This window comes from Sorghum bicolor, chromosome 6 (genome assembly GCF_000003195.3).
Source record: "Sorghum bicolor cultivar BTx623 chromosome 6, Sorghum_bicolor_NCBIv3, whole genome shotgun sequence".
In the NCBI taxonomy this organism is placed as follows: Eukaryota; Viridiplantae; Streptophyta; class Magnoliopsida; order Poales; family Poaceae; genus Sorghum; species Sorghum bicolor.
The window spans coordinates 43,808,839-43,880,927 of record NC_012875.2 but is presented as its reverse complement, the minus strand read 5'-3'; the positions used below and the strand labels follow the sequence as shown (position 1 = coordinate 43,880,927).

The 72,089-nt window shown below is 43.2% G+C and overlaps 3 protein-coding genes and 1 long non-coding RNA gene across 4 annotated transcripts in view; 3 read left to right on the top strand and 1 right to left on the bottom strand.

Moving 5' to 3' along the window:
* On the top strand, positions 22,892-28,318 carry LOC8077579 (aluminum-activated malate transporter 1). Its single transcript, XM_021463994.1, has 6 exons — positions 22,892-23,280; positions 23,451-23,591; positions 26,134-26,406; positions 26,771-26,883; positions 27,008-27,157; positions 27,277-28,318. The coding sequence occupies exons 1-6, from the start codon at positions 22,962-22,964 to the stop codon at positions 27,631-27,633; spliced, it is 1,353 nt and encodes a 450-aa protein (XP_021319669.1). The 5' UTR covers positions 22,892-22,961; the 3' UTR covers positions 27,634-28,318.
* LOC110436609 (aluminum-activated malate transporter 1-like) lies at positions 40,700-45,934 on the top strand. The gene is made up of 6 exons (XM_021464007.1): positions 40,700-41,088; positions 41,253-41,393; positions 43,935-44,207; positions 44,572-44,684; positions 44,809-44,958; positions 45,078-45,934. The coding sequence occupies exons 1-6, from the start codon at positions 40,770-40,772 to the stop codon at positions 45,432-45,434; spliced, it is 1,353 nt and encodes a 450-aa protein (XP_021319682.1). The 5' UTR covers positions 40,700-40,769; the 3' UTR covers positions 45,435-45,934.
* The window catches only part of LOC8073008 (aluminum-activated malate transporter 1), a 2,570-nt gene continuing 409 nt past the window's right edge, over positions 69,929-72,089 (top strand). The window contains exons 1-6 of the mRNA XM_021463224.1: positions 69,929-70,370; positions 70,611-70,751; positions 70,996-71,268; positions 71,481-71,593; positions 71,730-71,879; positions 71,969-72,089. The exon at positions 71,969-72,089 is cut by the window's right edge and continues 409 nt beyond it. Coding sequence (XP_021318899.1) covers positions 70,067-70,370; positions 70,611-70,751; positions 70,996-71,268; positions 71,481-71,593; positions 71,730-71,879; positions 71,969-72,089 — 1,102 coding nt within the window. The 5' untranslated portion in view covers positions 69,929-70,066. The remainder of the gene's footprint in view (positions 70,371-70,610; positions 70,752-70,995; positions 71,269-71,480; positions 71,594-71,729; positions 71,880-71,968) is intronic.
* LOC110436348 lies at positions 71,337-72,048 on the bottom strand. The gene is made up of 2 exons (XR_002454238.1): positions 71,941-72,048; positions 71,337-71,851 (listed from the first exon to the last, which is right to left on the bottom strand). It is a non-coding gene; the product is annotated as an uncharacterized LOC110436348 (long non-coding RNA).

The following is a 72,089-nucleotide window of genomic DNA, read 5'->3' as shown; positions in this document are numbered from 1 at the left end:
TACCATCACAAATATAGAATTATCCATGTATGTATGCATGCATTTCTCCTCTTGCCCTTGTATAATGTTCAAGAATTTTTTGAACCACTCTTGTGCATAATCGGAAGAGTCAAGGACCAACATCCTTGTATCCTTGGGCTAAATCATTATATAAATCTAGAGATCGTCGTATGCTTATAATTAATGCATATATTAGGGGCAATAGTCATTTTATTTGAATTTATAAAGGAAGATTAGGAAAAGGTAGACGTACTCAACGTTGTAGGGGGCCCATATGCATGACCTGTTTTGAAATTCAATCATTGTATATCCTACTTAGGTCGCCACATCAAGGTTGAGTTGGTCTTGCATTTTCTTTTTAATCTCAACAATTTTCTTATCCATCTTGCCCTGAAGAGCTTCATGTGTGCTCATTCAAGACCCTCTTATTCGCTTAAGCCCTCAGATAGGCACTGAAGTTCATTTCTTGATTTTGTTTTGCATTCTCTAAAACGCACAAGCATGTCATAATTTTCATTACCCAACAATAGTTAAAAAATGCATAATTGTGCAAGTGACACTTACAAACACCACAACATAAAGATCCACCAAGGCTAAGTTTTAGTCTTTGCTCAGGATGAACAAAGGCCTGATCTTGGGGGAGCTTATTGATGGTCATTATGACTTGATTTTGTATCCACCAAAACCTATCAACATACCTCAAAATGAAAGAAGAATGCCATTTAATAAACGCATTTTATCAAAATAACTAAGTTCCATATGTATATGGAGTTTTTTTAATGTAGTTAGGTGTGCACCTAGCAAAAATGGTGCCACAGAGGCCACTTAGCGGGTTGGTTGGCCCCCCAAGAGCGTCCCCATGGACACCAACTTTGGAAGAAGTAAACTAAAGAAGAAAGGGGGCATCGACAATTGTTATTCAAGGTTAGTGGGAATCCAGAGGTTCAAATGAAACACGTCATCTTCTCATGGATCAATGGAACCACACATGCTTAATCTACCACAACTTCACTGAACTCCACCTAGAAGTGACACTTACAAGTAGACCAAGTTGCACTGCATATCATTTAGGTGCAATGGTGGTTGATGAATCAACTAAAGAATGTTGGAGTTAAACCAAAAGAAGGCATATGATTCTTACTTCATATCATTTAGGTGCAATGGTGATTGATGAGTCAATCGAAGGATGTTGGAGTGAAACTAGAAGAAGGCATATGATTCTTATTTCGATACAAGAAAAATCGACAAGCCTTGTTCTTGTGCCCAGTAGAGAGGATTAAGAAGACCCACAATTTCTCCTAAAACGACATGTTCCTTTATAGTTCTTGTCAATGGTGATCATGACCTAAAGATGAAGAGTCCTAACTTAATATATAGTGATTTACCTAGGCAAATCCCGGTGCCTAACCCCTACTTTTTAAGCACTATTGTTATGTTTTTTGTGCTTTAAGTTATATGAATTGACTGACACTCACTCGCATATATATCCCTTATCCTATGGGATAAGCCCATGGTTCCCGAAGATGTTCATGTACAAATGTCTAGCAACATATTAGTAGTAGCTAATTATTCTTTAATATCCTCTGGTTTGGAACTATTATTATGAGAAATATAGTAAGGCAGGACATGGACAAATTTGCTACTGCCGGTCTTTTATCAAATATATATTTTTAGGGGTGCTTTATTGTCCGGAAAAGAGGAGAAAAGGAAGCTAAGAAAATATGTCGGCATTGGTTGTATGCATATCGAGATCACTGAGCTGCTGCCACACTTATTAATTACGGCGTTTCCTGGGTACTAAACAAAGGACGTAATTAGCAAAGCTACTGAATAATTTATAAATGTCCAGCATGGTAGTCACGTGTTTATCAAACTATTTTCTTATGAGCTAAGTCAATGGAGTTAATTTTAGTTATTTAATTTATACATGCATTAGTCAGAGTCGTAAAGGGGCCTCATGTGCCTATTTTGCGTGTGAGCCTGAACCAAATCGGTTTAGACACGAGTCCATGCCTGTGTGCTTGTAAGTTCCCTAGTTGTGGCATTTTATTATGGAGTTATTTCTCGTCGAGCCTTCGCTCGAGAAAACTTGAATGGTTTATTTGATCCGGATACCTTACTAACAGTTGGTAACAAATCTTTAGTATCCTCCGGTCTTTAATTTGAAACTATATATATTTTGATAAGAAATACAGCAAACTGGTCTTTCATCAAATATATTTTTTAGAGATGCTTTATTATTCGAAAAAGAGGAGAAAAGGAAGCCAAGGAAATATGTCAGCATTGGTTGTATGCGTGCCGATATCACTGAGCTGCTGCTGCTGAATTTAATTATGCCGTTTCCCCAGTACTAAACAGGGTTACATGATTAGCAAAGCTACTGAATAATTTATATATGTCCAGCAGGTTTGTCACGTGTTTATTGTATATCAAATTGGTTTTTTAGCTAAGCCAAGTTGGAGTTAATTACTTTCAGTAAAGGTGCCTGCATGTGCGTATTTTGCGTGTGGGCCTGAACCAAATCGGGTTAGACAGTCCTGTCTATGTGCGTATATGTTTCCTAGTTGCGGTATGTAATAGATTAGAATGAAATTTTATTGTGGGGTTATTTCTTGTCTGAGTCTCGCTCGGGATCTTTTAATGGATTTTTATCTGTTGTGATCAGATATTTGCTTGAGCGCGAGCATCTCCAACAGTTTGCCAAAATTTATTTGGCAAATCTTGTGATTTGGCAACTTGCTAAAATATTTGCCAAGTGAAAAAGTATAATATCTTCAGTAGTTTGCCATTTTGACTTGCTAAAACTAAACAATTGGCCCACATACTACCTGATTCAACTATTCACAGTTCGCCTGTTTGCTTGCCTCCGAAATCTTCTTTCTCCGTTTTTCAAGTTTGTTCGCCGGCGCACGCGATGGAAACCGGAGCCGCATGGGGGCCGCCCATCCTCCTGCGGGCGTGGCCGCAGAAGCTGCCATGTCGGGCGGGACGCCTCCCATTGGAGGCCGTCAGGGGCGGGCCGCTGGCCACCGGTGGGCGGGAGTCGCCGCGCCTGGCCGCCATGAGGGCGAGCGGAGGTCGCAGGGGGTCTGCTCGCCGACCGACCCTAGCGCGATGGTCTGCACATGCCGGCGCTGCGGATGACTGCCATGAATCCGAGGCAGCGGAAGATCTTGATTCTTGAGGAGTAGTCGCGCGCGGAAGGCCGATCTGATGCAAGAACTTGGAGATGGCAGTGAAGAACCAGACGCGGAATTGTCCATGCGCGCACGGGAAGACCAGCTGCGAGGCGCGGGCTCGCGATGGCAAGTGAAACCCCGCGTGCAAATATGCGTGTACGGAGCCCCTCGATAGCAAGTTGCTAAATTTTGCTAAGTCTTTTGACAAACTGTTGGAGAGTCAATTTTTTTGTTTTGCCAAATTTTTATGGATGGCAAGTGGATTTAGCAAACTGATGGAGATGTTCTTTCTCTTCTTACCGTGGTTCGTCATCATGAGTAGAAGAATCATTCTAGCGTTTTGGCTTGCATCCTATAAGCTACTCCTTATATCATTGCTACTGCTTGTGTTTGAGTTCTCGAATTGCTTGATCAGTGTATATTTGATTATTCTATCACCACCGATCGAAGAGGATCATTGTGGTGACTCCTGAAAACATTGAAGAGCATTAGTGCTACTTTAATTGCCAAGGACTCTAGCTCAATTGGTTAGAGCTTTCCGGCAGCACCCTTCAGGTCCCGAGTTCGAAATCCTCGTGGGAGCGAATTTCAGACTGAGGGTAAATAAAAATTCCCTCGCTGGCGTGGCCAGGGTTCAGGGGTTTTTTTGCGATCGGAATTTTTAGTGCTACTTTAATTTGTCTGGTGATCCAATTAAACAATGTACCACCTAACCCACGACGCAGCGAGGGCACTGTTAGATTCGGCAAATAGGGGGTTAAATAACCAGAACTACTGCGGCTGCCAGGGTCGTTGTCTTGGAGAGAAAAAATTACTAGGCAAAATACAATTTGACGGTCACATTTGCAGGTCAGCTGCTTTGCTTGTTGAGGTCATATATTAAATAATTCCCTGGTTTTGCTATTCCTAGTGCATGAGATTGAGTACCAAGCTGCTGTTGCCGATTCTTTTTAACTGTCGCTGTTATATCTTAATTGCTGCGTACTTTGAAAAAACTATTCAGAAACACTACATTAGTTTGTTACTTGCACTGTCAAAGATCAGGTAATAATCGCAGGCATGTCCTCGTCACCATGAGTCTTACTAGTATGACACGATTCACGTAGATGCTATGCTTAGGTATTTACTCACAGTAGGTATTATATTACTATTGCTGCTATTCATAGATATGGATAATATATAATGGCAGACCCGAGAGGAATAATGTGGACCTTGGATATTGGTTGGGCAACACGGCGGGGCTCTGGTTGTTATAATCCCGTTCGTGTTGACTAAGGCCTTGTTTAGTTCGTAAAAATTTTTAAGATTTCCCGTCACATCGAATCTTTGATCGTATGCATGGAGCATTAAATATAGACGAAAATAAAAACTAACTGCACAGTTTATCTGTAATTTGTGAGATGAATCTTTTGAGCCTAGTTACTCTGTGATTGGACAATGTTTATCAAATAAAAACGAAATACTACAGTAGCCAAAAACAATTTTTTTGCGAACTAAACAAGGCCTAAGTTTGTACATTCTGGATACATACCCAGTATTGGGCCATGAAACCTATGTACCTTTTTTGCCCTAAGGTTTTGAAATGCTACGCTAGCCCTAGATGGTGGCAAAGAATTTCAGATACAATACAACTCAACGTCAAGCTTATCCAAGACTTGGTTGGGTCGGGTCAGGACTTAGTCAGCAAGATCGGGAACGGTGGCCACATACAAATCCAATGGGGTGTATACAGGTGTGTGTTTGGTTCACCAAGCCGTCTCTCCTGGGATATGGATACCACTTGCCATCTTCTACTACCGTAGTAACAACTAGAACATAAATAATGAAGAGGAGGAAGATATGGATATATCAAAAAGCCGTCCAGAGTTGTGTTCTCTAGGGGAATGAAAACCTTCGCAAGAGCCAATGCAGAAAGCCAACTGCATGCATGGTCAGACCCAATTAGGGCCTCGTTCGGTTACGACCAATCCAGCTCCGGAATCAATCCTGGCCCGTCTTTTCTTTAGGATTTTGAATAGCGCTGGAACTATTCCTGGCCAAACCAGACCGGGAATACGGTAACCGAACGAGGCCTAGGTGTGTCGACATGGCATGGATTAGGTGGACTCGATAGGATCAAAGATGAGATTGCCCCTAGATGTACTAAGAATATGTTTAGGAACCATATGGACTATGTAATACAAATATGAAACCATGTAATAGTTAAAGGGGCGATGAGCACCAACATCATGCCTTGATTTATCTTTCGGTTTCAGTTCATATTGTTGTGGGGCTTCCACAGATAAACCTTTGGATCTCACTCAGAAGGTTTTACCCCAACGTGAAGCAATTAGAGAGGGGTCATGTATTGCAAGCGAAAACTCAAGGTTGAAGACCTTCCAAGAATTTGGATTGCTAAGAAGGGAATTTGACTGTTTGAAGCTCGACCAAGTGATTTTGTGTGCATGTGGTGCAATCTTGGAGAACACATGGTCAAAGAGCTTGGTTATGCAGCAAGCAAATCAATGGAAGAAGTTTTGCCTCATTACAGTTTGTTTGAAGAAGTTAGAGGTGAAACTAGAAAAGATGCGCATAGCAAACAGCCCGGAGGTGGATAAATTGCAAGCATCAAACCAATGATGATGAATCACATTAGTGCCTTTTTGTGAGGGACACTATTGAAAAGTGAAAACCATACAATCTATCCAGTGAAGAAAGAAAGCACCTAACAATCAAAGGACTAAGGACAGAGGCTAGGCTAGGCTTTCTAAGGCACTATTGGAATGATTTCAATGGAATAGTATGATGAGATGAAAATGTGAGTGTCAAACAATTGTCACCAAAGAATGTTGATTATTGAAGATGTAGTAGAATTTGTTGTTCGACAATAGATAAGCATTCTTTGTGTAGGGAATCAGAGGGTTAGCACATAGAACACAGATTTATATTGGTTCAACTATGAGATACCCTACATCTAGTTGAGAATGCTTCTCTATGCATTGTGCATTGTCTTGTTGTCTTTCAGTTGCATCTTCTATATGCTTTCTCCATGCATTACATAGATGAAACTCCCTTTGTGCTTAATTTACCAGTTATGCATATGCTTTGCCATCGACCTTATGTATACATACACTTAGGGGAGCTTAGTCTATGTAATGTGAGAGTCAAGTTTTGAGGACCAAAATGCAAACCCAACCCATAATAAGTACCAAAATCACAAACTAAATTTTTTTCAAGTTTTGAATTGGTATTAAATGGCGGAAAATTGTTTAAGGGGGAGTTGGTCCAAGAAAGGGAGGAAGTGGATTATGGAGCCAGGGGAGGCTTAAGACCATAATACCACATATGGGGACAAGTATACAATGGCAAGGCCAAGATATGTATTCTACGTTCTCTCCATTTGGTATCTTGTATCATCATATGATCCTACTCTTGCATTGCATCCTAGCAAGTATATAGTGTTTATTTTCATTTGGTATCTATTATTTGCTTGCTTTGTTAGTGTTGTCATCAAGCACCAAAAGGGGTTAGATTGTAAGGAAAATGGATCCAATGTCCCAACTAGTTTAGATTTTGGTGTTTGATGACAAACATGACCAATTGGACTAATACTATTTGCTAGTATATTTGATAAAGTTCTAAGGATGCAAATGTTGATTTCAACCAAGGTGAAGCATTGAACCAAGTGATCAACACCTCAAGCATTTAGGAGCATATTTGAAGACCTATACATGAAGCTATAAGACCAAGACACAAAGGTGAAGAAGCCCAGCATGAAAGATATAAAGAAGGAAGGAGCAGTGAAGGAGTGTTGTTGTTGTTCCTCTTTGTGGGAACGCCCTACATGGTGGTGGGACCACCAAGATCAGATTGATGCAATGATGGTTGCCAATGGTCATCGGGTCTTGTAGTATAGGGTTTGGGGCTTAGGCCCACAAATTAAACTAGTCCCTCATAGTGGGACCGTTAGTGATGACGTTAGGAGATCACACATGCAAGAAAAAGGCTAGGACTTCAAACCAGTGAGTGCATCATCTGATGTGGCTTGTCTGCTCAATTCGATGATGGACTGCACGGTTAGACCGGTGGCCACCGTGGTGGACCAGTGGGTCAACCATTGACAGCTAGGGCTGAGGAGTTGTAGGTGGTCGTTTTAGCGCCAGTCGACCATTGAGGAACCTCAAGGTTGGACCACCATGATGGGCAATACATGGGACCACCAAGTCCACCTAGGCGTGACCAAAGAAGTACTAGTTTGGAGTGGGGTATCCATATAACCCCCAACCGACCGAGCATGGAGAGTATAACACTCTGAAATTTGAATTTCAAATTGTAGTTTAAATTTGAATTAAATTTGGAATAGTTTGGAATTTTAGGCAATTGCTAAATAATTTATAAAAATAAATAAAATTAAATATAAGGTAGAAACATGTTTGAATGCATTCATGTCGCTGCATTGATTTTTGTTTGTTTTCTTTTAGTACTTATTTGTGCTTGATTTGTGTTTTAGGCAAGAAATAGGAAATCAGTTTTTATTTGAAAAACAAAAGAGAAAAGGAAGCTCCATCCTCTCCCTAGGCCGGCCACCCCTCCCTCGGCCCAGCTCCCCTCTTCCCCGCGCCAACCGCCCGCCTAGGCTGTGCGGCCCAGCTGCCCCCACACCCGAGCCCAGCCTGCGCAGCGCCGCAGCCCAGCACCCTGCGCGCTGCCCTCTTCCAGCTGCTGCCACTGACGGGTCGGCCCCATGAGTGGGACCCACCGGTCATCCCCTACCTTCGGTCGGATGGGAGACGGACTCGCAACCAACTCCGACGTCTGTGCCGGCACATGATGCGAGGTTCCCAGAGCCGCCCTAGGCTATAAAACGGGTGCAGCAGCCGCTTGCACGCACCCCTAGAACTCTAGCCGCCACCAGCACACTGCTAAGCCCTAACTCGAGCTCGGACTCGCCGAGATCCCGCCGGCTGCCGCCATCCGCCTTTTTGCCGCTATTTTTTCGCCAAGGTGAGTGCCGTCCCGAGCTCGCTAGGTCGCCACGAGCGTGGAGATACCCTTGGCGTGCTCTCTCTCCCTCTCTTTCACCTCGCCAGAGCAAGCAGCCGCGCCACCGCGTGGCCCGCGCGACCCGGCCTTCTCCAACCGCGTCCGACGCGCACGCCGTGCGCACCGCGCCCGTGCCGTAGGCATGGCCTCCCCCGCCCTGGCTCGTCGTCCCAGTGAGCTCTGAGACGTGCCAATGGCGCGCCGTCGCGACCGCGCCCTCCACCCCATCGCGCACTGGCCCCGGTCCATGGTGGACCGGTGGACCAGCCGTGCTCTGCCCCGGTCCACAGCCGCCATGGACCGGGCCAACCGAGCTGGCCACCCCGCGCCGCCCCTAGCATTTTGCGAAGAAGTTCCTGTAGTTTTTAGAAATCAACCCACACTCCGCTTTAGTTCAAATTAATTAGAAATATACCCCTGGTTTTCACAGTTTAGCCCTTGTACCCGTCGATATTAGCAGATTTAATCCAAAATACAATTTAAATTCAGATTCAATTATTTTAAATGCAAAAAAAGTTTGAGTAATCTTCAGAAATGCCACCACACTTGTTTTAGCCATAACTTTTGCGTTTTAGCTTCGATTTAGGTGGTTCTTTTTCCTATAGTTTAGTTTCGACAAGTAGAATACATTTACTCATTTGCTTTCTGTTTTTGAATGTTTTGGTATACTGTTTCTAATTAAGCTTATTTGCTTGCATCTATTGCTCCTTTGTGTGATGATTGTCGCGTTTAGCCAACGAGACGCTCGTAAAGGAAGAGGAGCAGGATCTCGCTGAGTTCGAGCAACCCGACTACGATCAAGGCAAGTGCAGATGCTGTTTCATGCATGTGTCCAATGAATGCAAACTCTAAGGACCTGACTAGCTTTACTTACTATTCCTTGTGCACCTGGGTTAAGTTTATGGGTAGACTAGGGTTTTAGTAGTGATGCTTAGCTACTCTACTCATCTTATACACATACTTAAACAAGGATTAATCTCTACTCAACTTGATGCTTAAAATGTGCTGAATCTTTGGTCACTGCGGTGATGGCGATGTTGGATGCTTACGAGCATTGTGATGATGGTGGTGACAGGGGGAGCGAGTACTGTTGGTTGGCCCGGTTGCCGGGCGTACCCATCTCTGCTCTCCGTAAGGACTTAGTCATGGAGCGGCCCCCTAGGACATATAGTGCAACTCCAAGCTATATGGCTCTGGCTTGACTAATTAGCAGGACCTCCACTAGTAGGGTGTTACTTTCTGGGTAGGCGTGAGGAAGTAACTTGGGTAATGAATATTAAGTTGTCGGTTGATCAGTATGCCATGGCTATGGGTATCGACTGCCAAGCGCCCCGACCAAAACTTATGAGTGGCATCCTATTAGTTGGACCCTGTGAAAGGTCTCGTAGTGAGACCCTGCCTGCTCACCTTGGTAGTTTTTTGAGGAGTCATGACCCTGGACAAATAGGAATCACGACTTGGAGTGAAAGTGCACACCTCTGCAGAGTGTAAAACTGATATATCAGCCGTGCTCACGGTCACAAGCGGCCCAGACTCTCACATGATGTGCAAATTGGATTCGCATGATACTTGGAGATGGAACTTGTTTGAGGATTGCTACCTCGTGCTTTGGCGGAATGACTATTCCGTGATGGTAGGATTGCTATCCTATGTTCTTAATTGGGGTTGATCCCGGGACTACAATAATTATAAGGTTAGTCTCTTAAAAGATGCTAATTATTACTTACACTAAATAAGGGTTGGGTTTTTGCTACTCATAATTAGTAATAGGTTGTTCAGTGATCAACTAAAATGCTACCGCAGTCAAACCATGTCAGCTTTACCTTGTTTTAAGCCTTGCATGTCATTACTTTCCGTCTGTGCTTGCTGAGTTCGACATGAACTCACCCTTGCTATAATAATTAAAGGTTGCTCGGACGAACAAGAGTACAATTGTAACTTCCCTAAGGACTACCCTGAGTCACTTGGTTGTTAGGCTTGTGTGATTCTGCCGTCGACCTAACTGTGGCAAGGTGGTCCTGCTACGTCGGCGCCAATCGTCTCACTTTTTGTTATGGAACAATTTAGTTTATGCTTTCTGTTCGTACTTTCATCCAATGGCTTGTAATAATGATATATTATACTCTTTTATGTAATTCGTTTGAACACTGTGTTTTGTACAATTGATGATGTCGATCCATGTGTGTGAATTTGAGATCCTGGCGTACATGTGATTTGGCACCCGAATGCTCTTTTACATCCGGGTGTGACACAGAGTGTGGAGGAGTCGAGAAACTATATGAAGCGCCCCTGGTAAACCAGGAACTCAAATGTGATACAATACTAGTCCCAGGAGGCTAGTAACACATTTATTACATCAGATAAGTTTCAGCGCAGTAGTCTTGGAAAGCGTGGACAAGGAAGGCACGCGATAATAATAAGACACCAAAATACAACATAGGTCCAAAGGACCCAGAAACAAACGATATCGCCATCGAACATCTGACGAGTCCCAATGCCACAGGCTTAGTTGGGTGCAGACACGACCTTACTCGAACGCCACTTCGGGATCGAAGTCCGGATCTTCCTCTGTTTAATAAAGCAAGGGTGAGTACAAAGTACTCAGCAAATCCAACCTTACCCTACAGAAGGGGATAACAGTATATATGCATATGGATAAATCAAGGATGAGGCTTAGTTTTATTTGCATAAAGCTATCATTTTACACATGCAAAGTTTCATTTCACAAATACTGTTGTAAAAGAACTCTTTTTCCACATATGATAGTATTTCTGAAAATGGGGGTTTGATCACAATTTTAAGTGTTGTTGAACCCTTGTTCCCACAACACAATGGCAGTCAACCATTTATTTCCAAAATCACACTCTTTCACATGCTTTCACTCATCCCATCCCATCTAGTTGTTGAAACCAAACCATAACCCGTCCGAGACCGCGGACACGGCTATCCAGATAGATTTACACTCTGCAGAGGTTGTACACTTTTCCCACAAGTAGGATACCATAACTTACACCGTCGTGCAAGCACAGACCCATCAAAGTCATTACCCTCCATAGCTAAGTAATGGCGCTCACCACGGGAACACTAAGGCCACATCTCATGATATCACAATAATTCACAAAGCTCTTTTCATATATTTCCACAATTTCACATACATCACTTAGTGTTCCGTTGCACACCTGCCTCCAGGTGATTGCCATACTAACTAGAGGGATTTAGACTAAGCCTTTCCCATGCAAGGCGAGTGGTTGTACGATAAATGAGTTAGGCAAGATGAATCATCAACTCAGTCCTTAATCGAGACAAGGCGGATATCTTCACGCTTAACCCCGCAAGGTATAAGCCACAACACCAGGGCATCCCCAAAAGAGATCCCATCCGCCCCATCTCCATAGTAATCACATCTATAACTTGTTCATTAACCCTTTCACAATACCCACAAATTATTTTCATCACTCACACCTTTTACTTTTAAAATCATTATATTTGATAAAATATAGCGATGAGTATCCAGGATGAGTAACAAGTCCTAAGCATACTAAATAATAATATTTGTGTCATAGCATATTATTTGTTCCTAGGTTCGAACAAGACAATTATCAGGTAATATCAATTCAAGGATGGCTATTCAACAGGTTTTAACTAAGCAGCGAAAATACTTCGTACATATATCGTACATGCAATATTTAAAACGGCTTCTACGGGTTGTGTTTAAAAATAGGATCAATATGCATCAAAGGGGATCGGTTGGACTTGCCTCCGTCGGCGTCCTCGGCAAACTCCTGCTGACAGTCCGGGTCCTCGGCGTCAAACTCGCGGTACTCGTCTCCAACGTTCTCGTTCTCTGGCTCGTTCACTCCGTCAGCTAAAATACGCGACGAACGACACAGACAACAGGCACAGATAAATAATCATATAAATTCAAATGAGCTCCAAAAATCATGAAATTAATATGGGAGGTAGATCATGATTTTAGATAAATTTAGGAAAAAGAATTATTAAAATCAGAGTTAGCATGTGGCATTTGTGAAATGGCCGGACTTTAATCATGCGAAAAAGGCTAACGGTGATTAAGAAATGGATGCTTCACGTGGGCATTTATTTGGCTGGTAGTGCATGGTGCATGCATATACTATTTGGAGTTAATGTTTATGGCCCACGCATGCATGGTTAGAGAGAAATTAGCAGGGGTCATTAGAGCTCTTCTGTATGTCATGGTTCTATTCGTGCAGCTCTTGGCAGTGAATCGGTATAGACAAATACAAGGAAAAATACAGAAAAATACTACAGAAAGACAGAGAAGAGCAAGGAGATGCTCATGAGCTGCTCACCTCGTCTTGCGACGACAGTCGAGCTCGGCTTGTGTGTATGGCCGTATACGGTATACGCGAAGTGAGAGTGAGTGAGCGAGTGAGTGAACGTGTTTCTCGGGTGGTGAGAGTGAGCACCCGAGAGTGCCTTTTTATAGGCCAGAGTGCTCAGCTCGTTGCCATTAAAAATGCTACTGTAGCGCATGGTCGGTGCCTAATTTGCATGCACGATGCATGCAAATGGACGGTGCCTAATCACCGTGTCCTTGCATGCAGGTGCATGCAAATGGACGGTGCATGCTCGTCCTGCATGCATGCATGAGATATATATTCGTGTAGGTGCACTGCTATGTTTTCTTGCATGTAAGCTTGCTGGTACTTGTTGTTATTTGTGCGCGAAAAAAATATGGATGGATTAGATGGAGATACTATAGAGCTCAAATTATTTTATAGTTTTTGAAATATATTTTGAAAATTATTTTTAATGCGAGTGAGTTTTGAATGTGAATTTTTGGATGTTACAAACCTACCCCACTTAAAAGGAATCTCGTCCTCGAGATTCGGTTGGGTCCTAAATAGATGGGGAAACTCTTTTCTCAGGGCATCTTCTCTTTCCCATGTTGCTTCTGCTTCAGTGTGTCTACTCCACTGAACACGACAAATTCGGACTGTTGTCGTTCGAGTTTGCTTGGTGACTGTATCTAGGATTTTTATTGGCACTTCTTGATATCTTAGGTCGTCTTGTAAATCAACTGTGTCTGGCGATATTTGTTCCTCTGGTACTCTGAGACATTTCTTCAATTGGGAGACATGAAACACATTGTGTATATCTGACATTTCTTTAGGTAGCCGAACACGATAGGCTAGAACTCCAATCCTCTGTAATACTTGATATGGTCCAATATACCGAGATGCTAGCTTGCCTCTGACTTGGAACCTTCGAGTTCCTCGAATAGGAAAGACCTTGACATACACAAAATCTCCAACTGCAAAACTTAACTCTCGCCTTCTTTTATCAGAATAGCTCTTTTGACGTGATTGTGCCTCTTTCAATTTTTCTCTGATTTCAGCTACACGATCTTCTGCTTCTTTTATAAGGGCTGGTCCAAGCAAGGTTCGTTCTCCAACTTCTGACCACATCAATGGGGTTCTACATTTTCTTCCATATAGGGCCTCAAAAGGTGACATGCCCAAACTAGCTTGGTAACTGTTATTGTAGGAGAACTCTGCATAAGTTAGGCTTTTCTCCCAATCTTTACCATATGTGAGCACACATGCTCTTAGCATATCTTCCATAATCTGATTTATTCTTTCAGTCTGACCATCTGTTTGAGGATGATAAGCTGAGCTAAAATCTAGCTTGGTTCCCATAGCTTCATGCAAACTTTTCCAGAACTTAGAGGTAAATTGGGTACCTCGGTCAGATACAATCCTACTTGGCACACCATGCAATTTGACTATGTTATCCACATATAGCTGGGCTAACTTGTCTCCACTATATTTGGTGCGTACAGGTATGAAGTGAGCAACCTTGGTAAGGCGGTCCACTATTACCCATATTGAATCATTTCCTTTCAGAGTTTTGGGTAATCCATTCACAAAATCCATGCCTATCTCATCCCATTTCCAAACAGGAATAGGCAATGGCTGGAGCAAGCCTACTGGTTTCTGATGCTCTGCTTTAACCCTTTGGCATACATCACATTGTGCAACAAATCGTGCCACATCAGCTTTCATGCCATTCCACCAATATCTTTCTTTTAAGTCCATGTACATCTTGGTGGCACCAGGGTGGATAGAATAAGTTGAGTTATGGGCTTCATCAAGGATTAATTCTTGAAACTTTCCCTCCTTGGGCACACAAATCCTGTTTTTATACCACAATACTCCTTTGTTATCAACTCTAAAGTATGGAGCTTTATTTTCTCCAGTTTGCTCACGAATCTTCATCAGATCCTTATCCTTATGTTGTGTCTGCTTGATTTCTTCCACAAGAGTTGGCTGCACCATCAGACTGCCATTTTGAGGTTGGCGTACTATATGCATGTTCAACTGTGCTATCTCTTCTTGTAGGTGAGTGTTCTTAGGCACCAACTGCTGACCATATGACGTTCTGCTTAGGGCATCTGCTACCACGTTGGCCTTTCCTGGGTGGTAATGAATCTCAAGGTTGTAGTCCTTGATTAACTCCAACCATCTTCTTTGCCTTAGGTTCAAGTCTGACTGTGTGAAGATGTACTTCAAACTCTTGTGATCAGTGTAGATTTCACACTTGTTTCCAATGAGGTAGTGTCTCCAAATCTTGAGAGCATGTACTATAGCTGCTAACTCTAAATCATGGGTAGGGTAATTTTGCTCATGAGGTCTAAGCTGACGGGATGCATAAGCAACCACTTTTCCTCCTTGCATGAGAACACATCCTAAACCTTGTCTTGAGGCATCACAGTATATGATGAAATCTTGGTGAATGTCTGGCAAGGTTAACACTGGTGCTGTTGTCAGTCTCTTCTTTAACTCTTGGAAACTCTTCTCACATGATTCTGTCCAAGTGAATTTCTTATCCTTCCTAAGAAGCTCTGTCATGGGTTTGGCTATCTTGGAAAATCCTTCTATAAACCTTCGATAATATCCAGCTAATCCAAGAAAACTTCTAACCTCACTCACATTGGTGGGTTGCTGCCAATGGGAGACAGCTTCTACTTTCTCAGGGTCAACTGCAACTCCTTCAGCTGTCAAGATATGACCTAGAAATGCAACCTTCTCAAGCCAAAATTCACACTTGCTGAATTTAGCATACAACTTGTGTCTTCTTAGCTTTTCCAACACTACTCTCAAGTGTTGCCCATATTCTTCAGCACTCTTAGAGTAGATAAGTATGTCATCAATGAAGACTACCACAAACTTATCTAACTCTTCCATGAATACCTTATTCATGAGGTTCATGAAATAGGTAGGGGCATTGGTTAATCCAAAGGACATCACTGTAAACTCATATTGTCCATATCTAGTTACAAAGGCTGTCTTGGGAACATCACTATTCTTGATCTTGAGCTAGTGATAACCAGATCTCAAATCAATCTTAGAGAAATACTTGGCTCCCTTAAGCTGATCAAAAAGGTCATCTATCCTTGGTAGGGGATACTTATTCTTGATGGTGACTTCATTTAGGGACCTATAATCCACACACATCCTCATACTTCCATCTTTCTTCTTCACAAACAAGACTGGTGCTCCCCATGGTGAAGAACTAGGTCTAATATAACCTTTCTGCTACAATTCTCTTAGCTGCTCTTTCAGTTCAGCTAACTCTGCCGGAGCCATTCTGTAAGGTCTCTTGGCTATGGGGGCAGTCCCGGGGATAAGATCAATGATGAACTCTATATCCCTGTCCGGTGGCATTCCAGGTAGTTCCTCAGGGAATACATCAGGGTATTCTTGCACTATTGGTACTTCCTCTATGGTCCTTGCATCCAAGTTGAAGACCATTGGATTAACTTTAGACCCTCGGGTTTGGCATTTCACTTTAATCCCTTCATGGTTAACTAATGATACTTTCTTAGTTGCACAACTAATAATTCCATTGTGTCTGGTTAACCAATCCATTCCAAGGATAACATCTATTCCTTTGGACTTGAGCACTACTAAGTCTGCTAAGAAAACTACCCCACTTAGAATGATCCTTACATTTGAACATCCTAGATGACATTTGATGTCAGACCCAGGTGTTCGGGTTATTAGGGGTAACTTTAGTAGTACTGTGGGTATTTGATGCTTCTCAACAAAACTTGATGATATGAAGGAATGTGATGCTCCAGAATCAAATAATACTGTTGCAAGTACTAAATCGACTAAGAACTCGCCAAGTACCACTCTTGAAGCAGTCTGAGCATCCTGAGCATGAATATGGTTGACACGGGCTCTACCATAGGATTGTTGAGGTTGCTTCATCATCTGGCTATTATTATTGGTGTTGCTATTGTTGCGAGGGAAACCACGGTTGACTCCAGACACTGCAGGTCTCGGTCCATTAACAGTGTGGGACTGAGTGGATACTGCTGGTGGGTTGTTCTTGTAGGGACAGTTGGCAATGTAGTGTCCAGTCTCATGGCAATTAAAGCAAGTTCTAACATTGTTTGTGACTTGACCAGTGCTGTTCTGTTGAGTCTTGCCATAAGCTTGATTCTGATAGGTTGTCTTGGGCTGATATGATGACTGCATTTGGTTATTGGAGACACTAGCAGGAGAGCGAAATTGCATTGGGGCTTGAGTCCGTTGGCTCGGTTGGCTAAAGGTTTTCAGCCTCTGGGATCTAGCACCATCTTGAACCTTGCGCTCCAGAAACTTGCGCTTGTTTTCTTTCCTTTCTTCAGTCTTGGCCACATCAGTCAGAATGGTCCTGTTCATCAAGGTGTTGAAGTCTGGATAGATCTGTGGGGTCATGAGGGTTCTGAGCTCACAGGTCAATCCTTCTATGAACTTTGTCTGCTTCTTGGCATCAGTGTTGACCAATTCTGGGGCATAGCGAGACAACTTAGTGAATTGGAAGATGTATTCACTTAGAGTTTTATTTCCTTGCTTCAAGTTGCGAAATTCATCAGCCTTCAGCTTCATGATTCCATCTGGAATGTGGTACCGGCGAAATTCATCCACGAATTCTTGCCATGTGATAGTGTTTGCATTATCCACAGCTCCACTATAGGCTTCCCACCAAGAAAGGGCAATTCCTGTCAGCTGATGAGATGCTAGCAGATCTCTATCCCTTCCATCATAGTGGATTGTGTCCAACTTTCTTTCAATCACCTTAAGCCAATCATCTGCTTCCATGGGGTTGTCAGATCCAGTAAAGGTGGGTGGCTTAAGCCTCATGAACTCAGTCATCTTGTCTTGGACTCCGGCTCCACGGTTGTTCCTGGGGCGGTTCATGCCTTGAGCCAAGGTCTCCAGAAGGCGAGTCTGAGTTGCCATGACTTGTGCTAAGTCAATTGCTGGAGGAGGGGGCAAGTCATCTCCTTCATTATGGTTCCTAGTCTAACTCACTTCATCTTCATGAATACCATCAGCATTTGCATTGGCTTGACTTCCATTTGGGTTTTGGCTTTGTCTACTAGCTGGACGACCACTTGGTTGAGAGCGGGTAGCTGGTTTGGGAGGCATCTGTTGGTTAAGATGAGAAAGCATTAGATAAGGGTTAGATCTATTGAGTGATGTTGTTTTTTTTGTTACGGCGTTATATTTTAAAAAGGTGCACGTTTTAACACTTGCTATCCCATAAGGGAACAACATAGAGCACTCAATTATTTAGCACAACCAACAAGCACAAATATATATTTTGAATAAGAGGGAGGTTTACAACATAGTAATGGAGGAACTAAGCGTACTACAATACGGTTCATCTACTTTGGGGATTGAACAAAAGTGAAGTAAACTTCACTTCCCCAAGACATAAGGAGGAACTAGGTGCTACTATTCTTCAACTTCTTCGGACAGAACAGCTTCATTCCCTTGGTGTTGAGGAGGATCATGCTTCCAGCATTTGTGGTTCTTCTTTTGGACTAAGAGGTGGGTCACTGTCTTCTTTTGGTGCTGGCTGGGTGAGGAGGGGAAATCCTTCTTCCTTACTGGGCTCCAACTCTAAAGCTTCATGAGAGGCTTCTGTGGGTGGGGGAGCTGATGGCCCTTCTATGTCCATCTTTATTTTGGTTTTTAGGGACATGATTGGGATACCTTTTAGGACTATGGGCTCTTGGTCTCCCTCTGCTAACATCCTTCTTTTGATCCTGGTGATAAGGTAGGCATCCTTCAACTCCTGAGCATGGCGGTCTTCAGCTTCCTTCAAGATTTCAGCAATGGTAGTTTCACGACTCTCGGCTGCAGCTGCTTGGGCCTGAGCTTCCGCAAGCTACACATGGAGCTTTCTAACTATGATCTCGGCTTCCTCCGCACGATGGATGCACTTCCTTAACTCTGAGGCCTGCTCATCATATTGCTTATCTAGAGCAAGTAGGTATGTGGTCATGAATACCACAGTTGGGTCATCTTCAAGTGAGTAACGTCCTTGCAAGAGCTCCATGCGGGTCCTCCAAACTGGTCGGTCTTTTTCGTCGGGTGGAAAGAACCTCATAGGTGTACGGGTGATGGGCTTCTCGTAGATCTTGCATAGGTACCTCAAGGCTTTGCGGGCGACGGCTTGATATGTATCTGCAAACCGAAATCCGGTCGCAGTCATACTCCAAGCTTCGGCTATGTTAGGGAAGTCCTCACTTTTCCCAATATAGACGGTAACTTCACACCGCTCGGTCTCATGCTCTTCATATTCTCTACATTCATATTCTGGGCGATCCTTGATTCCAAGTTTCTGCATGATAGCATACAAGAGCTTGGAAAAGCCTTCTACACTTAGACAGTAACTGCTGGTCCAAACTCCTTCTGCCATCTGAGAGACATAGATGAGAGTAAATATTTTTTGCAAATAGAGGGAAGAGGGTAAGAACTTTTATAAAATACGTTTATTTAGTAAAATACTGGTCCAGAAAAGCCTAAGGTCGCGTCCTACAGCCAACTACGGCTCTGATACCACCTGAAGCGCCCCTGGTAAACTAGGAACTCAAATGTGATACAATACTAGTCCCAGGAGGCTAGTAACACGTTTATTACATCAGATAAGTTTCAGCGCGTAGTCTTGGAAAGCGTGGACAAGGAAGGCACGCGATAATAATAAGACACCAAAATACAACATAGGTCCAAAGGACCCAGAAACAAACGATATCGCCATCGAACATCTGACGAGTCCCAATGCCACAGGCTTAGTTGGGTGCAGACACGACCTTACTCGAACGCCACTTCGGGATCGAAGTCCGGATCTTCCTCTGTTTAATAAAGCAAGGGTGAGTACAAAGTACTCAGCAAATCCAACCTTACCCTACGGAAGGGGATAACAGTATATATGCATATGGATAAATCAAGGATGAGGCTTAGTTTTATTTGCATAAAGCTATCTTTTGACACATGCAAGGTTTCATTTCACAAATACTGTTGTAAAAGAACTCTTTTTCCACATATGATAGTATTTCTGAAAATGGGGGTTTGATCACAATTTTAAGTGTTGTTGAACCCTTGTTCCCACAACACAATGGCAGTCAACCATTTATTTCCAAAATCACACTCTTTCACATGCTTTCACTCATCCCATCCATCTAGTTGTTGAAACCAAACCATAACCCGTCCGAGACCGCGGACACGGCTATCCAGATAGATTTACACTCTGCAGAGGTTGTACACTTTTCCCACAAGTAGGATACCATAACTTACACCGTCGTGCAAGCACAGACCCATCAAAGTCATTACCCTCCATAGCTAAGTAATGGCGCTCACCACGGGAACACTAAGGCCACATCTCATGATATCACAATAATTCACAAAGCTCTTTTCATATATTTCCACAATTTCACATACATCACTTAGTGTTCCGTTGCACACCTGCCTCCAGGTGATTGCCATACTAACTAGAGGGATTTAGACTAAGCCTTTCCCATGCAAGGCGAGTGGTTGTACGATAAATGAGTTAGGCAAGATGAATCATCAACTCAGTCCTTAATCGAGACAAGGCGGATATCTTCACGCTTAACCCCGCAAGGTATAAGCCACAACACCAGGGCATCCCCAAAAGAGATCCCATCCGCCCCATCTCCATAGTAATCACATCTATAACTTGTTCATTAACCCTTTCACAATACCCACAAATTATTTTCATCACTCACACCTTTTACTTTTAAAATCATTATATTTGATAAAATATAGCGATGAGTATCCAGGATGAGTAACAAGTCCTAAGCATACTAAATAATAATATTTGTGTCATAGCATATTATTTGTTCCTAGGTTCGAACAAGACAATTATCAGGTAATATCAATTCAAGGATGGCTATTCAACAGGTTTTAACTAAGCAGCGAAAATACTTCGTACATATATCGTACATGCAATATTTAAAACGGCTTCTACGGGTTGTGTTTAAAAATAGGATCAATATGCATCAAAGGGGATCGGTTGGACTTGCCTCCGTCGGCGTCCTCGGCAAACTCCTGCTGACAGTCCGGGTCCTCGGCGTCAAACTCGCGGTACTCGTCTCCAACGTTCTCGTTCTCTGGCTCGTTCACTCCGTCAGCTAAAATACGCGACGAACGACACAGACAACAGGCACAGATAAATAATCATATAAATTCAAATGAGCTCCAAAAATCATGAAATTAATATGGGAGGTAGATCATGATTTTAGATAAATTTAGGAAAAAAAATTATTAAAATCAGAGTTAGCATGTGGCATTTGTGAAATGGCCGGACTTTAATCATGCGAAAAAGGCTAACGGTGATTAAGAAATGGATGCTTCACGTGGGCATTTATTTGGCTGGTAGTGCATGGTGCATGCATATACTATTTGGAGTTAATGTTTATGGCCCACGCATGCATGGTTAGAGAGAAATTAGGAGGGGTCATTAGAGCTCTTCTGTATGTCATGGTTCTATTCGTGGAGTTCTTGGCAGTGAATCGGTATAGACAAATACAAGGAAAAATACAGGAAAATACTACAGAAAGACAGAGAAGAGCAAGGAGATGCTCATGAGCTGCTCACCTCGTCTTGCGACGACAGTCGAGCTCGGCTTGTGCGTATGGCCGTATACGGTATACGCGAAGTGAGAGTGAGTGAGCGAGTGAGTGAACGTGTTTCTCGGGTGGTGAGAGTGAGCACCCGAGAGTGCCTTTTTATAGGCCAGAGTGCTCAGCTCGTTGCCATTAAAAATGCTACTGTAGCGCATGGTCGGTGCCTAATTTGCATGCACGATGCATGCAAATGGACGGTGCCTAATCACCGTGTCCTTACATGCAGGTGCATGCAAATAGACGGTGCATGCTCGTCCTGCATGCATGCATGAGATATATATTCGTGTAGGTGCACTGCTATGTTTTCTTGCATGTAAGCTTGCTGGTACTTGCTGTTATTTGTGCGCGAAAAAAATATGGATGGATTAGATGAAGATACTATAGAGCTCAAATTATTTTATAGTTTTTGAAATATATTTTGAAAATAATTTTTAATGCGAGTGAGTTTTGAATGTGAATTTTTGGGATATTACACTATACTAGGGTGTTACTACACTAATTTAGAGCTCTCCACATGCATAATGCTTGGTGATACATTTGATGATAAGTGTAGGTGCTTTACAAAGTGCTTAAGCTACTTAAACCACCGCTAAATGCGCTTGCTCTAGGTTTAGGCCTAGTGTTAGTGAGATTTGCATACCTCTTGTTTATTCAGTGCTTGCGTGTACTGTTGCTGCTCTAGGGGCTTATAGTCTTACATGACCACACCAAAGTGTGTTTGTAGTATGGCCTGCACCATGTACTGGAGGGAACGAAGCCCACAGCGGTTTGGCCGAAAGCTCTATAGTGAAGACAACAGGAAGGGGGTTAGGAGAGGTCATCACAAAGACCCACTTGCGCGTGGGGAAGGTTCGGGGCCTATCCACAGATCTATCCAACCGAGAGCTTGCCCTTGTGAGGGCCTCCAACAAGGATTAGGGGAAGCGAGGAGCTTCTCAATACATCGGTAAAAATACCAGAGTCGTCTTGCATCTCTACCATTTTTTTAGCTTCATTTTACATAGGTTGCGTCCGTTACATTCCTAGTTTAGCTTGCTAGGCCATTGATAGGATTGAAACCTATGTTACATATAACTCTTTTGCGATAGAGATAGCAACACACCTAACAAAATCTTAGTTGCAATCTAGATAGATTATTTTTTGCATAGGTTTTGACTAGGGGGGAATTGATGCCTTAGTTTTAGAAGTATATTTTAAGTTGCCTAATTAAGCCCCTTAATTAGGCATCACAGTCCCTTTGCCGTGTTGAACTACTTCGTTACAGTGATTCTTTTTCTAGCCAAAGAATTAGATTGATCGGGTGAAAATTAGAGACCTGAGGCTAATTAACTTTGTCCTATCCTTTTTTTTAGTTTTTAACACAAGTATTTATTTGGCTGTTGTATATACCTTTGCCGTGTATGTATTTATATATATATATATATATATATATATATATATATATATATATATATATATATATATGACTGTTGCTGGCCGTTTGAACGGTGCTCCTATAGTCCTATGTCTATTCTGCCTCCGCGCGCCCCAGGCTTCATCACTAACAAAAGTACTGAGCCAATTTCCTCTCGTACTGGTCTGACGTCATATTGTTGAATCTTGGCCATTGAATGTAGACAGCAGCATTGAAAACGCATGCATAGCGAGCTAAATATCCGCACGCGTGTGTGTATATAAGTCCTCATGTATCACCGTTCCATATACACACAATAAACTAGCTAGCCAACCATTTTAAAGCTAGCCCGCCAACAGCTTTAGCAGCCGCTTGTACTCAGGCGTGTAATTGAGCTGCGATGGAGTCTTTGACGACGGAGGAGGGCAACAGCAATGGCGGTGGCGGTGGCGGAGGTTTCTTGGCAAACTGCCGGGAGCAGCTCCGCTGGGCGCTGGACAGGCTCATCATCAGCAGCAGGGGCACGGCCGTCGGGTTCGTCGGCAAGCTAGCCAAGATCGCCCGCGACGACCCCCGGCGGGTGGCGCACTCGCTCAAGGTCGGGCTGGCGCTCACGCTGGTGTCCGTGCTTTACTACGTGACACCACTGTTCAATGGCTGGGGAGACTCCGTCATATGGGCCGTGATCACTGTCGTCGTCGTCATGGAATTCACAGTTGGTATGGACGTGTGTGCGGGGTTTAATCTGTATATTATACATAATTATATGTAGACACGGCCGGCTGTTGTTCGTATATATATATATATATATATATATATGCATATATAAAGATATAGACAGAGATGGATATATATATAATAACGTGTGAATTACATGCGTTGACAACAGGGGGCACGCTGAGTAGAGGCCTGAACAGAACTATTGCGACGTTGGTAGCCGGTTTCCTCGCCATCGCAGCACATATGGCGGCCAACCTCTGTGGGGAAAAAGGGGAGCCGATACTGCTCGGCGTGTTCGTCTTCTTAGTAGGTACGTATACGTACGACTCTGCCGGTCCGTCCATGTTTACTACTGTCAATACTAACGGCAAACAGTGCTGTTGCTACTTTAATTTTCAGTTGTTTTTTTTATTGTTAATTGCTAGGCGGTCGTCAACCGCTCCTCCTGTACGTGTTTGGATACGTTTCAGTTGTTATTTTTTCAGTTTTGGCATGTAAAAAAGTTTTTACATTTTGCATGTGCTCTCTAACAGAACACACACGTGTGTAGATACTCGGAAATATCTTATAGGTTAACAGCATCTCTAAAAGTTTCTTTTAAACTCATCGTTTATTTTTCTTTCAAAAGAACTCATCGTTTGATTAGAGTCATTTGAATAGACATCGCTGTATATTTTTCATCCTCTAAGAGTTTTTCTATATCTTGTGCACATTCTGGAGACCTAACTCTATTATCTGTATTTGACTAGCGGAAAATCCAAAATAGATTATGTCTATATTTAGAGTCCTAATTAAAGAATCTATTGGAGAGAATTTTTCACGAAAATCCATATTTCTATTAATTAGAAAGGATAATGAAGAGGGTCTTGGAATTGAATTGCTCTAAATTTATCAATTAATCTCTACATTTTTTTCATCCATATTCAGAGTTTTGTTTCCCTATGCATGGTGAAACCTCAATTCATTTAGTTGAAATCTTAGTTTAAGTTATGGTGGCTCATGTGGTAGCCCAATTTGTAATACCATGAATCGAGATAATTAATAATTTTCAAATTTTAATCTTATTACTTGCTACAACCTTTTTTTCTCAAATTAAGTTAAAATACTCTTCATTTGTTATATTTTATTCAAAACTCATCCATCATCATTTTAACTTTATTAAAAATAAGGAATTTGGAGCACATGCTACACTCTTAATTATTATGGTGATAGCATAAATGGTCATTTAAGCATGTATAAACGACAAACAAAGGTGGTAGAGGGTGAAGTAAGATCTAGGACTAGGAGGGAAGACCAATATTGCTAACCTCAATAGTATATTATTTGTTGAAACAAATAACCATTTGCTCAAAAATAATCTCAAAGACCAGATAGGTCAGAGCCACTCTTGGGCTGCACTTACCTCTTCCATTGTTTTCGATGGTTAATCTTCTTAGGGCACTTGCAATGCAAGACTCTATCACAGAGTCTAATATAATTAATTACATATTATTTATGGTATTTTGCTGATGTGACAGCATATTTATTAAAGAAAGAGGTAGAAAAAATAAGACTCCAAGTCTTATTTAGACTCTAAGTCCACATTGTTCAAGGTAATAAATAATTTTAGACTCTATGATAGAGTCTGCATTGTGAGTGCCCTTAGCAAAGAATTACATGCGGGAGTACTCATTAAAAGCGTGCTTACACTCCATTATGGATGTCTCATAATTTTTTTGGCCAAAATTTATAAATTTGACCATATCAATATATTTTTATATATTCTGTTAGTTTCATTGGTATATAAGTTCTTAATGGAACATTTTTCATGAATACTAAAACATAAATTGTATTTATGGATGGTGAATGTATTTATACTTGATCTATATGATGACACACCATGTACGTTTATTTTGAGTCATTTGACACCTTGTGCGTGTAAACATAATAACTTATAGTTATTTAAATCATTTTAATACTAGCAAATGCTTCTAATTTAAATGTTCGTTTTAAGAATATTTATTTTTTTAATAGTGGCAAAAAAATACAATTTATTAGATGTAAATATAAGAGTTACTTAGATTATCTATCATAATAGCATCTTGGGTGATTATGATACTAATTTAAATGGTTATTTTAGAATAGTAGATGTGAACAATTTAGATACAAATTTAAGTTTTTTTTAAGGACAGCGTAGACCAATTTTAAAAGAAAGGAAGAATATAGTCAGTAGATTTTATCTATATCTCTCATAAAGATAAACTCCAATAGCAATTTATCTTGTCATGCAAAGTGTCCATATCAGCATCCACTAGAACATCACACTAGCACATTCAACTATCTCATCATGTAAAGTGTCTACATCAGCATCCACTAACACATCCAACTAACACATGTCATTATATCTTCAAGTTATTCACATTAGCAAACCACATTATTTACTAACATATTTAGTTGTCCACATCAGAATGCTAAAAAACATCCACTAACATGTATTATGATATTTATTCAATCATATTAGTAAGTATAAGTAGTATAATTTCACTAGCGATTCCCGCATCAACGCGTGGGGGCGTTCTTTGGTATCAATAATTAGAACGGCCGAATGAATCGCTAGATCTTTCTTATTTTTATAATAAATTTCTATTTATAGCACGTTTAGTAAGTAATATATTATTAAGGTAAAGATGATGTGGCCTACTATTCTTTTCTTCCCAAATGTTTCCGTGCAAGAAGGGTACAAGTCTGCCAAATGTTTCATGCGCGCCACCCGCAAAACTACTCCGTCAATCCCAGAATTTGCCATCACCTGTGTATGCTTACTGAATTGCCAAATTAATGTTTCATATTGTGTGGAATTCCTCGATGTGCAGGGTCGGCAGCGACGTTCTCGCGGTTCATCCCGGAGCTGAAGGCGAGGTACGACTACGGCGTGATGATTTTCATACTGACCTTCACCATGGTGGCTGTGTCGAGCTACCGCGTGGACGAGCTCCTGGAGTTCGCGCACGAGCGGCTCACCACCGTCGCCGTCGGCGTCACCATCTGCCTCTTCACGACCCTCTTCGTTTTCCCGATCTGGGCCGGGGAGGACCTCCACAATCTCGCCGCCGACAGCCTCGAAAAACTGGCGGAGTTCCTTGAAGGTGCGACCTGGAATGAATCCTCTTCCCCCTTTCAATCCCGCTCCAATTTGAACCAAACTAAACCGAATAGGCTCTAACTCTAAGTAGGAACTCAAAAATTTCTACGTATTCATACTACTTTTCGTAATCCAACTTATTGGCCTTCCAAGTATACAAAGATACCTGTTAGTCAAAACAAAAAACCTGTTTATTTTTCACTCTCCCAGGACAACTCTACATCATACATGTTCTCTGTACGAACTAGTATTAGGTTGAAGTGCCTTCACCATTTACAGCTGAAAGTTGCACAAAAGAAAGTAAGAAACCGAGAAAAAATAGTTTGCAGATTCCAGAGTATATGAGACTAAATTTCTCATGTGTGCAGGAATGGAATCTGAATGCTTCAGAGAGAACTCTCCATGTGAAAATTTAGAAGGCAAAGCCTTTCTTCAGGTGTACAAGGGTGTCCTCAATTCCAAGGTCAGAGAGGACTCTTTGGTAAGCTGCTCTATCACTTTGGGGATTGTCAGTTCCCTTTCAATTTTGTGACTACAAACCTCCTTCCTGTGAACAAAAATCACAAGAATCTATTCCAATTGTTTATGCCATCCAAACACTGCAGTGCACTTTTGCTAAGTGGGAGCCTATTCACGGAAAATTCCGCTTCCGCCACCCATGGGGCCAATATCAAAAGCTCGGCGCTCTATGTCGCCAGTGCGCTTCTTCAATGGAGGCTCTTGCTTCGTGTGTCGTAGTCCTGAAAAAGTCTCAGGTGATCGCTAAGTATATCCCTAGTTTCATGATCGAAATTGAAGTCCATGGAACCGATTACTTTCTGGACTTGTTTATTTTTTTCTTAACATGATAGTATATCTTTATGTTTGGTTACAGTATCCTGAAGCCAATCCAGAGCTATGCCTGAAACTTAGAGCTACATGTGGTGCAATGAGTTTGCACTCTGCAAAGGCGCTCAGAGGGCTCTCGTTGGCAGTTCGGACTATGACTCTACCATGTCAAACCAACGACATGTCTACAGCGGCCAAAGTTGCAAGTGACTTCAGAACCCAGTTATCAGAGGATGCGGCTCTGTTGCAAGTGATGCATGGGGCCGTCGTTGCATCTCTTCTATCCGACGTAGTTATTCAGATCGAGAGAATCACAGAATCTACTAGCAAGCTAGCACGGCTTGCCCGCTTCACAAACCCTGAAAGGCCCCCAAGTGCTGTGGTTATCAACGTAGAGGATTGATAGACAGAATCAATACTCCCTCTGTTTTCAAAGTATAAGTCATTTTAGTTTTGTTCTAGCTAGCAAAATCAAACTTGTCTAATAAAGTTAAGTAAGTCTATAGAAAAATATATTAACAATACAATATCAAATAAATACACCATCAAAATGTATTTCATGGTGTATCCAATATGAATATTGTAGATGTTTGTGTAATTTTTCTATAAACTTAACCAAAAATAGATAAGTTTGACTTACAATAAAACTAAACTATCTTATATATAGCTTGAAATAGAGGGAGTATCTCATTACAGACTTGGATAGTTGGATACATGTTTATCCATTATCATTCATACCGCAGTCAAACCATGTCAGCTTTACCTTGTTTTAAGCCTTGCATGTCATTACTTTCCGTCTGTGCTTGCTGAGTTCGACATGAACTCACCCTTGCTATAATAATTAAAGGTTGCTCGGACGAACAAGAGTACAATTGTAACTTCCCTAAGGACTACCCTGAGTCACTTGGTTGTTAGGCTCGTGTGATTCTGCCGTCGACCTTCCTGTGGCAAGGTGGTCCTGCTACGTCGGCGCCAATAGTCTCACTTTTTGTTATGGAACAATTTAGTTTATGCTTTCTGTTCGTACTTTGATCCAATGGCTTGTAATAATGATATATTATACTCTTTTATGTAATTCGTTTGAACACTGTGTTTTGTACAATTGATGATGTCGATCCATGTGTGTGAATTTGAGATCCTGGCGTACATGTGATTTGGCACCCGAATGCTCTTTTACATTCGGGTGTGACACAGAGTGTGGAGGAGTCGAGAAACTATATGAAGCGCCCCTGGTAAACCAGGAACTCAAATGTGATACAATACTAGTCCCAGGAGGCTAGTAACACATTTATTACATCAGATAAGTTTCAGCGCAGTAGTCTTGGAAAGCGTGGACAAGGAAGGCACGCGATAATAATAAGACACCAAAATACAACATAGGTCCAAAGGACCCAGAAACAAACGATATCGCCATCGAACATCTGACGAGTCCCAATGCCACAGGCTTAGTTGGGTGCAGACACGACCTTACTCGAACGCCACTTCGGGATCGAAGTCCGGATCTTCCTCTGTTTAATAAAGCAAGGGTGAGTACAAAGTACTCAGCAAATCCAACCTTACCCGACGGAAGGGGATAACAGTATATATGCATATGGATAAATCAAGGATGAGGCTTAGTTTTATTTGCATAAAGCTATCTTTTTACACATGCAAGGTTTCATTTCACAAATACTTTTGTAAAAGAACTCTTTTTCCACATATGATAGTATTTCTGAAAATGGGGTTTGATCACAATTTTAAGTGTTGTTGAACCCTTGTTCCCACAACACAATGGCAGTCAACCATTTATTTCCAAAATCATGCTATTTCACATGCTTTCACTCATCCCATCCCATCTAGTTGTTGAAACCAAACCATAACCCGTCCGAGACCGCGGACACGGCTATCCAGATAGATTTACACTCTGCAGAGGTTGTACACTTTTCCCACAAGTAGGATACCATAACTTACACCGTCGTGCAAGCACAGACCCATCAAAGTCATTACCCTCCATAGCTAAGTAATGGCGCTCACCACGGGAACACTAAGGCCACATCTCATGATATCACAATAATTCACAAAGCTCTTTTCATATATTTCCACAATTTCACATACATCACTTAGTGTTCCGTTGCACACCTGCCTCCAGGTGATTGCCATACTAACTAGAGGGATTTAGACTAAGCCTTTCCCATGCAAGGCGAGTGGTTGTACGATAAATGAGTTAGGCAAGATGAATCATCAACTCAGTCCTTAATCGAGACAAGGCGGATATCTTCACGCTTAACCCCGCAAGGTATAAGCCACAACACCAGGGCATCCCCAAAAGAGATCCCATCCGCCCCATCTCCATAGTGATCACATCTATAACTTGTTCATTAACCCTTTCACAATACCCACAAATTATTTTCACCACTCACACCTTTTACTTTTAAAATCATTATATTTGATAAAATATAGCGATGAGTATCCACGATGAGTAACAAGTCCTAAGCATACTAAATAATAATATTTCTGTCATAGCATATTATTTGTTCCTAGGTTCGAACAAGACAATTATCGGGTAATATCAATTCAAGGATGGCTATTCAACAGGTTTTAACTAAGCAGCGAAAATACTTCGTACATATATCGTACATGCAATATTTAAAACGGCTTCTACGGGTTGTGTTTAAAAATAGGATCAATATGCATCAAAGGGGATCGGTTGGACTTGCCTCCGTCGGCGTCCTCGGCAAACTCCTGCTGACAGTCCGGGTCCTCGGCGTCAAACTCGCGGTACTCGTCTCCAACGTTCTCGTTCTCTGGCTCGTTCACTCCGTCAGCTAAAATACGCGACGAACGACACAGACAACAGGCACAGATAAATAATTATATAAATTCAAATGAGCTCCAAAAATTATGAAATTAATATGGAAGGTAGATCATGATTTTAGATGAATTTAGGAAAAAGAATTATTAAAATCAGAGTTAGCATGTGGCATTTGTGAAATGGCCGGACTTTAATCATGCGAAAAAGGCTAACGGTGATTAAGGAATGGATGCTTCACGTGGGCATTTGTTTGGCTGGTAGTGCATGGTGCATGCATGTACTATTTGGAGTTAATGTTTATGGCCCATGCATGCATGGTTAGAGAGAAATTAGCAGGGGTCATTAGAGCTCTTCTGTATGTCATGGTTCTATTCGTGCAGTTCTTGGCAGTGAATCGGTACAGACAAATACAAGGAAAAATACAGAAAAATACTACAGAAAGACAGAGAAGAGCAAGGAGATGCTCATGAGCTGCTCACCTCGTCTTGCGACGACAGTCGAGCTCGGCTTGTGCGTATGGCCGTATACTGTAGCGCATGGTCGGTGCCTAATTTGCATGCACAATGCATGCAAATGGACGGTGCCTAATCACCGTGTCCTTGCATGCAGATGCATGCAAATGGACGGTGCATGCTCGTCCTGCATGCATGCATGAGATATATATTCGTGTAGGTGCACTGCTATGTTTTCTTGCATGTAAGCTTGCTGGTACTTGTTGTTATTTGTGCGCGAAAAAAATATGGATGGATTAGATGGAGATACTATAGAGCTCAAATTATTTTATAGTTTTTGAAATATATTTTGAAAATTATTTTTAATGCGAGTGAGTTTTGAATGTGAATTTTTGGATGTTACAAACCTACCCCACTTAAAAGGAATCTCGTCCTCGAGATTCGGCTGGGTCCTAAATAGATGGGGAAACTCTTTTCTCAGGGCATCTTCTCTTTCCCATGTTGCTTCTGCTTCAGTGTGTCTACTCCACTGAACACGACAAATTCGGACTGTTGTCGTTCGAGTTTGCTTGGTGACTGTATCTAGGATTTTTATTGGCACTTCTGGATATCTTAGGTCGTCTTGTAAATCAACTGTGTCTGGCGATATTTGTTCCTTTGGTACTCTGAGACATTTCTTCAATTGGGAGACATAAAACACATTGTGTATATCTGACATTTCTTTAGGTAGCCGAACACGATAGGCTACAACTCCAATCCTCTGTAATACTTGATATGGTCCAATATACCGAGATGCTAGCTTGCCTCTGACTTGGAACCTTCGAGTTCCTCGAATAGAAGAGACCTTGACATACACAAAATCTCCAACTGCAAAACTTAACTCTCGCCTTCTTTTATCAGAATAGCTCTTTTGACGTGATTGTGCCTCTTTCAATTTTTCTCTGATTTCAGCTACACGATCTTCTGCTTCTTTTATAAGGGCTGGTCCAAGCAAGGTTCGTTCTCCAACTTCTGACCACATCAATGGGGTTCTACATTTTCTTCCATATAGGGCCTCAAAAGGTGACATGCCCAAACTAGCTTGGTAACTGTTATTGTAGGAGAACTCTGCATAAGTTAGGCTTTTCTCCCAATCTTTACCATATGTGAGCACACATGCTCTTAGCATATCTTCCATAATCTGATTTATTCTTTCAGTCTGACCATCTGTTTGAGGATGATAAGCTGAGCTAAAATCTAGCTTGGTTCCCATAGCTTCATGCAAACTTTTCCAGAACTTAGAGGTAAATTGGGTACCTCGGTCAGATACAATCCTACTTGGCACACCATGCAATTTGACTATGTTATCCACATATAGCTGGGCTAACTTGTATCCACTATATTTGGTGCGTACAGGTATGAAGTGAGCAACCTTGGTAAGGCGGTCCACTATTACCCATATTGAATCATTTCCTTTCAGAGTTTTGGGTAATCCATTCACAAAATCCATGCCTATCTCATCCCATTTCCAAACAGGAATAGGCAATGGCTGGAGCAAGCCTGCTGGTTTCTGATGCTCTGCTTTAACCCTTTGGCATACATCACATTGTGCAACAAATCGTGCCACATCAGCTTTCATGCCATTCCACCAATATCTTTCTTTTAAGTCCATGTACATCTTGGTGGCACCAGGGTGGATAGAATAAGCTGAGTTATGGGCTTCATCAAGGATTAATTCTTGAAACTTTCCCTCCTTGGGCACACAAATCCTATTTTTATACCACAATACTCCTTTGTTATCCACTCTAAAGTATGGAGCTTTATTTTCTCCAGTTTGCTCACGAATCTTCATCAGATCCTTATCCTTATGTTGTGTCTGCTTGATTTCTTCCACAAGAGTTGGCTGCACCATCAGACTGCCATTTTGAGGTTGGCGTACTATATGCATGTTCAACTGTGCTATCTCTTCTTGTAGGTGAGTGTTCTTAGGCACCAACTGCTGACCATATGACCTTCTGCTTAGGGCATCTGCTACCACGTTGGCCTTTCCTGGGTGGTAATGAATCTCAAGGTTGTAGTCCTTGATTAACTCCAACCATCTTCTTTGCCTTAGGTTCAAGTCTGACTGTGTGAAGATGTACTTCAAACTCTTGTGATCAGTGTAGATTTCACACTTGTTTCCAATGAGGTAGTGTCTCCAAATCTTGAGAGCATGTACTATAGCTGCTAACTCTAAATCATGGGTAGGGTAATTTTGCTCATGAGGTCTAAGCTGACGGGATGCATAAGCAACCACTTTTCCTCCTTGCATGAGAACACATCCTAAACCTTGTCTTGAGGCATCACAGTATATGATGAAATCTTGATGAATGTCTGGCAAGGTTAACACTGGTGCTGTTGTCAGTCTCTTCTTTAACTCTTGGAAACTCTTCTCACATGATTCTGTCCAAGTGAATTTCTTATCCTTCCTAAGAAGCTCTGTCATGGGTTTGGCTATCTTGGAAAATCCTTCTATAAACCTTCGATAATATCCAGCTAATCCAAGAAAACTTCTAACCTCACTCACATTGGTGGGTTGCTGCCAATGGGAGACAGCTTCTACTTTCTCAGGGTCAACTGCAACTCCTTCAGCTGTCAAGATATGACCTAGAAATGCAACCTTCTCAAGCCAAAATTCACACTTGCTGAATTTAGCATACAACTTGTGTCTTCTTAGCTTTTCCAACACTACTCTCAAGTGTTGCCCATATTCTTCAGCACTCTTAGAGTAGATAAGTATGTCATCAATGAAGACTACCACAAACTTATCTAACTCTTCCATGAATACCTTATTCATGAGGTTCATGAAATAGGCAGGGGCATTGGTTAATCCAAAGGACATCACTGTAAACTCATATTGTCCATATCTAGTTACAAAGGCTGTCTTGGGAACATCACTATTCTTGATCTTGAGCTAGTGATAACCTGATCTCAAATCAATCTTAGAGAAATACTTGGCTCCCTTAAGCTGATCAAAAAGGTCATCTATCCTTGGTAGGGGATACTTATTCTTGATGGTGACTTCATTTAGGGACCTATAATCCACACACATCCTCATACTTCCATCTTTCTTCTTCACAAACAAGACTGGTGCTCCCCATGGTGAAGAACTAGGTCTAATATAACCTTTCTGCTACAATTCTCTTAGCTGCTCTTTCAGTTCAGCTAACTCTGCCGGAGCCATTCTGTAAGGTCTCTTGGCTATGGGGGCAGTCCCGGGGATAAGATCAATGATGAACTCTATATCCCTGTCCGGTGGCATTCCAGGTAGTTCCTCAGGGAATACATCAGGGTATTCTTGCACTATTGGTACTTCCTCTATGGTCCTTGCATCCAAGTTGAAGACCATTGGATTAACTTTAGACCCTCGGGTTTGGCATTTCACTTTAATCCCTTCATGGTTAACTAATGATACTTCCTTAGTTGCACAACTAATAATTCCATTGTGTCTGGTTAACCAATCCATTCCAAGGATAACATCTATTCCTTTGGACTTGAGCACTACTAAGTCTGCTAAGAAAACTACCCCACTTAGAATGATCCTTACATTTGAACATCCTAGATGACATTTGATGTCAGACCCAGGTGTTCGGGTTATTAGGGGTAACTTTAGTAGTACTGTGGGTATTTGATGCTTCTCAACAAAACTTGATGATATGAAGGAATGTGATGCTCCAGAATCAAATAATACTGTTGCAAGTACTAAATCGACTAAGAACTCGCCAAGTACCACTCCTGAAGCAGTCTGAGCATCCTGAGCATGAATATGGTTGACACGGGCTCTACCATAGGATTGTTGAGGTTGCTTCATCATCTGGCTATTATTGTTGGTGTTGCTATTGTTGCGAGGGAAACCACGGTTGACTCCAGACACTGCAGGTCTCGGTCCATTAACAGTGTGGGACTGAGTGGATACTGCTGGTGGGTTGTTCTTGTAGGGATAGTTGGCAATGTAGTGTCCAGTCTCATGGCAATTAAAGCAAGTTCTAACATTGTTTGTGACTTGAACAGTGCTGTTCTGTTGAGTCTTGCCATAAGCTTGATTCTGATAGGTTGTCTTGGGCTGATATGATGACTGCATTTGGTTATTGGAGACACTAGTAGGAGAGCGAAATTGCATTGGGGCTTGAGTCCGTTGGCTCGGTTGGCTAAAGGTTTTCAGCCTCTGGGATCTAGCACCATCTTGAACCTTGCGCTCCAGAAACTTGCGCTTGTTTTCTTTCCTTTCTTCAGTCTTGGCCACATCAGTCAGAATGGTCCTGTTCATCAAGGTGTTGAAGTCTGGATAGATCTGTGGGGTCATGAGGGTTCTGAGCTCACAGGTCAATCCTTCTATGAACTTTGTCTGCTTCTTGGCATCAGTGTTGACCAATTCTGGGGCATAGCGAGACAACTCAGTGAATTGGAAGATGTATTCACTCAGAGTTTTATTTCCTTGCTTCAAGTTGCCAAATTCATCAGCCTTCAGCTTCATGATTCCATCTGGAATGTGGTACCGGCGAAATTCATCCACGAATTCTTGCCATGTGATAGTGTTTGCATTATCCACAGCTCCACTATAGGCTTCCCACCAAGAAAGGGCAATTCCTGTCAGCTGATGAGATGCTAGCAGATCTCTATCCCTTCCATCACAGTGGATTGTGTCCAACTTTCTTTCAATCACCTTAAGCCAATCATCTGCTTCCATGGGGTTGTCAGATCCAGTAAAGGTGGGTGGCTTAAGCCTCATGAACTCAGTCATCTTGTCTTGGACTCCGGCTCCACGGTTGTTCCTGGGGCGGTTCATGCCTTGAGCCAAGGTCTCCAGAAGGCGAGTCTGAGTTGCCATGACTTGTGCTAAGTCAATTGCTGGAGGAGGGGGCAAGTCATCTCCTTCATTATGGTTCCTAGTCTGACTCACTTCATCTTCATGAATACCATCAGCATTTGCATTGGCTTGACTTCCATTTGGGTTTTGGCTTTGTCTACTAGCTGCACGACCACTTGGTTGAGAGCGGGTAGCTGGTTTGGGAGGCATCTGTTGGTTAAGATGAGAAAGCATTAGATAAGGGTTAGATCTATTGAGTGAAGTTTTTTTGTTACGGCGTTATATTTTAAAAAGGTGCACGTTTTAACACTTGCTATCCCATAAGGGAACAACATAGAGCACTCAATTATTTAGCACAACCAACAAGCACAAATATATATTTTGAATAAGAGGGCGGTTTACAACATAGTAATGGAGGAAATAAGCGTACTACAATACGGTTCATCTACTTTGGGGATTGAACAAAAGTGAAGTAAACTTCACTTCCCCAAGACATAAGGAGGAACTAGGTGCTACTATTCTTCAACTTCTTCGGACAGAACAGCTTCATTCCCTTGGTGTTGAGGAGGATCATGCTTCCAGCATTTGTGGTTCTTCTTTTGGACTAAGAGGTGGGTCACTGTCTTCTTTTGGTGCTGACTGGGTGAGGAGGGGAAATCCTTCTTCCTTACTGGGCTCCAACTCTAAAGCTTCATGAGAGGCTTCTGTGGGTGGGGGAGCTGATGGCCCTTCTATGTCCATCTTTATTTTGGTTTTTAGGGACATGATTGGGATACCTTTTAGGACTATGGGCTCTTGGTCTCCCTCTGCTAACATCCTTCTTTTGATCCTGGTGATAAGGTAGGCATCCTTCAACTCCTGAGCATGGCGGTCTTCAGCTTCCTTCAAGATTTCAGCAATGGTAGTTTCACGACTCTCGGCTGCAGCTGCTTGGGCCTGAGCTTCCGCAAGCTACACATGGAGCTTTCTAACTATGATCTCGGCTTCCTCCGCACGATGGATGCACTTCCTTAACTCTGAGGCCTGCTCATCATATTGCTTATCTAGAGCAAGTAGGTATGTGGTCATGAATACCACAGTTGGGTCATCTTCAAGTGAGTAACGTCCTTGCAAGAGCTCCATGCGGGTCCTCCAAACTGGTCGGTCTTTTTTGTCGGGTGGAAAGAACCTCATAGGTGTACGGGTGATGGGCTTCTCGTAGATCTTGCATAGGTACCTCAAGGCTTTGCGGGCGACGGCTTGATATGTATCTGCAAACCGAAATCCGGTCGCAGTCATACTCCAAGCTTCGGCTATGTTAGGGAAGTCCTCACTTTTCCCAATATAGACGGTAACTTCACACCGCTCGGTCTCATGCTCTTCATATTCTCTACATTCATATTCTGGGCGATCCTTGATTCCAAGTTTCTGCATGATAGCATACAAGAGCTTGGGAAAGCCTTCGACACTTAGACAGTAACTGCTGATCCAAACTCCTTCTGCCATCTGAGAGACATAGATGAGAGTAAATATTTTTTGCAAATAGAGGGAAGAGGGTAAGAACTTTTATAAAATACGTTTATTTAGTAAAATACTGGTACAGAAAAGCCTAAGGTCGCGTCCTACAGCCAACTACGGCTCTGATACCACCTGAAGCGCCCCTGGTAAACCAGGAACTCAAATGTGATACAATACTAGTCCCAGGAGGCTAGTAACACGTTTATTACATCAGATAAGTTTCAGCGCAGTAGTCTTGGAAAGCGTGGACAAGGAAGGCACGCGATAATAATAAGACACCAAAATACAACATAGGTCCAAATGACCCAGAAACAAACGATATCGCCATCGAACATCTGACGAGTCCCAATGCCACAGGCTTAGTTGGGTGCAGACACGACCTTACTCGAACGCCACTTCGGGATCGAAGTCCGGATCTTCCTCTGTTTAATAAAGCAAGGGTGAGTACAAAGTACTCAGCAAATCCAACCTTACCCTACGGAAGGGGATAACAGTATATATGCATATGGATAAATCAAGGATGAGGCTTAGTTTTATTTGCATAAAGCTATCTTTTTACACATGCAAGGTTTCATTTCACAAATACTGTTGTAAAAGAACTCTTTTTCCACATATGATAGTATTTCTGAAAATGGGGGTTTGATCACAATTTTAAGTGTTGTTGAACCCTTGTTCCCACAACACAATGGCAGTCAACCATTTATTTCCAAAATCATACTATTTCACATGCTTTCACTCATCCCATCCCATCTAGTTGTTGAAACCAAATCATAACCCGTCCGAGACCGCGGACACGGCTATCCAGATAGATTTACACTCTGCAGAGGTTGTACACTTTTCCCACAAGTAGGATACCATAACTTACACCGTCGTGCAAGCACAGACCCATCAAAGTCATTACCCTCCATAGCTAAGTAATGACGCTCACCACGGGAACACTAAGGCCACATCTCATGATATCACAATAATTCACAAAGCTCTTTTCATATATTTCCACAATTTCACATACATCACTTAGTGTTCCGTTGCACACCTGCCTCTAGGTGATTGCCATACTAACTAGAGGGATTTAGACTAAGCCTTTCTCATGCAAGGCGAGTGGTTGTACGATAAATGAGTTAGGCAAGATGAATCATCAACTCAGTCCTTAATCGAGACAAGGCGGATATCTTCACGCTTAACCCCGCAAGGTATAAGCCACAACACCAGGGCATCCCAAAAGAGATCCCATCCGTCCCATCTCCATAGTAATCACATCTATAACTTGTTCATTAACCCTTTCACAATACCCACAATTTATTTTCACCACTCACACCTTTTACTTTTAAAATCATTATATTTGATAAAATATCGTGATGAGTATCCACGATGAGTAACAAGTCCTAAGCATACTAAATAATAATATTTCTGTCATAGCATATTATTTGTTCCTAGGTTCGAACAAGACAATTATCAGGTAATATCAATTCAAGGATGGCTATTCAACAGGTTTTAACTAAGCAGCGAAAATACTTCGTACATATATCGTACATGCAATATTTAAAACGGCTTCTTACGGGTTGTGTTTAAAAATAGGATCAATATGCATCAAAGGGGATCGGTTGGACTTGCCTCCGTGGGCGTCCTCAGCAAACTCCTGCTGACAGTCCGGGTCCTCGGCGTCAAACTCGCGGTACTCGTCTCCAACGTTCTCGTTCTCTGGCTCGTTCACTCCGTCAGCTAAAATACGCGACGAACGACACAGACAACAGGCACAGATAAATAATCATATAAATTCAAATGAGCTCCAAAAATCATAAAATTAATATGGGAGGTAGATCATGATTTTAGATAAATTTAGAAAAAAGAATTATTAAAATCAGAGTTAGCATGTGGCATTTGTGAAATGGCCGGACTTTAATCATGCGAAAAAGGCTAACGGTGATTAAGAAATGGATGCTTCACGTGGGCATTTGTTTGGCTGGTAGTGCATGGTGCATGCATGTACTATTTGGAGTTAATGTTTATGGCCCACGCATGCATGGTTAGAGAGAAATTAGGAGGGGTCATTAGAGCTCTTCTGTATGTCATGGTTCTATTCGTGGAGTTCTTGGCAGTGAATCGGTATAGACAAATACAAGGAAAAATACAGAAAAATACTACAGAAAGACAGAGAAGAGCAAGGAGATGCTCATGAGCTGCTCACCTCGTCTTGCGACGACAGTCGAGCTCGGCTTGTGCGTATGGCCGTATACGGTATACGCGAAGTGAGAGTGAGTGAGCGAGTGAGTGAACGTGTTTCTCGGGTGGTGAGAGTGAGCACCCGAGAGTGCCTTTTTATAGGCCAGAGTGCTCAGCTCGTTGCCATTAAAAATGCTACTGTAGCGCATGGTCGGTGCCTAATTTGCATGCACGATGCATGCAAATGGACGGTGCCTAATCACCGTGTCCTTACATGCAGGTGCATGCAAATAGACGGTGCATGCTCGTCCTGCATGCATGCATGAGATATATATTCGTGTAGGTGCACTGCTATGTTTTCTTGCATGTAAGCTTGCTGGTACTTGCTGTTATTTGTGCGCGAAAAAAATATGGATGGATTAGATGGAGATACTATAGAGCTCAAATTATTTTATAGTTTTTGAAATATATTTTGAAAATAATTTTTAATGCGAGTGAGTTTTGAATGTGAATTTTTGGGATATTACACTATACTAGGGTGTTACTACACTAATTTAGAGCTCTCCACATGCATAATGCTTGGTGATACATTTGATGATAAGTGTAGGTGCTTTACAAAGTGCTTAAGCTACTTAAACCACCGCTAAATGCGCTTGCTCTAGGTTTAGGCCTAGTGTTAGTGAGATTTGCATACCTCTTGTTTATTCAGTGCTTGCGTGTACTGTTGCTGCTCTAGGGGCTTATAGTCTTACATGACCACACCAAAGTGTGTTTGTAGTATGGCCTGCACCATGTACTGGAGGGAACGAAGCCCACAGCGGTTTGGCCGAAAGCTCTATAGTGAAGACAACAGGAAGGGGGTTAGGAGAGGTCATCACAAAGACCCACTTGCGCGTGGGGAAGGTTCGGGGCCTATCCACATATCTATCCAACCGAGAGCTTGCCCTTGTGAGGGCCTCCAACAAGGATTAGGGGGAAGCGAGGAGCTTCTCAATACATCGGTAAAAATACCAGAGTCGTCTTGCATCTCTACCACTTTTTTAGCTTCATTTTACATAGGTTGCGTCCGTTACATTCCTAGTTTAGCTTGCTAGGCCATTGATAGGATTGAAACCTATGTTACATATAACTCTTTTGCGATAGAGATAGCAACACACCTAACAAAATCTTAGTTGCAATCTAGATAGATTATTTTTTGCATAGGTTTTGACTAGGGGGGAATTGATGCCTTAGTTTTAGAAGTATATTTTAAGTTGCCTAATTAAGCCCCTTAATTAGGCATCACAGTCCCTTTGCCGTGTTGAACTACTTCGTTACCGTGATTCTTTTTCTAGCCAAAGAATTAGATTGATCGGGTGAAAATTAGAGACCTGAGGCTAATTAACTTTGTCCTATCCTTTTTTTTAGTTTTTAACACAAGTATTTATTTGGCTGTTGTATATACCTTTGCCGTGTATGTATTTACATATATATATATATATATATGACTGTTGCTGGCCGTTTGAACGGGGCTCCTATAGTCCTATGTCTATTCTGCCTCCGCGCGCCCCAGGCTTCATCACTAACAAAAGTACTGAGCCAATTTCCTCTCGTACTGGTCTGACGTCATATTGTTGAATCTTGGCCATTGAATGTAGACAGCAGCATTGAAAACGCATGCATAGCGAGCTAAATATCCGCACGCGTGTGTGTATATAAGTCCTCATGTATCACCGTTCCATATACACACAATAAACTAGCTAGCCAACCATTTTAAAGCTAGCCCGCCAACAGCTTTAGCAGCCGCTTGTACTCAGGCGTGTAATTGAGCTGCGATGGAGTCTTTGACGACGGAGGAGGGCAACAGCAATGGCGGTGGCGGTGGCGGAGGTTTCTTGGCAAACTGCCGGGAGCAGCTCCGCTGGGCGCTGGACAGGCTCATCATCAGCAGCAGGGGCACGGCCGTCGGGTTCGTCGGCAAGCTAGCCAAGATCGCCCGCGACGACCCCCGGCGGGTGGCGCACTCGCTCAAGGTCGGGCTGGCGCTCACGCTGGTGTCCGTGCTTTACTACGTGACACCACTGTTCAATGGCTGGGGAGACTCCGTCATATGGGCCGTGATCACTGTCGTCGTCGTCATGGAATTCACAGTTGGTATGGACGTGTGTGCGGGGTTTAATCTGTATATTATACATAATTATATGTAGACACGGCCGGCTGTTGTTCGTATATATATATATATATATATGCATATATAAAGATATAGACAGAGATGGATATATATATAATAACGTGTGAATTACATGCGTTGACAACAGGGGGCACGCTGAGTAGAGGCCTGAACAGAACTATTGCGACGTTGGTAGCCGGTTTCCTCGCCATCGCAGCACATATGGCGGCCAACCTCTGTGGGGAAAAAGGGGAGCCGATACTGCTCGGCGTGTTCGTCTTCTTAGTAGGTACGTATACGTACGACTCTGCCGGTCCGTCCATGTTTACTACTGTCAATACTAACGGCAAACAGTGCTGTTGCTACTTTAATTTTCAGTTGTTTTTTTTATTGTTAATTGCTAGGCGGTCGTCAACCGCTCCTCCAGTACGTGTTTGGATACGTTTCAGTTGTTATTTTTTCAGTTTTGGCATGTAAAAAAGTTTTTACATTTTGCATGTGCTCTCTAACAGAACACACACGTGTGTAGATACTCGGAAATATCTTATAGGTTAACAGCATCTCTAAAAGTTTCTTTTAAACTCATCGTTTAATTTTCTTTCAAAAGAACTCATCGTTTGATTAGAGTCATTTGAATAGACATCGCTGTATATTTTTCATCCTCTAAGAGTTTTTCTATATCTTGTGCACATTCTGGAGACCTAACTCTATTATCTGTATTTGACTAGCGGAAAATCCAAAATAGATTATGTCTATATTTAGAGTCCTAATTAAAGAATCTATTGGAGAGAATTTTTCACGAAAATCCATATTTCTATTAATTAGAAAGGATAATGAAGAGGGTCTTGGAATTGAATTGCTCTAAATTTATCAATTAATCTCTACATTTTTTTCATCCATATTCAGAGTTTTGTTTCCCTATGCATGGTGAAACCTCAATTCATTTAGTTGAAATCTTAGTTTAAGTTATGGTGGCTCATGTGGTAGCCCAATTTGTAATACCATGAATCGAGATAATTAATAATTTTCAAATTTTAATCTTATTACTTGCTACAACCTTTTTTTCTCAAATTAAGTTAAAATACTCTTCATTTGTTATATTTTATTCAAAACTCATCAATCATCATTTTAACTTTATTAAAAATAAGGAATTTGGAGCACATGCTACACTCTTAATTATTATGGTGATAGCATAAATGGTCATTTAAGCATGTATAAACGACAAACAAAGGTGGTAGAGGGTGAAGTAAGATCTAGGACTAGGAGGGAAGACCAATATTGCTAACCTCAATAGTATATTATTTGTTGAAACAAATAACCATTTGCTCAAAAATAATCTCAAAGACCAGATAGGTCAGAGCCACTCTTGGGCTGCACTTACCTCTTCCATTGTTTTCGATGGTTAATCTTCTTAGGGCACTTGCAATGCAAGACTCTATCACAGAGTCTAATATAATTAATTACATATTATTTATGGTATTTTGCTGATGTGATAGCATATTTATTAAAGAAAGAGGTAGAAAAAATAAGACTCCAAGTCTTATTTAGACTCTAAGTCCACATTGTTCAAGGTAATAAATAATTTTAGACTCTATGATAGAGTCTGCATTGTGAGTGCCCTTAGCAAAGAATTACATGCGGGAGTACTCATTAAAAGCGTGCTTACACTCCATTATGGATGTCTCATAATTTTTTTGGCCAAAATTTATAAATTTGACCATATCAATAGATTTTTATATATTCTGTTAGTTTCATTGGTATATAAGTTCTTAATGGAACATTTTTCATGAATACTAAAACATAAATTGTATTTATGGATGGTGAATGTATTTATACTTGATCTATATGATGACACACCATGTACGTTTATTTTGAGTCATTTGACACCTTGTGCGTGTAAACATAATAACTTATAGTTATTTAAATCATTTTAATACTAGCAAATGCTTCTAATTTAAATGTTCATTTTAAGAATATTTATTTTTTAATAGTGGCAAAAAAATACAATTTATTAGATGTAAATATAAGAGTTACTTAGATTATCTATCATAATAGCATCTTGGGTGATTATGATACTAATTTAAATGGTTATTTTAGAATAGTAGATGTGAACAATTTAGATACAAATTTAAGTTTTTTTTAAGGACAGGGTAGACCAATTTTAAAAGAAAGGAAGAATATAGTCAGTAGATTTTATCTATATCTCTCATAAAGATAAACTCCAATAGCAATTTATCTTGTCATGCAAAGTGTCCATATCAGCATCCACTAGAACATCACACTAGCACATTCAACTATCTCATCATGTAAAGTGTCTACATCAGCATCCACTAACACATCCAACTAACACATGTCATTATATCTTCAAGTTATTCACATTAGCAAACCACATTATTTACTAACATATTTAGTTGTCCACATCAGAATGCTAAAAAACATCCACTAACATGTATTATGATATTTATTCAATCATATTAGTAAGTATAAGTAGTATAATTTCACTAGCGATTCCCGCATCAACGCGTAGGGGCGTTCTTTGGTATCAATAATTAGAACGGCCGAATGAATCGCTAGATCTTTCTTATTTTTATAATAAATTTCTATTTATAGCACGTTTAGTAAGTAATATATTATTAAGGTAAAGATGATGTGGCCTACTATTCTTTTCTTCCCAAATGTTTCCGTGCAAGAAGGGTACAAGTCTGCCAAATGTTTCATGCGCGCCACCCGCAAAACTACTCCGTCAATCCCAGAATTTGCCATCACCTGTGTATGCTTACTGAATTGCCAAATTAATGTTTCATATTGTGTGGAATTCCTCGATGTGCAGGGTCGGCAGCGACGTTCTCGCGGTTCATCCCGGAGCTGAAGGCGAGGTACGACTACGGCGTGATGATTTTCATACTGACCTTCACCATGGTGGCTGTGTCGAGCTACCGCGTGGACGAGCTCCTGGAGTTCGCGCACGAGCGGCTCACCACCGTCGCCGTCGGCGTCACCATCTGCCTCTTCACGACCGTCTTCGTTTTCCCGATCTGGGCCGGGGAGGACCTCCACAATCTCGCCGCCGACAGCCTCGAAAAACTGGCGGAGTTCCTTGAAGGTGCGACCTGGAATGAATCCTCTTCCCCCTTTCAATCCCGGTCCAATTTGAACCAAACTAAACCGAATAGGCTCTAACTCTAAGTAGGAACTCAAAAATTTCTACGTATTCATACTACTTTTCGTAATCCAACTTATTGGCCTTCCAAGTATACAAAGATACCTGTTAGTCAAAACAAAAAACCTGTTTATTTTTCACTCTCCCAGGACAACTCTACATCATACATGTTCTCTGTACGAACTAGTATTAGGTTGAAGTGCCTTCACCATTTACAGCTGAAAGTTGCACAAAAGAAAGTAAGAAACCGAGAAAAAATAGTTTGCAGATTCCAGAGTATATGAGACTAAATTTCTCATGTGTGCAGGAATGGAATCTGAATGCTTCAGAGAGAACTCTCCATGTGAAAATTTAGAAGGCAAAGCCTTTCTTCAGGTGTACAAGGGTGTCCTCAATTCCAAGGTCAGAGAGGACTCTTTGGTAAGCTGCTCTATCACTTTGGGGATTGTCAGTTCCCTTTCAATTTTGTGACTACAAACCTCCTTCCTGTGAACAAAAATCACAAGAATCTATTCCAATTGTTTATGCCATCCAAACACTGCAGTGCACTTTTGCTAAGTGGGAGCCTATTCACGGAAAATTCCGCTTCCGCCACCCATGGGGCCAATATCAAAAGCTCGGCGCTCTATGTCGCCAGTGCGCTTCTTCAATGGAGGCTCTTGCTTCGTGTGTCGTAGTCCTGAAAAAGTCTCAGGTGATCGCTAAGTATATCCCTAGTTTCATGATCGAAATTGAAGTCCATGGAACCGATTACTTTCTGGACTTGTTTATTTTTTTCTTAACATGATAGTATATCTTTATGTTTGGTTACAGTATCCTGAAGCCAATCCAGAGCTATGCCTGAAACTTAGAGGTACATGTGGTGCAATGAGCTTGCACTCTGCAAAGGCGCTCAGAGGGCTCTCGTTGGCAGTTCGGACTATGACTCTACCATGTCAAACCAACGACATGTCTACAGCGGCCAAAGCTGCAAGTGACTTCAGAACCCAGTTATCAGAGGATGCGGCTCTGTTGCAAGTGATGCATGTGGCCGTCGTTGCATCTCTTCTCTCCGACGTAGTTATTCAGATCGAGAGAATCACAGAATCTACTAGCAAGCTAGCACGGCTTGCCCGCTTCACAAACCCTGAAAGGCCCCCAAGTGCTGTGGTTATCAACGTAGAGGATTGATAGACAGAATCAATACTCCCTCTGTTTTCAAAGTATAAGTCATTTTAGTTTTGTTCTACCAAAATCAAACTTGTCTAATAACTTTAACTAAGTTTATAGAAAAATATACTAACAATACAATATCAAATAAATACACTATCAAAATGTATTTCATGGTGTATCCAATGAATATTGTAGATGTTTGTGTAGTTTTTCTATAAACTTAACCAAAAGTAGATAAGTTTGACTTACAATAAAACTAAACTATCTTATATATAGCTTGAAATAGAGGGAGTATCTCATTACATACTTGGATAGTTGGATACATGTTTATCCATTATCAGACTGTACATCTTCTATGGTTCCAGTTCCAAACTGGATTATTTAGCTGGCCTAGGCTAATAAGAGTTGTGAAGACGTGTGTGTGTGTGTCTTCCATACTCCCGGAAGTAGTTACTTCCATGTTCAATAAACCATGTTACATAGTGTTCCTACTAATTTATCAGTTTGAGTATGTTTATATACTCAATTTTAAGAAGCTTCAAATCTTTGTACCTGAATTTTTTTTCAAAAGAGACCTTACTTTTTAACAATTACTAAAATACCACTGCAGTACTATATATAAAACAAGTATAACCATATACTCCATGTATACTTGCATATACTTGATATTCATACTACCCTAGATGATTTATTATGATTATATACTACGTCTAAATACACTTCGTTGGGCCATATACACCGTAAATCTAGAGATACACACATGGGAGTAACTACTCCCAGAGAGTAGGAAAAATATAGCCCATATATATAAAATAGTATTTCATATGATTTTGTAATGTAACATGTAATCTTATTTGAAGCCTTGCCTTAAATTGTATGTATCATGAGGGCTGATTTGAGAATCTAAATTGTCATTCGATATGCAAATTAGGTGTGATCTCTACCCATTGCAAATATTTTTGATGATGATGTGAGCACAAGAAGAAACAGTTCTCTCAATGCATATCACATATACAATGTCATATCTTGATTCAATCAATGAAAATTGGCTACGAAAAATTCTCTCTTCGTCAAAGTAGTAAATGACAATTCTCATGCAAATATCTTACAACAAGCTATGATTGCCTAGCCTAAATATGGTAGTGGTAGATCACAATGACAGTTATTCTTTGGTGAGGTTTTAGGATTTAGGGTTTAGGACACTATGATGCACTCAACACTCATGCATAAATCTGGAGAGTGGATTTTTCTGGCCAACCATGCATGCATGAGAGTGGATTTTTCTGGCCAACCATGCATGCATGCCACTTATATTGCTATATGTTTGTGAATTTGTAGTGGCAAAGGTTTGGCAAGAAAATTTTTGTTTCCAAGAAAAGAAGATTACGAGAACCTAAGAAAGTGGTATGTTAAACCCTCTGATTAAGGTCACGACAGTCCGGCTAATCCAACGACTGATTCTCCTAATCATCTAGAGGCTCGGGGCTACAAACCATCCTTCGCTTAGGGAGCTCGAGAGCTCGACCAAGGAACAGGGAGTTCCCAACCCAGGGGAGCCCTAGCCAAGCAAAATCCCCCACACTCAATCCAACCTTGGCTCAGTAGAGCTTTCAACCCAAGCAATACTAGAAACCAACATTGAAATCTATCAGGCGCCAAAAGCCTAACAGGCACAAAGCAACAGAGGCATTAGGCCACCATCGCATTCCACAGTCATGAGGTGTTGTCGGCCACTCCCTTGGCAAGGTGACACTGCATGATGAGTCAGGTCAAGGAACTTCACAAGCCCTAAAGTGGGGGCACTGAACCCACTTAGCTAGAGTCCAAGGAGGCGAGGAGAAGCCTCACTTAGAGAAGGTGTCACTAGAGGTTAGCACCAGGCTAGTGCAGTAGCGTGAGGGGGTGGTTGTGACTTTATCGACTCTTAGCTACAAGATAAAGAAGGGCAGGTGGCACCAAGGTGAAGAAGACCAAAGCATAGGGCAACAAAACCTAGGAGAAACCATTCACTTTGTACCCCCATCGCCTCCCAAATATATAAGGGAAGGCATGGGCTCCTATAGAGGGAATTATAATCAACCAAACCCGAGCAAAATTTACATTAGCATGGTGCTTCCCCCTACACCTCACTTTCTCTTGATTCATCCTTTATAAGAATTCTCGATTAAGCTATAATTCCTAACACAAAGAACACCACTATTGGACATAGGGCTTAACGCCCAAACTAGGATAAACCCCTTGTGTTTGGAGTGCTTAAGCCACCAGAGGCTCACACACCAACCGACATCGAACAACCTGATGACTGTCGCGGTTACAAACCTATGATAGAAGGGAAGCTCATCTAAGCAAAGAAGAGGTGATGATGGTTAGGGTTGGAACCCAATACCAAATAAGGATGCATGTGGAAGAAGATGATCAAGGTGAGGAGGAGGAGGTGGATGTATCTAGATGCAATAGGATTGTCGGGACATGGAAGTTTTACATTTATGAGAGGTTGAGAATCCTGTATCATGAGGGCCTTGGATAGTGATGTTGACTTGTCATATTTCCATAACAAGATACTGGAAGATGCATATTTTGGATACATTTGTTCTAGCACAATTCATCAGCATCAATACATCAATATGTCATATATGATGGATAATAAGAACAATGTTGGCTTGGTTGCAAATTTACATGGTATGGGGCTATAAGATTTTCTTGAGCATAAATGTATTGGAATGACTTGATTGTTAGGCAATTCTATGCTACAATGGAAATTGACACTATGAATGACAAAATTGAATGGATGACAAGCAAAAGAAGATATTCTGCTAACTTTGATGAGTTTGCTACAACTAATGAGTTAGACAATAATTTCTTTGCAAACTCTATTATCTTGATGAGGAAGATACTTTTCCCACAGAGCAAAGAAGGAAGTTTTATGAACCTGAGCACACTCAGATACCAATAATATCACCACCATCGATGGTGGGCCTCTTCCATCTGAAAGGATCTAATTGGCCTAGAGGGGGGTGAATAGGCGTATCTTAAAAACCTGAAGCTCAAAAGCTCAAGTTGCGGAAGTTAAATGCCTGCCGGTACTACCGACAGTTTGGGCCGGTACTACCGGTGTAAGACAGCCAGTACTACCGACGCCCTATGAGAGCTACGAAATCAGAGTAGATTGAGTTTTGGTTTCAGATCTGAGAGTTACCCCACTCTCCAAGATGTAGTAGAGGATGATGTTGAAGTTCCCTTGGCTCGGTTCCTCTCCAAAATGTAGATCGGCCCTTGTTCACCTATGAAAGGGAGTAGAGAGGAAGAACACGAAGAACACAAGAACAAGGGTAGTCGATGCTACCTCCACAGCAAGACAAGATATTTTTCCCGAGGTTCGGCAATCCCCACGAAGGAGTTCCTACGTCCCCGTTGTTGAGGTGACCACGAAGGTCCGACCACTTAGGTCTCCTCCCTCAAGAAACCACACAGGTTAGCTCAAGATTTCCACTAAGAATCAAAGGGTTATACAAACACTTCGGGGTGCCCTCACAAATGAATCAACACGGGCAACCATGAAGAGCGCCTAGCCGGCTAGGGTTCCAAGAACCCAAGAGTAACAAATGCAAACCAAACCGGCAAGACGAAGAAACCAAGTGCTCAAGTCACAAATCGAAGCTCCCAACTCTCTAATCTCACTTCTCTAGCTTAAATCTCTCAAGGAGTGAAGTCTAGGAGCAAAGAGGGAGAGAGAGTGGGTGAGTCAAAGCTTGGAGACTATTTTCTCAGATCTAGAGTTGAAGGAATGGGTGAGCTAACGGTTAGAAATGAGGGAAGAGCTATTTATACATAGGTCCTGAACAACTGCCGGTACTACCGGGGCAACCACCGCTACCTCAGATCTAACGGTAAGAAGTCTCTAGGATTTGCGAGAAATAAGCCTACAGGTACCACCGGGCTTTTGTCGGTACTACCGACCATTGCCAGTACCACCGGTGGAAGGCCGGTACCACCGGCAGTTCAAATCTCCGCAACCAAAGTCAGCGCAGATTTGGCCTGCCGGTACTACCGGCGTTTCACACCGGTACTACTGGTTCTGGCCGGTACCACCGGCCCGAGTCCGGTACTACCGGTAGTTCATTTTCTCGCAAAACTCAGGAGAAGGGCTGGCACTGCCGGTACCACCGGTCCTGAGGGTCGGTACTACCGGCTCACCCTGGCAGAGAAGAAATTTCCTAGTGGTTCGTGCGTGCAAGTGTGTCTCTCAAGCGCAAGAGCTAAGATGACCTGAGCACTCTTATCCTCATCTTACCAACTCAATTTGCATCCCTCTTGATAGTGCGGTGTTTCCTATAACTCAAGCAAAGAATAAAAACTTTGTAACCACTTGAGTGGAAACACCGTTCATCCATTGGAAATTTAGGGGTGCTATAATTCACCGAATGTTTTCGTTCAATTTCATCAATGGACTAACACCTGTAGATTATACTCGATAAACATGTTAGTCCCTAATTTGATTGTCATTAATTATCAAAACCCACATCAGAGGTGAATGCACTTACACCATCTAACCAGTATGCTACCACCCTACAACTCAGCCCTGAGTGACCTCAGAGTCCACTGACACACTGAGATAGTGAGCTCAAGTTAAGGTTTGGGTTTGGAAGCTAGGGAATATGTGGCTTTTTGGTCTACAGGGATGTCTAGAGAGGTAACTAGTGGTTGGATGGGTAGTGGTGGTGCAATGTGTGATGTGTAGGATGGTGAGAGGTAGTGGTGTTACCCACCGGGGTGGTGGTGGAGGTCTGGGAATGGTTGGCGGCAGGGTTTGTTGCGATGGTGTTGGGGGAGGGCATGAGGACAGCAGATCCTATGATGATGTAGCCGTTAGATAGGAATTAAGAGGGCGGGGGAGCAAGAAGGAGGAACAATAAGAAGGTTCAAACCATCATCTATGCAATGTTTTGCAGTGTGGCAGACACAGGGGCAACTGATTTGACGGTGGTGACACCACTAGATCTGGGGGATGTTGGAGGCGAGGGATGTTAGATCATCTCTATGAGAGAAAGAGAGATATGGGGAGTTGGAGAAGGGAAGTGCAGCCCTCGGCTACATCGAAGATGACATTGATGGCAAGATGTAGGCAGAGTAGGGGTGCTGGTGCAGGACGGGGAGGGGTGGTTCAGGTAGAGGAAAAAGAGTTAGATGAGCATGTGAAGAGGGTCTCCCTATGGTTAAAATTTAGTAGGAGTTCCCTCTCGGGATAGCTACCTTCAACAATTAATTGTGGTAGGTTGTGTGTGGGTGGAACAAAAAGATCCCCACCCCATGGTCTCACATGATATGTGCATAGCAATATTGTTGTCTCTGCTGAAAGAAAATCTAGGTTTTTTATCTCCGGATACATGGCAAAAAAAAGATGAGACCAATTTAGGATAAATTAGGTGGGTTTTTCATTAAGAAGTGTAGACACACCCAAAATCCAGAGTTCATGGCTTGAGCCTAGGTTGTTGGAATATCTAACCATGTGTGACACTTCAACCAGTTGTCTCCTATATTATTATTTACATCATATGGTGTGTGATATGAGTATATATGGCAATGTGCTTGATCTAATATCGCTGCCATGGACAGTAGCAGGAGTCTGGCACCATAGCCACCAAAATTGATGGGCCACAACACTACCTCATGACTTTGTGCAATACAAACCTTAGTAGATTGATTCCCGGAACAATAGGATCAAGGAATATGAAAGTGGAACACTGGACACCACTTTAAAACCCATGGTACAAATGTCGTATATCTATTTTGTATTGTTAGTTTGAGAGATGGAACATGTACCTATTACAATTGGAGCGATGTTCCCAGATCAATGAACATGTTCCATTTTCATAATGCATTTTTAAGGTCATCAATAGAAACTTGTTCCGTTGTAGCCCGTTAGATTTTTATCTAGCGCCTGTAGGTCAGTTTCACAAACAACGCATGGCTTTTTGCTGAGGATGAGAAAATTGTGCTATCACAAGCATCCTAAACTCACGGTTTAGTATCACTCTTTCATGCATTCGATCTAGATCGAGTTTCCACTGTATTTAGCATGATGCTACACGTTGTTTCCATTTCTTATTTGGAAATAAAGTTATCAAGGGTGCTAAGATACAAACTTGACCGACTTGAGATATACTCTCTTTGTCCGGGAATATAAGTTATGACATCTAAAATTTGAACTAAAATATAATGGATTCTCTGTGATTTCTATGCTGAGATTTGGTAAAGTTTGTTAAAAAGAAAACTACAATTTGAGACGGAACTTCTTAATTAGGTTTGATCTTCAGGCACATGTGTCATTTGATTATTCTTTTAGGTTGTCGTAAACTTTATAGAATAAGTTATATTACAGGAGTGAAGGAGTAGAATATGAGAGATTACTAGCTAGAGGACTGTTACGAATTTTTCCCGACTTCCCGTCGCGTCATATACTCATATATGCATATGGTAATGCGACGTCGCCGTGTGCACCGGCATTCATTCCTGGGACACCCCGGCCTATCGATGAAATGACGATGAAATGAGTTACTGGGATGACTGATGAGGACGACCAGACGGTGTTCATGGTCGAGTTGCTTGGGATCTCGACATCGACCCTACGTACAAGGGCCACAAGTTGCTGTCGAGGGCGTACTCTCTGTTTTTCCTCGGCCACCACTCACGGTTCTTAATTCGTAGTGCGGTTCGGTTCTTGGCGTGAAAATATTGCTAGGCTCGCTCGACGGTGACGTGGTGTTCTTGCATGCATGCCGAGAATTAGAAAAGGAGGTAGCTCAAGTGCTCAAGGATCATGGCATATCTAGCTAGCTAGCTACTCCGATCAGCTAGCTATAGATACATAGATAGACAGATTCCTAGTCGATCTCGTAGCTACTAGCTAGGTCATTTTTCCGGAAAATGCAATGGATTTGCGTATGGTAGTAGTATATATATATAGTGATTATACAATGCGTTTGTGACCTAATTAACAAGCGTACGTATTCATCATGGTCGAGCATGGCCGGCCGTTCCTTTAACAACTTGTTCTTTGTGATCGACACGACACTCAGGCGCGCATGCAGCTAGCCCCACCACCTGGATCTCAGCGGCACACACACAACGTTGTGTTCTCCTCCCCGCATGCACCCAGAAACTAATAAAGCAGCAGACAGCCGAGTACAGCACTCGATCCAGCTTCCGAACAGATGCATTATGCATGGGATCGAGCTAGAGTACGTGCTTGCTGGCAGGCAGGCAGCAGGCAGAAAGGCACGGCATGGAAGGTGAGCCGCACGCTGGAGGTCGATCGTTTTCTCGGTGGGGGTAGAATAAGGCCTGGTTTAGTTACATCTAAAATAAAAAAAAAAGATTTTTTATCACATCGAATCTTGTAGTACATATATGAGCATTAAATATAGATATTCTCTCTATTCTTGAAAGCTTCAATTCTTAGAATCTGCGTCAGTCAAACTTTTTTTTAACTTTGACCAACTTTATAGAGCATCAATATCTGTGACATAAAATGAGTATCTTTTGAAAATATATTCTATGATAAATCTAATGGTATTAGTTTGGTACTATAAATCTTAGTATTTTTTCTATAAATTTGATCAAAGTTTTAAAAGTTTGACTTAGGATAATTTTAGAAGTTGCAACTTTCAGGGATAGAGGGAGTAAAAAATAACTAATTGCACAGTTTATCTTAAATTTGTGAGACGGTCGAATCTTTTAAACCTAGCTAGTTAGTCCATAATTGAATAATAATTGATAAATACAAACAACAAAATTGTTACGGTACTCAAATATCCAAAAAGTTTTCGGATTTAAACAAAACCTAGTTCCATGGCGAAAACGATGCACGGCCCTAGAACTAGACCCTAGAGAGAGCCTGGAGGCACGTCACAACAGAGACTTGTACGGCGAGCGCGCATGCAGTCACAACAGAGGCCATGCATGCATGCAAAGCCATGGCCGCGCGCACGATCCAGAAATCCCGATCGATCGCGAGCTGAAGGTGAAGTCAGAGAAGAGCACTAGAGCGTCCAAAAGGCTACTTTTCTGTCCCCCAAAAGGGCACTCCACTGTCTCAGCAGCACTAGGGCGTCGATCGTCCAAAAGGTCGTTTTCCGATCCGTGACTATTCGATCCACCACCATCTCGACGGCGAGGAGGGAAGGTCACCAGCTACCTTTGCGCTTGCCCATGCACATGCGAAGCAGAAACGAGATTGCTTCGCAGATGCCACGCTGCGCATATATATGAAATATATAAATGTGGCCAGTTATTTTCAATCATGCCACTTTCTCGGCGATTTAACCACTTTGGAGAAGCCTTGAACGAGATGGAAAAAGTGAAGAATTGAATGGTGAACACGCAATGTGGTTATAATGATCTTGCCTTTAGATCGACATAGGCCGCACATATATAGCTAGCCCAGTAGTTAGTGGGATTTATTTCTAGGACCATCGATCAATTTGATTTGCAAACTGGTTTTTCCCCATATATATATACTCCCTCCGTTCCAAATTATAAGTCATTTCAAGAATCTTGGAGAGTCAAAACATTTTCAAGTTTGACCAAAAATATAGAGAGAAATATAAGATTTATGTCATAAAATAGGTACAATATGAAAAATATAACTAACAAAGAATCTAATGATACTTAGTTGCAGGGACGACGCCAGGTTCATTTTACAAGGCACCAGGGTAAAAAGATATTTTACCACTAAATATCCTCGTACTTAGCATATATTTTAAGAAAATCATATATGCTACTTAAGCTGTGCACCAGGGTAAATTCAGTACTGGCTTCGCCCCTGCTTAGTTGGTACCAAAAATGTTATTATTTTGCTATATAAATTTAGTCAAACTTGAAAAATTTTGATTATCCAATATTCTTATAAGGGTATATACGTCGACAACTCGACATGCGTTATGGTGCGGCCCGGCTGCTCAACTTATTATAATGGAATGATGTCTGAAGTAGCAGGAAAATGGGTGCAGCCTTCCTACACCGACGACGCTTCCGTGCAAGCCTACTGGGATGGATGTCATGTGTCCCAAAAAAAATTAATCACACGGCCGGGTGATACTCTAACAATAGGAAACTAAAAACTCCTCAAGATACTTAAAAATAGGTAACTAAAAACTCGACCTCTTGGCCGTGTGATGAGTTTTGCTAGGACACATATATGGCATCCATTCGAGTGAGTCTGCACCTAATTTTTTTTCCGAAGCAGCACGAATCTTGGAGCAAGGAGGTGTGGTCCAGCACGAAACCTGGAGCAGATTTGCATGGTCCAGATAAGAAGAGCGCCCGTAACTAATGTGCTTTGGGATTTCTGGTTTGAGGCCATCCGGATGGTATGCATGCAGTATATATGCAACCCTAGAGAGCATTATTTTAGCAGCAGCAGCAGCAGCAGCAGCACATATTCCTGGATTCTGCTGCCATGTTATGCCGAGCGAGTGCTACGATGATGACTCTGATGCTTCCCATCTTGTTCTCGGATCGATCTTGATGCCGCTACGTACGATCGAGCTCCATTAACATCTCTCCTACTACGCCAAGATGATATATTCCGTGGATGTGAGAGAGTGAGAGACCGATCGAAACGACAGTTTTATCCACCAGGGTAAGGAGAATATATATTACTGAGGGGACAGGAGAGGCGAGAAGTAGACGACAGGCCAGCTGAAGCAAATGCTGGTGGAGCTCATATGCATGCATGTACCTTTGCTGTTCCCCGAACCGGCCGTTCGGCAGCAGGCTCACACGGCTCTCGCTCGACGCTCTGCTGTGTGCTTGTGTTGACACTATTTTTGGGCACGTGTCCAGGATGGCAGGACAGGGTGGCAGTACGATGCGGGTTGCTGGTAAGGATGGTTGCCGATGAGAGAAAGGTTGAATGTGACTAAGTCCTCAGACAGTAATATGGTGCCGATGACCAAGTAAAAGGGTCTGCCGATGACTATGGCAAGGGGATTGCCGATGACGCGAAGGAAGAGTCCGGAAGCTGCCAGTTGTCATGTGGAGGAATTTCGGTTTGTCACGAAGGATGGTTTTATTATTTCCTTATGTTATTCGTATCGTTTTGTATACGGGTTCCGTGTAATTTGGAATTCGGATTCTAATCGTGTCTGGTCGTAGCTCTTTGAGCAGGGTATAAATATAAGCCCCAAGACCTTGTAATCAAGATATCTATCAATCAATCAATCAAACACACGTTTTTATTCATATTCCAGTATCTACTTTTCGACGACTTCGTCATACTTTTTCCTTTTATTACGAGTTCTTAGGAATTCGTCGACTTAAGCTCGGCGTGTTCTCGAGTTCCGCGTGAGTACCTCTTAGCCGTGACATCCGGGCGCATCGCTGTTGTCAGGACTAAAGTATTCGAGTTATCACCTTTGCCGATAGCAAGGTCAAATCGGCTGGCACGCCTTAACGTTTGAATCGGGTATTAGCCCTTTGTGTTTGCAGATCAGTTTTGCATCAACACATCTTTTGGCACGCCCGGTGGGACAGATTCAAGATCAAGATCAACATGTCGATCTCCGACCTCGATCAAGACAACGTCATCCCCGTGACGGAAGCTAACCTCAAGGATGAGCAGAAGCAAGCTATTGCCCAAGCTATGGAAGAGTTCAAGCAGCAATGCCTGAAGTCTTTCAGCATAAACAGGAGCGGCGAAGTGGTCCAGAAAGATGCACTGCCGGCACCACGGCAGGTCACCTTTGACGCCAATCCTGGCAAGCTTCAAGACATGGTTGATAATGCCATCAATCGAGCGTTGATTAACCAAGCTGGTGTACTGTCTAATACGGTTTTCAACGCCGTGGCAAGAACCTTCAAGGAAGGACAAATCCCGCCGGATTATGTGGGCCCTTCCCATCATCAACCCACGGCACCAGAGGTCACGGCTCCATCGGCTGCCTTGACAAGTGCGAGTGCACAGTCTGCCGTTCCTCCGAGTACATTGGGGACTACTGGTGCACTATCTATGCCGATGGTAACCAACCCACAAATTTCAGTTGGGCAGCATAAACTGACAACAGATATGTTGGCATCGGCAATGTCGGGGTTGACTCTTCCTCCTAACTGGTGGGGTTATGGTATGCCTCCAGAGTTGACGCCGGGAACATCACAGATAACTGACATGAGGGGCAAAACTCCTATGACATCGGTACCTTCCAATGTGCCGGTGAACCAGAGTCCTCGGTATACCACAACTACTACTGCAAGGCCTTACACCGGAAATCCTCAAGATCCAATGTTCCAGATGCCTAACGCATCGGCAGAATCAATGCTGGTGCAACAGAGGCCTATGGCCCAGTCAGGGTATGTCAATTCAACGACGGTACCCAATTACCAATCATCGGCAGCACCTATGCCGATGAACGCTAATAATGGATGGCTTGGACAGCAAGCCTTTCCACAGTCGCCCCAGCAGGGTTATCAGACTGCGGGGTTCCAGCAAGGGCAGGTTTATCCCGGGTTCCAAGGTCAGGGAATTCCCAACCAGCCAATAAATTTTGGACAGCAACTCGGAGGACAGCCAATCGGTGGACAGCAGTTTGGTAGTCCGCAGATTGGAGGACAGGTGACCAATACGATGTTCCATACAGGTCACGTCCCGAACAGACACGTGGAGGTTCGCCACCAAATGCCAGATCCGCAGCCGCCTCATCGGCAAGATGCCGATGCGTATTGGGCCGATAAGATTGCCGAAGTAATGAGGGAACAATTTGGGATAAAACCCAAAGTCAACACTTATTCTTATCGGACACCGTATCCTCCAGCGTATGATTTGATCCCGCTTCCACATCGGTACAAAGTACCGGATTTTACAAAGTTTTCCGGACAGGACGACACGTCAACCATGGAGCATGTCAACAGGTTCATTATTCAATGTGGAGAGGCTGGTAACAGGGACGAATTGAGGGTTCGCCTATTTTCATCATCATTGTCTGGATCGGCCTTTACTTGGTTCATATCATTGCCTCCCAATTCAGTAATTACTTGGGCCGATCTAGAGAAGCAATTCCACAGATACTTCTTCTCGGGGGTTCATGAGAAGAAGATCACCGACTTGGTCAAGTTGAGGCAACGTAATGATGAGTCGGTTGAGGGATTTGTGCAGAGGATACGAGAGGTCAAAAATAAATGCTATAGCCTGGTTCTGGATGATCGGCAGCTAGCCGATTTGGCTTTCCAGGGTTTGTTGCCACACATCAGGGATAAGTATGCTTCTCAGGAGTTTGAGAGTTTAAGTCACTTGGTGCAGAGGATATCTGATCAAGACATCAAGCCTTTCGAGCCTAAGAGGGCGTGGAATAAGAAAGTCTCATTTGTTGATGAAGCAACAAGCTCAGATTCCGATGAAGAACCAGTAATCGGGTTGGCAGAATGGGTAAAAAACAAGAAGCCGATGTCTTGTCCTTTTGGGCAGAAGGAACCAGAGAAGTTTGCATTTGACACCGCCAAGGCCGATAGGATATTTGACTTTCTACTTCAGGAAGGTCAAATCAAATTGTCACCTAACCACGTGATCCCGTCGGCAGAAGAGTTGAAGAGGATGAGGTATTGCAAGTGGCATAATGCAACTTCACATGATACCAATGAGTGCAAAGTATTTAGACAACAGCTGCAATCGGCCATAGAGTCAGGGAGAATCAAGTTTGATAGTTCCAAAGCCCAGAAGCCGATGAAGATAGACCAACATCCTTTCCCGACGAACATGTTGGATGCTAAGGGGAAGGCTAAGGTCTTAACGTCGGAGACAGCTGAGAAGAGTGCATCGGTAGATCCTCAGCATCAAGTTACTACCGCCGATGCAAGAAGTAAGGGCTTGGTCCAGGAAGGAGCTAGCTCAGGAAGAATTCCTCGATATGGTATTGTCATAACTCATAGAAGGCCTCGAGAGAGATGGCAACAACGGGAAGATCGGTACCGGCGCCAGCAGGAAGATTATCAACGGGAAGAAGAGAGACGCCGACAGGAGTGGAATCGGCACAGGGATCATTGGAATTGCCCATTCTTCATCCATTGTTGGGAGGAAAATATCAAGCTTCCTACTGTCAGAGACTGCCCTGAATGCAACGGTTATGATCGGTACGACAGGAACGATCGGCGTTATCATGATGATGAACGACGATTTAATGGGCCGATCAGAGGAAGGGCGTCAGTTCATGATCGGCTGGGGGGCAGGCTTAACGTTCACGATCGGCTCGGTGACCGTGTCCAGTATTTTCCCAGGAACCAAGAGGAGCTTGAAAGAATGGCTGATGCGCGGGTTCCCGATGAATTCATATTTTGCAGGGATACTAACACGCATCGCATGGAGTCAAGAGAGAACCAACGCCCGACGGCAAGACAAAGGCCACTTCCTCCATGGTGCCCTCAAGGATTAACCAAGACACAGAAAAGGAGATTACAGCGTGAAAGGCAGGAAGAGCTAAATAAAGGAGAGAACTCTGGGAGTCGGCAGCCGTCAGACGCTAAGAAAGAAGGTCCATCGGCAGGCGTCAACATGGTATTCATGTTGCCGATGGAGTTTCTTGCGCCGGCCAGTGACGATGAGTTGGGATTTTCTGATCAGATAGCTCAGTTGGCTCTGGATCCAATGACGGCTATCTTTGAGAAACCTGCCGATAACGAGAGGCAGCATCTTAAAGCTTTGTTCCTCAAAGGAAGGGTTGATGGGCAGCCAATGACTAAGATCCTAGTTGATGGTGGGGCTGCTATTAATATTATGCCATATGCAGTATATCGGAAGCTTGGGAAAGGGGATCAAGATTTGACCAAGACCGATATGATGCTCAAAGACTTCGAGGGAAACGTGTCTCCGGTTAAGGGGGCGATATGTGCGGAGTTGACCATCGGCAGCAAAACCTTGCCGACAACCTTTTTCGTGATCAGCGGAAAGGGTGCCTACAATTTATTATTGGGGAGAGATTGGATTCATGCCAATTGTTGTGTCCCATCTACAATGCATCAGTGCTTGGTTCAGTGGGTAGGTGACAAGATTGAGATCGTCCCAGGGGATTCTTCTTATGTTATCGCATCGGCAGAAGCGGATACTTATGAAAAGACTAGGTGCATTTCAGGAGAAGTTTGGGAGAAAGATTTTCTCAAAGTTGCCGATTATGAGATTCCACCGATCCAAGCAGTCGGTTCTGACGATGGTTTTTAATGGATAGATTCGCCGATGATGAAAAATTAGGCCAGGGATTCACATCGGCCGATGATTTGGTAGAAGTAGATATAGGTAGTGGTGACAGGCCTAGGCCTACTTTTATTAGCGCTAAACTAGATCCTGAGTGTAAACGGCAATTAACTAGTTTGTTAAAGGAATATAAAGATTGCTTTGCTTGGGATTATACAGAGATGCCTGGTTTAGACCGATCAATTGTTGAACATCGGTTACCCATTAAGTCTGGATTTCGGCCACATCAGCAACCAGCCCGCCGATGTAATCCTAACATTCTACCTGATATCAAGGCCGAAATCACTAAACTTATTGAAGCTAAGTTTATTCGGCAGTGTCGGTATGCTGAATGGATTTCCAATGTCGTCCCGGTTTACAAGAAGAACGGGAAGCTTCGGGTGTGCATTGATTTCAGGAATCTCAATAAAGCTACGCCGATGGATGGATATCCAATGCCTGTCGCCGATCTACTGGTTGATGCTGCGGCTGGCCATCGGGTCATCAGCTTCATGGATGGTAATGCGGGTTACAATCAAATATTCATGGCAGAAGAGGATATTCCAAAAACCGCATTCAGGTGTCCTGGTCATGTTGGACTATTTGAATGGATAGTCATGACTTTTGGGTTAAGGAATGCCGGTGCTACTTATCAAAGGGCTATGAATTTTATATTTCATGAGTTCATCGGCAAGATCGTAGAAATTTATATTGATGATGTGGTGGTCAAGTCTGGAGATTTCTCAAAGCATCTTGCCGATTTACGAAGAGTGTTGGAGTGCACAAGGAAGCATGGATTGAAGATGAATCCCAACAAGTGTGCATTTGGTGTATCGGCAGGGCAGTTTCTTGGTTTCATGGTACATCAGAGGGGTATTGAAATTAGCCGAAGATCTATTGATGCTATCAATAAAATAGTGGCCCCTACCAATAAAACCGAGCTCCAATCTTTGATCGGCAAAGTGAATTTTATCAGAAGATTTATATCGAATTTATCTGGGAGAATTCGTGCTTTCAGTCCTCTTCTTAAATTGAAAGCCGATCAGAAGTTTGTTTGGGGAAAAGAACAGCAGTTGGCTCTAGATGAAATCAAAAGGTATCTAGTAAACCCTCCAGTTTTAGTTCCACCTCAACAAGGGAAACCCTTCAAATTATATTTATCTACCGATGGATCGGTTATCGGTTCAGCTTTAGTTCAAGAATTTGAAGGGAAGGAGAGGGTAATTTATTATTTGAGCAGGAGGTTAATTGATGCTGAAACCAGGTATTCGGCCATTGAGAAGCTGTGCTTATGCTTATATTTTTCATGTATCAAGCTAAGACATTACCTGTTGTCGGCCGAATGTGCTGTTGTTTGCAAAGATGACGTGGTCCGATACATGCTATCTATGCCGATTATGAGTGGTAGGATCGGTAAATGGATTTTGGCGCTGTCGGAGTTCGATTTGCGTTACGAATCGGCTAAGACGGTCAAAGGGCAGGTTATGGCCGACTTTGTGACTCAGCATTGCGGTCTAGTGGAAACCTTGGAAATTGCACCCTGGACGCTCTTCTTTGATGGATCTACCTGTGACCGGGGAGCAGGAATCGGCATTGTATTAGTTTCTCCCAAGGGGAGGAAGTATGAATTTTCCTTGCCGATTGTTGCTACATCAACAAATAATCAGGCTGAGTATCAAGCTCTGATCAGGGGATTGGAGTTGTTAAGAGAAGTTCGTGCTGATGCTGTTGAAGTATTCGGAGATTCTATATTGGTTATAAATCAATTGACCGGAAGCTATGAATGCCGGAGTGAAGTTCTCATAACCTATTTCGAGAGAAGTATACAACTGTTAAAGGAATTCAAGAACTTCCGATTGGAGCATATTCCCCGATTGCATAATGAAGACGCTAATCGGTTAGCCCAGCAGGCCTCGGGATATCAGCCAATGATTAATGCGACATCGGTAGTCAGTGCCGGTGATTGGAGGGAAGAAATTATTGATTATCTAAAAGATCCATCCAAAAAGGTTGAAAGACGGGTTCGATTTCAAGCAACCAAGTATGTGCTCCTTGAAAATGAATTGTATTATCGAACTATCGACGGAATTCTTCTCCGATGCTTGGGTGATGATGAAGCCAGAAGTTTGATGGGAGAAATCCATGAAGGAGTGTGTGGAGCGCATCAGTCAGCTTTTAAGATGAAGTGGATGATTCGAAGGAATGGATATTTTTGGCCAACCATACTTGAAGATTGTTTTAAATATTTCAAGGGATGTCAAGGTTGTCAAAAGTTCGGTAATATCCAGAGAGCACCCGCATCGGCTATGAATCCTATAATAAAACCTTGGCCGTTCCGGGGGTGGGCCATCGATCTGGTCGGCCAGATTTATCCACCATCTAGCAAAGGGCATAAATTCATTCTAGTTGCCACTGACTATTTCACCAAGTGGGTCGAAGCTATTCCTTTGAAGAAAGTCACATCGGCCAATATGATTGATTTTGTGAAGGAGCATATCATTTACCGATTTGGGATTCCCCAAACGATTACTACCGATCAGGGCACCATGTTCACGTCGGGGGAGTTCGATGAATTCGCAATCGGTATGGGAATTAAAGTGTTGAATTCTTCTCCTTACTATGCTCAAGCCAATGGGCAGGCCGAAGCGTCTAACAAGGGAATTATCAAGCTTATTAAACGAAAGATTGAAGAAAATCCTAGGCGGTGGCATACATTGTTGAATGAAGCACTGTGGTCTTATCGGATGGCTTGTCATGGATCAACCAAGGTGTCACCTTATCAATTGGTGTATGGACATGATGCAGTTTTGCCTTGGGAGATTAAGGCTGGATCTAGGCGAGTATCTTTTCAAAATCAATTGGCTGCCGATGATTATGCCACTTTAATGACCGATGAGTTAGATGATTTAGCAGGGCATCGGTTAAAGGCTTTAATGAGTATAGAAGAAAATAAGAAGAGAGTTGCCAGATGGTATGATAAAAAAGTGAAGGCTAAGGAGTTTGCCGATGGGGATTTGGTATGGAAGTTGATTTTGCCAGTCGGGACTAAAAGTTCAAAGTTTGGGAAGTGGTCTCCTAATTGGGAAGGTCCTTATCGGATAAAACGCTCAGCTCCTGGTAATGCCTATATTTTAGAAACTCTCGAAGGAGTTGAATTTCCCAGAGCGTTAAATGGCAAATATTTGAAGAAGTACTACCCCAGCATATGGATCGATGCATAAAAGGTTAAGTGCCGATAACACTCCTATCGGCTGAATTTAAATGTTCAAGGGCAGACTTAATGTTTCAAAAGATGCCGATAACAGTCTTATCGGCTAGACTAAAAGCTAAAAGCGGAGAAACAAAGGTGTGTCGCCGATGAAAGCTTCAGATGTTCAGCAGCGCTTGGATTGCGGATATGGCGCGCAGCCGAATCTGGTTGGCTGTCTCTATCTCTTTGATATCGTCATCGGCAGAACCTTCAATCGGCTTCAGCTTCCTCTTCAGTTGCAGCGCTTTACGACCATGGACGTTTCGTTCCTGTTCAAGATGCTTGATGGTCTCCGGCAGTTGACTATCTTCTTGCTGGGCTTGGGACAGGGCGTCTTCTACTTGCTTGAGTTCAGCCAGCAGAGCTTCTCTTTTTGCCGATAGATCAGACATTTTCTGCTTCAGTGCATCACCTGAGGACTTTAAGATGCCGATGTTCTTATGTTTCTCATCGGCTAAGAGTTTTTCTTTCATCATCTCCTCAGAGAGCTGGATTTGAGCAGCTCTATCGGCAAGGCGTCGAGTAGCTCTCTGGTACTGTAGCTGGCGGCTTTCTAGGTGTGCAGCGTGGAAGAGTGCTTCTTCGGCATCGGTAGGAATTTGGCCTCTAAGAGTCTTGAACAGAGCCTTGGCTGGGTCAGAATCGTCGACCAGTTGAGTTGTGTCTTGATGAAGTATGGCCGATAGCTCCTCCAGCCTAGCTCTGGTTTCTGCCGATACAATTCCAACTGCCCGAGAGGAGCTTGCTTCCTCGCCTTCTTCTTCGAAGATATCAATAGCGAAGGAGAACAAGCTGTCGGGAGAATCTTGTTCCTGAAAATGAAAATGAAATAGGTCAATTTTATGGTCAAAACTTCGGCAGATGATACCGATGGAAAAGTGGATGACTTACTTGCTTCAAGGCGATTTCCTGCCTTTGACTCAGAGAGGCCGATGGAGCTGCAGGTTGATCGGCAAATGTTGCCGATAAAACGATATCGCCTGAAAGAAGACAGGAAGGATTATAAGAATAAATGAAAATAAGTTTATCGGTAGGAGTATTGTTGGGATATGTTACCCGGAAGAGGGACAACAGTTGTTTGAATTGAGGAAACCGCCGATGATATAACTGGACCTGCCGGGCCAGTTGTTTGTTCACCTACGTCAGCTGACGTACCTGCCGTTTGAGGTTCTTCTTGCTGAGGTTCTTCCATCTGTGGTGCTTCCTGTATTGATTGAGGAGATGGTGCTTGCTGTGCCTGGACTTCTGGAGGAGAAGGGGAAGATTCCACCGGGATTGGAGACACCGGAGGAGGAGGAGGAGTTGCCACTTTCTGACGCTTTGTTCCAGTCTTAGCACCTTGGACGCCTTTCCTCTTTGGCTGGCTAGACTGGGGGGGATCGGCACTTTGGCGTTTGGCTTTTGCCGATGCACCAGTTTGCTGCAACAACGATAAAGAGTTTATGAGCACAGATAACCGATATAAAGATAGTCAGCATAAATAAAAAAGGGTTTTAACAGATTGCCTTGAAAGCTTGCGCCAGAGTGGAAGCAGTTACCGTTGGTGATGTCTGAGTTTTCCTAGTGGTAACTTTCTTGAGACGCGTACCCCGGTGCACGATGGAAGCCAGAGTGGGAGCATTGTGGCCGATTGAGGAGATCGGGCCTGATGGGAATAAGTCGATCGGCTTGCCACTCCTGCTAACCGATGGGGGGGTGTTGTCAATCTGCAAAAAGAATACAGGGGTAAGTTACTGATGGGAATAGTATTGGAAAATGAGACATCGGTTTAAAATACTTACAGTGTCGTCAGGGACTTCGTATTCGGGGTCGATCATGCCGCGGTATGAGAGGGCCGATCTGCAGAATAGATTCTCCTTCCATTCTGCCCACCATAGCTTGTATGCTTGAGTGATAAAGGCAGCTGGAACCCATTCTGACAGATCTACATCTGTATCGGCATTTGGTGGTAGCTGGGCTACTCGAGTCCACTCGAGGAGGTTAGCGATGGGTTCTCTTGGCTTTATTACATCGGCATAAGGAAGTGCGATCGGCAATTGGCCGAAAGCTAGCTGGCGAGCTAATGTCGATGGATTATAAAATTCATAGGTTTGGGGAGAGGTTTTCGTGCTGCCGAAGAAGTTCACTGGTATGGCTCTGGGAGTCACGATTGCCATCATCACCTCATTGTCCCTATCAAGAGCTTCGTCGAACGGATTGAAGGTCAGAGGGAGCATGCTATCTGGGTCGTCATAAGCCAGCCATGGTCGTTCATCTCTGGCCAGACCCTCATACAGCGTTTCAAAGAATCGGCCGATCTGATCCGGAGTGTTCCCTGAACCGGGTAAAACTATAACAGCTTCGCCAAAGTTCAGGGGGGCACGTGTTGCCGATTCCTCTTCACCCAACACATGGTTCTCGGCTATATCTCTTGGGAAGTGCTGAGAGAACAAGTTGAGATCGAGGCGCTTGTGCAGGTGCAGATTGAGCCACATATTAATAAACCACCAAGGACCTCCCAAGTTGCCGATAGGTTGGCCGAGCAGGAGTTTCTGGACTACCTGATGAAGAAGGTGATAAACAGCGCCAAGCAAATAACGGCCGAGAGGAAATTGACCACCGCTAGCCAGTCTTTCTGCTGCCGATAGATAGACGGAAGTCGGTCCTGCCGATCGACCACAGAATACAAACTTGTCTAGCCACATGTTCAGAAAAGTGGTTTGTTCCTTTATGGTGACAGGCCCTCTCCCGCGGTACTTCTGGATGTACCCTGACCAGCCGCCGATAGCGCGAGTCTCCACTTTGGCACTGGGGGCGGTATCAAAAAAGTGGGTGCTATCGGCAGAAGATATGTCTAACCCAGTAAGCATGGCTACATCGGCAAGGGTAGGAGAAGCAGGGCCGTGGCCAAAAACAAAAGCGTTGAGAGTGTCTGACCAGAAGTAAGATGCGGCTATCAGCAATGACTCGTTCCTGTGCATATCGGCAATGGACAGCCTAATGCATTGAGCTAATTTCCTCTCACCCCATTGAACTTCATAAGAGTTGCTGACCCTCAAGAACCAGTCTTTCCACCCTACAGTAGGGCTAGGCCAAGAGCGAAAGGTGTCCTTCCATAGATCGAGAGCAAAGTTTTCAGCTCTAAAGGGAATCCTGTTGGTTTCTGCGTTGATAAGGTCGGTTGGATCTGGATCCCCTAGAGGGCCGAGGCATTGAAGATGTGGTTGATCGGTAGGAATGACAATTTTGTTGGATAACTCCTGGTGTTTTGGGGAATAAAGATACAAAGAAAAAGGAAAAGGAAAAATTCGGTAAGGTAAATCGCAGATGACCAGGAATGCAGGAAAAGGGTACAGCAGACGAGATGGAAGTCTGACCTCAGGGACGACGAAGCCAACGGCCATCTTGTCGTGAAGGGAACGCTGGAAGACGCCGGAGTTGATGAAGAAGAATGCTTGTCGGAGGTCTTGAGGATTGAGAATGGCGCCGCCGCTGGAAAAGTGAAGTTGGATGGCAGAATGATGTAATGGGGGAGGAGTACCCAAGAAGGAACTATTTATAGGGCAAGATGGACAAGGGCAAATCTGACTTATTTCTTTGCCGCATCCGAGAAACCCGAGGGTACTCAAGTGGATATGGTAACTGTTCGCACGATAATCCAGGGATTGTGCAGGTGATTTGACAGGAAGCGGTCATTATCTAAAGATATTTTACTGTGCGCGATCTCCTGGTCGGTCCATCGGTGATATTCTATAACGGTCGTCCTGCCGATGGGCGGATAGAGGGGAAGTAACCGTTTTTGCGAATATCCTGGGCAGAGCATCGGCAGATCTTTGTAACGGTATTGTTGCCGATGTACGACTAAGAGAGATGCCCGTTTGGGAAGTTGTGGATTTCGAGGGATCTGCGGGGGATTAGGATCAGAGTTGCCCAGATTGAGGTTGTCGGTTACCAGATTAGGAGCATTAATTGCGGAGAAGACATCATTACTGCAGAGAATTTCGGAGCATTAATAGTTTTATACTCCGAAACTGGGGGGCATGTGTTGACACCATTTTTGGGCACGTGTCCAGGATGGCAGGACAGGGTGGCAGTACGATGCGGGTTGCTGGTAAGGATGGTTGCCGATGAGAGAAAGGTTGAATGTGACTAAGTCCTCAGACAGTAATATGGTGCCGATGACCAAGTAAAAGGGTCTGCCGATGACTATGGCAAGGGGATTGCCGATGACGCGAAGGAAGAGTCCGGAAGCTGCCAGTTGTCATGTGGAGGAATTTCGGTTTGTCACGAAGGATGGTTTTATTATTTCCTTATGTTATTCGTATCGTTTTGTATACGGGTTCCGTGTAATTTGGAATTCGGATTCTAATCGTGTCTGGTCGTAGCTCTTTGAGCAGGGTATAAATATAAGCCCCAAGACCTTGTAATCAAGATATCTATCAATCAATCAATCAAACACACGTTTTTATTCATATTCCAGTATCTACTTTTCGACGACTTCGTCATACTTTTTCCTTTTATTACGAGTTCTTAGGAATTCGTCGACTTAAGCTCGGCGTGTTCTCGAGTTCCGCGTGAGTACCTCTTAGCCGTGACATCCGGACGCATCGCTGTTGTCAGGACTAAAGTATTCGAGTTATCACCTTTGCCGATAGCAAGGTCAAATCGGCTGGCACGCCTTAACGTTTGAATCGGGTATTAGCCCTTTATGTTTGCAGATCAGTTTTGCATCAACAGCTTGTCTGCGTCAGCTGCTCCCCCATGCGTGCATTGCATATATATGAACAGATCATGCATGCCGCGCGCAAAGGTTTTCACTTTACTGCAATAGGCGGGGTGCTGCATCGGCTCACCTGGAGCTGGAGCGATTATTCTTGCTGCACCTGGAAGCTATAGCGACAGCTGAATGGGCTGCACCTGAGACTGTGTGACAGGCTCCCCATCATGTTATTATGCAATGCAAGTGCGATTACGTGCACGAAGAGAGGAACTGTAGTGGTGAACAGTGGACGACGACTGACGTGGACTGCACAGACTGATAGGTTGGCCGGGAGCACAACCACAACCCGGAGAAAGAGTTTGACGGATTGAAGTATACAATGATCGACCAGCAGACCACGGATTTGTTTGTCAAAATTATAGAGATGTCAGCGGGTACCTATAGGAGCAAGGATATGGACCAATGTCTCTACCCATAGGTTTTTAAATGGCCAAAGAGCCAGACCAAGTGGATTTCCACAAATTTTTTAAACCTGCTCTATCGCAGAAGAGTAGCTCATTTCAGCCCACAATACTCTAATTTTCTCAACTAAATTGATCATTTCGAGACATACATATATAAGACGGTTTTCCCATCCCAAACCTTAGCTTAGCTCACTTCTTCTCAACACCTGGCCATACTAGCTACGGTGGCAGTGGCACGTATCTAGATCACACATTGACTAAGATCCTAACTGCTGCTTGATATATATGGCATTAATATATGAATTATATGGTGGCTGGCTGCTATATATGATTGGTGGAATCTGGAATGTGAATTCTCATTTATGTTATTTTTCATTGCACTGTGTAATATGTATACGTGGGGGGTATATGATAACTGTGAATATGTATTACATAACTATCTGCTTATTGGTTGTGACGTGTAATGCTTGTGTTGCAGGCCAAATGATCTGTTACGTACCCATGAGCCGAATGGATATGAATCGATGTACAAAAGTAAACTTGTGACGTGTCATGAGTTTTTTAACGTGCACATTTTATATTTACAGTATGGGTTTGGATTGATAAAACCCAATACGTGTGTCTGTGTCCATTACCATGTCTCTAGTCCAAATGCATTTAACTGGGTTCATGAATTTTGTCGTGTCAGGAGAATAGAAGTGCGTGCTTGGACTAAAGTTTCAATGGGACACACAGCTATAAAACAAAAGGAATTTTAATATATTCAATGTGATAAGCTATAGTTGAGGTCTACCTAAAATCCAGAAAGAAGGTTGATTGATAAGTCAGGCGACGTCTCGATAGCTAGTAGCAGTATAGAGGCATGCATGCGTACAACAAAGCCATTACCGTACCTCACCCTTTTCCTTTCGGCGTGTTTTCTTTCAATATAAAAATGCCGCACCGAATTGCGTCTACTAAGTTACATGTCACAAGTGCTAAAAGGAGATCTTTTTTTTTTAATCAAAGAAAACCTTTGGGCGCCGCTCATCACCTTTAGTCTGTCGGTTCATGAGAGAAGTCAGAGGGTGGACGACGACGATAGATGTCGCATGCATGCATCATCGTCTTTCTCTAGATCGACGTACCACTAGTACGTCCGTACAGATCATACATGAGTCATCGTATATAGGTGCAGTCATGCGCTAGCTAGCTCATGCGTGTGCGTGTGTGTGCGGCGCCGCGCTGAAAGGCAAGACCAAGATGCATTTTACCTCGTCCGATCGACCAGCCATCCCGAGTGCAGACATCTGGACACACAGGTCAAAAGGCAGAGCGCGAGATCGATTGTTGTGTTGCCAAACTATTAAATTTCTTCTCCTGCACACAATCTCGCCATGTTACAGGCCTGCCACTGCCCACACGGACAGTCGGTGAATCATGCATCTTCGTCGACAGGGGAGACGTGCATCATGCACCACAAAGTCTGAAGAACCAGAGACAGGTCCTAGCTAGCTCAAACGACGTCCCGGCCGGCGGCATGGCAGGCTGCCTGCTTTGAGTTTGCACTTGCACGAACAGGGCAAGATGAGCAACCACGCACGGCCGGTGTTGGCTTGAAACAAAGCAAGCAGGCAACAGCGAGACGAGAGGAGGAGGGAACTGAGACACGGAAAGAGAGAACGCGCGAGGACGCAAGTCAAGATTCCCCCAGAGAAAAGGGGCGGCCACGGCATGCACGCTTTTGGCTGCCGTATTGCGGTGCCCCGGTATCCCCAAGCTAGCCGCTGCCGCTGCCGGCCGGCTTGGCGTCGTCTCGTCGATCTCCTCTGATCCTCCCCTCCGCTTATGTGTATATATATATATATATAAGCCTTCCCCACGCCACCAGCAGACATAGCACCGCATGCATGCTCGGACATATATATCACCGCTAGCTAGCCTACCCACCACTGTGCGTCGATCACCACCGAGAGATCGAGTAGTAGAGTCGTCGTCTTGGCCTCGTCGAGAGCCGATCGATCGCGAGCGAGCGAGCGAGCGGTCATGGAGATTGATCAGATGGAGAGCGGCGCCAATGGAGGAGGCGGCGGGTTCCGGCGCCGGGAGAGGTGCTGGGAGGTGCTCTGCTCGGCGGCGGGCATGCTGTGGGCCAAGGTCGTCGGGCTCGCCGGCAAGCTGGCGAGGATCGCGAGGGACGACCCGCGGCGGGTGGCGCACTCGTTCAAGGTCGGCCTGGCGCTCACGCTGGTGTCCGTGCTCTACTACGTCAGGCCGCTCTTCAACAACTGGGGGGTCTCCACCATGTGGGCCGTGCTCACCACCGTCGTCGTCATGGAGTACACCGTCGGTACGTGTATATATACGTACGTCGTGTGGTACGGCCGGTGTTGCACATCATCATATCATTTCGTTATATGTGCCGCGCGTAGCGTATAAGTACATGCATGCCACACGCAGCCCGTGTTCCGTACAAGCTACGAGCTATGCATGCTAGCTAGTACTTGTATATAGTTATTAAATTCCTACTCCTATATAGGAGTATGTGATGAGTTTTTGGTGCGGCTGTTGATTTATATATATGTGACAGGTGGCACGCTGTGCAAAGGCCTGAACAGAGCGTTCGGGACGCTGGTCGCCGGCTTCATCGCCGTCGGGGCTCACAAGGTGGCATACCTGTGTGGCGACAAGGCAGAGCCCGTGCTGCTCGCCATCTTCGTCTTCCTACTATGTACGTACGCTTTGTGTCCGTGCACGGTTTATTACAACTGTGCCGTATATCTGCATATAGAGCATGACCATTTTTACCAAATGTACACCGCATGCATGCGCATGTTTTGCTGTGCCAATAAGCAAAAGCGCCCGGCGTGCACTTCCTTAATTTCTTGACTAAGACAAAAATCACGACATAGAAACACGTACTTACCCGTGTCCGCCGGCCGGCCATGGTGTTGCATGCACTTGCTGACTTGCAGCGTCGGCGGCGACCTTCTCGCGGTTCATCCCGGAGGTGAAGGCGAGGTACGACTACGGCGTGACCATCTTCATCCTCACCTTCAGCCTGGTGGCCGTGTCGAGCTACCGCGTGGACGAGCTCATCCGCCTCGCGCACCAGCGCTTCTCCACCATCGTCGTCGGCGTCGCCACCTGCCTCTGCACCACCATCTTCATCTTCCCGGTCTGGGCAGGGGAGGACCTCCACAAGCTCGCCATCGGAAACCTCAACAAGCTCGCCGACTTCTTTGAAGGTACGACAGGCCGGTCTATGTCTCCATCCAAACACTCATAAAACGAATCGAATTCTCATGCGTTCCAATGACAAACAGTAGCATATAGACCTTCAAAGTTGAGTACTATGTCTTAGTCAGAGAAAAGCAATTATAATTTATGAAATCTACTGTCGACCAAGCAAGGAACATGCTAGAATTTGGGACTAAAAGCTGTACACATACGTATGCAGGAATCGAATCTGAATGCTTCAGAGAGAACGCTACATTCGAGAATTTGGAAGCTAAACCCTTTCTCCAAGTGTACAAGAGCGTCCTCAATTCCAAGGCCACCGAGGACTCTTTGGTAATAATAAGCTCAACCTCACTTTGCAAACCATGCGTGCACTTTATGCAGAGCACCAAATTAAGCTCCTGAATCCAAAAATACATACAAGTATAACAATCTGATCCAATGGCATGTGTGTTCCCAAAAACTGCAGTGCAATTTTGCCAAGTGGGAGCCTTGCCATGGCAAATTCATATTCCGGCACCCATGGAGCCACTACCAGAAGCTCGGTGCTCTTTCTCGCCAGTGCGCTTCTTCAATGGAGGCTCTTGCTTCCTACGTCATCACCCTCACAAGAACTGAGGTAAACTGCAGATCCATCTTTGTCGTGATCAATGGATTACAGAATCATGCATGTTACTCACCTACAGCCTTTAATTTCCCTGCTCACAGTATCCTGAAGCGCATCCGGAGCTATGCTTGGAGGTTCGAACAGCATGCCGTCAGATGAGCTTGCACTCTGCCAAGGTGCTCCGAGAACTCTCAGCAGCGATGCGGATGATGACTCTACCAT

Bases quoted from the DNA above. Each gene is read 5' to 3' on its own strand.
- LOC8077579 (XM_021463994.1), top strand. From the start codon at position 22,962: ATGGAGTCTTTGACGACGGAGGAGGGCAACAGCAATGGCGGTGGCGGT. The intron at 26,407-26,770 runs GTGCGACCTGGA...TCATGTGTGCAG, and splicing joins ACTGGCGGAGTTCCTTGAAG to GAATGGAATCTGAATGCTTC. The intron at 27,158-27,276 runs GTGATCGCTAAG...GTTTGGTTACAG, and splicing joins TAGTCCTGAAAAAGTCTCAG to TATCCTGAAGCCAATCCAGA.
- LOC110436609 (XM_021464007.1), top strand. From the start codon at position 40,770: ATGGAGTCTTTGACGACGGAGGAGGGCAACAGCAATGGCGGTGGCGGT. The intron at 41,089-41,252 runs GTATGGACGTGT...CGTTGACAACAG, and splicing joins CGTCATGGAATTCACAGTTG to GGGGCACGCTGAGTAGAGGC. The intron at 44,685-44,808 runs GTAAGCTGCTCT...CAAACACTGCAG, and splicing joins AGGTCAGAGAGGACTCTTTG to TGCACTTTTGCTAAGTGGGA.